Source organism: Macrotis lagotis, chromosome 2 (assembly GCF_037893015.1).
Source record: "Macrotis lagotis isolate mMagLag1 chromosome 2, bilby.v1.9.chrom.fasta, whole genome shotgun sequence".
NCBI lineage: Eukaryota > Metazoa > Chordata > Mammalia > Peramelemorphia > Peramelidae > Macrotis > Macrotis lagotis.
In genome coordinates this window covers 331895522-331965413 of record NC_133659.1, presented here as the reverse complement: position 1 = coordinate 331965413, position 69892 = coordinate 331895522, and the positions used below count along the sequence as shown (strand labels likewise).

Sequence of the window (69892 nt, the reverse complement as noted above, 5' to 3'; positions counted from 1 at the left end):
TTGAGCTGGGAAGGATCCCAGCACATGGCATGTTGGGTGAAAGGGACCATAGGGATCATCTAGTGCAATGTTTCCATTTTACTGATAAAGAAACTGAGGTAAGGAAGTAGGCAGCGATTTTTCCAGTCACCCAAGGAGTTAGAGGAGGCCCTTCTATGAGTGCAGGACCTGCCCTCAAGTCATCAGAGTTATAAAAAATAAGAAGTCATTTGGGGTTCAGAGTGTGCCAGAGAACCCCATCTCCCCTATTCCCCCAATCTGGCTCTTTCCTTGCAGACTCCAGAGGAAATCTAAGATCAGAAAGGGTTCGGGGCTCCCCCTCCCTGACACCCCACCTGTAAGCGGGAGGAGTCGGTTTCTGTGGAAATAATGAATTATTCCTAATTTAATTACATCTTTAATTCATTCCAGTCTCTGTGGAGTTGAAGACATCATCTGAGCGAGCCTCAGTGTTTCATAGGGAAGGAGAGAGGGAAGCAGAGATGTCTTTATATCCCATTTCCCAGAAGGAAGGGAAATCAATTACGGCAACCCACACAAGCCTGGAGGACTGTGCCAGGTTCTCCCCCTCTCCCTCTCATCATCAGCAGCCTAATTGAAAGGATGGGACATAACCCCAACATGATGATTGGGTTCTCATCTATAAAATGGGGGAAATAAGAATAATACCCATTTTGCCAACTTTGCAGGTGGCTACATAGATCAAACAAGATAATGAAGATAAATCACCTTACAAAATTTAAAGTGCTACATAGAATCCAAAATCTGGAGCTGAGTCAGATCCCACTTTCCTACTGAAGAAGAAGCTGATGCCCAGGGAAAAGACATGTTCCCCATCACCCAGGATTCTAGATTATGAGCTGGAAGGAACTTTAGAATCCACCTAGTCCAGGAAATTGAGAACCAGAGAGGGCTGTGGCTTGACCAAGGAAGGACCTCAGGGGTCATCCAGTCCAGCCATGCATCCTGCTAAACTCAGATTATAAACACAAGCAGGAAAAAAAAAGACAGTCCTTGCCCTTGAGGAGCTTACATCTAAAGAATCCATAGCATAGCCTGGAGAGGGTTGAGGATATGGTGGGCATGGGCATCCTTCTTAGGAGTGGGGCTTTGGGAGAAACCAGTCAATCAGGAGAGGTCACAGGGCAGTGGGGACTGCCACTGGGTGACTCAGGAGGGCATCCTGGAGAAGAATTGAGAAGCTGGAAGAGAGAGGGGCAGGAGCTCATCCCAGCTCCCAAAGGGTTTTACTGGCTGAGCTTGGCTTTGAAACCTGGCCCTCTTCTACTGTCTCCTAATTTCAGCTCATTATTAGCATAAAGACCCTAAACATAGGAGTCAGGAGTCAATGCACAATAGAGAACCCTCACATGTCGTGGCTGAGTAAATCCATCCACACACAGTTCCTTTGCTCCTGCTGTGTCCTGGACATCAGGCTAGATGCTGGTGCTACAAAGGCACAAATGGAAGTCTTGCCCTTGGTGAGCTTTGATTTCACTGTGGGAGGGAGAGAAGCAGGAAAGGTAGAAGGAACAACATAGGCATGGCTACAAAATATACAGGATGTAAATAAAACATAATTTAGCAGTGGGGGCACTAGCATTTGAGGATATAAGGAAAGCACTCTGTTAGCCAAGGATTCTAAGAGTTAAAGGTGAAGAGGGAGTGCCCAACGGGTAGAAGGCACAGACGCTAATCTATGCAAAGGTTGGAAGATGGGAGATGGTATGTTGTGTAAATGTGGAATCAAACTTCATTTGAATCAGAGGTAGAAAGGGGAGCTGCACACATCAAAGCATTATAAATGTTAGCTATTATCGTCTTCATAATTGTTGTCATAGCTACTGATGAGGAAACAGAGGCCCAAGGCCAACAGGTTGGGGAAGCATGACTGTATCAGGGGCCTGGGGATGGTTAGCCTGAGGAGCTGATAACTTAGGAGGGACATGACAAAGGACCATATCATGAGGAAGACAGCGTGAGGCTTGTTCTGCCCATTCCCAGGGGGCAGAGGCAAATTTCAGCTCTTTCCAAAAAGAATGGCTCCACCCTGGAATGAATTGCATTAGGAGATTGTGAATCTCTCATCATGAAGGGCTTCAAACAAAATCAAGATGGTCACTTTGGGGGTTTCTTCCCAGTATAAGTTGTACCAGGCAACATCTGAGGTTCCTTCTATCCAAAGGCAGTGAAGTTCAAGTGTCTGTGTGACTCTGGACAAATCACAGACTTCTTGGGCCTCAGTCTCCTCATCTGTAAAATGAGGTTAGAATAGCTGATTGTTGAAATTCTCTTCCAGTTCTGACTCTTATCTGTGACATTTGAGTTGCTATGATTCAATTCCTCCATATGGGAGGATTAGTCTATCTCACCCCCCACCAGTTCTGACTCTAAGATGCCAGCTTATGCCCCAAGGAAGGGGCTGGACCAGATGACCTTCTGAGGTGCTTCCCACTTTATAAGACTGACTTAGGGAAGGAGATTCTGGGGATCCACATCAGCAGCTGAGGAGCAGTGTACAGACTGCAAAGCCCAGAATTCTGGTCATCCATGAGGGGACACCACTGAGGCCCCAAGAAGCCAAGCTCATCCCCAATCCTTTCCTGCCAGGAAGGCCCTGGAGATGACAGGTCTTCCCCTTCCACACTCCTCAGACACCCCCCTCCCCAAGACCTGGAGGCACGATTTCTGTTGACCAGAACTGACAAGGGCTGCAGAAGGGAAAGGCCACCAGCCCAGTCCTGCAGGCTCTTCTTTGTGTCCTTTCCACGGGACAGGTTTGAGCACAGATCACCTTGCGGGGACCCTTTCCATTGAACAAGACCAAAGAGAACCTGAATACAGATCAATGGAGGTAGGTCATAGGAGGGAGAGGAAAACTGGAAGAAGTGCTTAGAACCTTGGTATTATGGGGGAAAACCTTGGCCAGGCTGGGAGTCAAAAGAACTTCCCCAAACCCCAGGTCAAACATGGGACCTCGGGCAAATCTCTGCACATTTATGAGCCATATCTGTAAAATGGCAGTGATAATACTTAGATCAACAAGGACCAAGTGAGAAAAGCACTTTTAATATCTTTAGGTATCATAGGTTTTATTTCAGCTGGGCCCAGCTACCTTCCTGAATAGAATGGGGTACGGATAATTCCAAAAATCTCACTGGAGAGTAGAAAGAGCCATGAAGTGGAAACTAGGGTTTGAGTCACAGGTTTGCCTCAGTCCCTGTATATGATTTTGTCAAATTCTCCTCTCTCATCTCAATGGCTTCAACCAACAACCTTGTCTACAGAAAGAATCCACAGTCAAACCAGGGATAGAAATAATCATAAAAGACAAAATAATGCCAATTACATAAAATTAGAAGACTTTGGCACAAATCAAAGCAACTGTAACTAGAATATTAGAGGAAATTATACACTAATGTTTTAGTTTCTTTTGTTTGACTCTGGTTATCTGTCCCAAGGGAGGTTTGTCCTTTATGTTTTAATTTGGGCAGGGAGGAGAAAACGAGTGTTAGAAATGTCAAAAAAAAAGTCATTAAAGTCTTTTTTAAAAAGCAAAAAGGGTGGGGCATCTAGATGGCACAGTGGATAGAGCACCAGCCCTGGAGTCAGAAGGCCTGAGTTCAAATCTAGTCTCAGATACTTAATAATTGCCTAGCTGTGTGACCTTGAGCAAATCACTTAACCCCACTACCTTGCAAAAACTAATAAAACAAAAACAAATTTTTGTTTTTTGGAATATTTAGAAGGAGAATAGACAGGCAAGACAGCTTTAAAACTAACATGCTTTTGTATAACCTATATTAAATTGTTTGACTTCTCAATGGGGGCAGGGAAGGAATGGAGACAAAAAGAGAATTTGGAACTCAAAAATTTTTAAAAGCAAACACTAAATTTGTTTTTACCTGTAATTGGGGAAAAATAAAATAATATTTTTAAAAATGAACATGTTTAATGATGTGTTATTATTTTTTAGGAAAAATATATTATAATAGACATTTGAGGTTTTACATACAATCTTTCCATTCTGTTCTTCATCTGGAAGACTGTTACATTTGTCTAGTTCAGAACAAACTTTTTTTAAAGAAAAACTGCTGATTGTGGAAAAATGCTCACATCAATAACTTATGATTTTCATATTTAATATGTCCATCAACAAGCATTTCCTTAGCTCCTTTGAGCCATTCCCCAAGAGATGAGAGACCAACAGACAAAGAACCAACAACTCCCAAAAGAAGAAATGTAACCAGTCCATATTAAGGAATGAATGCTCCAAATCACTAATTTTAAAAGAAATGCATGTCAATTGATTCTACAATCTCAGGACTGAGGCAACAAATACAGATTTTGCAAATATTGCAAATACAGCAATAGACAGCAAGGACTATTCGAGGGTCGTCGATGTAGATGGTAATTGGTCCAACTATTCTTAAAAAGAACTTGGAACCACACACAAGAAAAACTCATTAAAATGGTTGATAACTTTGACCCAGAATTCATAGCACTTGACTTAGAAAAATCACTTGATTTCTCTGGGCTTCAGTTTCTCCATATGTAAAATAGGGGAGGGGGGATGGAAACTAAATGCTCCATGAGATCCCTCTCACCTCTGGCATTCTATAATCTGAAGTCCCTTCTGGTCACTCGACAATCTAGCCACACTGACCTGGCAATTGTTCCTTAAGAAAGATACTTCTGTGTAACGTACCCACTCCTCACCTCTGGTCTCCTGGAATCCCTGGCACAGCTTTTCCTGACCCTAATTACTAATTACACTAAGGAAGCTTCTCGAGGGCAGGGATAATGTCTGTATTCCCAGTACCTAGCCCAGTGTTTGGCATACAGTAGGTACCTAATGAATGTTTGCCTGTTTGTTTTTTTATTGATTGAAATTCTCTAACAAGCTCAGCCGAGTAAGGTTCTGGTTTCTAGCTGGAGCTGATAAGTTTAGGAAAAAAGAATCTCCATAATCCTTTTCCAGAGATAAACTGAATTCACATGTGAGTGCTGAAGTGAGAGAAACTGAGCACTGTTGCAAGCCCTCCTTCCAGGACATTCACTCAGCAAGCACTTATTAAATGCTTACCACAGAGCATCCCATTTCCCACCTCCACACTTTAACCTTGGCTGTGCTCCCAGGTCCTGTTCCCTCGGTAGCTCTTAGTAAAGGTAGAGACCCACAGATGTGGAATATGTTGTATCCTATCAGATGCGGTCACTTGGACCATTGGATTGTGTTCAGATTTTTCTTGCTTACAAGGGACAATGCAGTGGGGGAAGAGGCTAGATGCTGGGAAAAGATTCAGAGCCCAAGTCCCTCCTGTGGGTGAGCTGGAAATCACCCTGCTGGCCCCTTGTTTCTTCCTCTTTTATCAGTCTTTTTGCTTAAAAGACTCTCCCTGGTATCCCAGGCATTTTTGCCCCCATCCCATTCCCCTAATACTAATCGAGTGTAAGCTCCCCTAATGCTGAGTCAGGGTCCACCCTATCTCTGGAGACGGGCCAAGTACTTAGCCAGAGCCTTGGAGAGTCTGGAAACAGGGGAGCTGGCAGGATGACCTTGTGCAGGTCATAGGACTGGGGAGACCTAGAGGGACCTTAGAGGTCATGTCCAGTCTCTCCATTTTATAGCTAAAGAAACTGAGGCCCTGTCTATGGTCACCCAGGCTGAATTTGATCTCAGGTATTCCTGATTCCAAGTTCAGAACCCTATTCATTCAGCTTTGCCACCTTTCTGGAATCTGCTTTCCTTGAGCCTCAGTTTCCCCCTCTGTAAAAAGAAGGAAGGGCACTCAATGACCCCTTTTCAGCCCTAATTGTCTACAACCCTAGGATTCTCTGGGAAGTGTGTATGACTTTGTGCAGAGGGAGAACTTCATAACTGTTGGAAATTGAATTACAGTGGAAAGAGTTCTTCCCAGCTCCGGAAGCTGATCTCTCCTCTGACCCTGATTTGACCTTGAGCCAATTGCTTGGTCTTCCTTGGCCTCAGTTCCCCCCCACCTCCGTAAAATGAGAGTATTGGCTTCTAAAGTCCCACTGGATCTATGATCCTGTTTGTGGAGAGGGGGGCTATGCCAGCGGGTCTCCAGGGCCCTCCAGGCAGGGCTGAGGCTGCTCACTAACACTGGCCCTCTCCTGATTTTTCAGGGGGCAGGCCTACCTCGGAAGGGGGAGCAGCAGCAGCAGCAGGCTATGTGAGACAGAGTCAAGGGTCTGGCCCTAATCAACCAGATGTGAATCAGACTCAAGGGCCCTTGGTAATTACCAGCCTCCTGCTTCCCCAACCTCCACTTTGGCTGTAGTCACCAGGCTGGACCACCCTCCCTGCTAATGATAATTGGTGCCACTGATAGGCCTTCTGAGATCAGCCACTGAGTCAACCCCCTGCCCCTGGGGACACTGCCCTCTCAGCAAGCAGGTGGGAAGAAAGCAAGCAAACCTATTAGCCCCTGCACTCTGCTAAGTGGTTTACAAATATTCTCTCATTTCATGAAGCGTTTTTATAAATATTTTCTCTTTGATTTTTTTTTGTTCCAACAACAACCTTGGGAGGTGGCTATTATTATTAACCCTGTTTTACAGATAAAGGGACCTGAGACATATTTGTCCAATTGGTAAGCATGATTATCACCTCCAAATCTGACAGAGATGTCAAATAAGACAAGCTGATACCCAGAGAAAGGAGTGAGTTGCCAAGTGTTAGCCAGTGAATATTTGAAACTGTGGTGCTCAGTGATAATGATGAAAGTTGTCCTTCACTCTCAGAGAAGACCATGACATCAGAGATATGATGTCATGACAACCATGTGAACTGGATTTGAGTGAGGGGCTGCCATACTAAGTCGCCAGCCTCACTTTCTCCTCTAGAGTCATCTGGTCCAGGGGCCAGATATGAATCAGGATGACTGGAGATGGACTTAGATGCGAGGAAATCAGGGTTAAGTGACTTGCCCAAGGCTCATAGCTAATACATGTCAAATGTCTGAGGACAGATATGAACTTAAGTCCTCCTGATTCCAAGACTGGGGCTCTATCCACTGAACCATCTAGCTGCTCCCAGGGTTAAGTGACTTGCCCAAGGCTCATAGCTAATACATGTCAAATGTCTGAGGACAGATATGAACTTAAGTCCTCCTGATTCCAAGACTGGAGCTCTATCCACTGCACCATCTAGCTGCTCCCTGAGATACCAGGGAGAGTCTTTTAAGCAAAAAGACTGATAAAAGAGAAAGAAACAAGGGGCCAGCAGGGTGATTTCCAGCTCCAATAGTGAGCCTCACCCACAGGAGGGACTTGGGCTCTGAATCTCTTCCCAGCATCTCCCTTGTCTTCTCTCATATACCAACATGGTGTCGATGGCCGAGTCCTACCCCCTGCAGGAGCCAGGACCTTCCTCCCCACCCCCAGTTCCTGGCTTCAGAAAGCCACCCCTCTCTTCCAGCTTAGGAAGGAGAATGAGCCGGGTCCATACCTAGCTCTCAAAAGTCAGAATGAGGACTGTTGCCTGGCCATGGCAGCAGATACAGAATAAATTCAGATACAGAAAACCTGGGTTTCAACTCCAGTCCTAGAATCAAGTGGAGAAGTCCCCCAGTGATCAGCTCGGCCCATCTCTTCATTTTACAGAAGAGGAAACTGAGGCCCAGAAAGGTGCTCAAGGTCACACAAGTATTGAGGAGAAAGGCCAAGATTGGAAAGTCTCCACATTCAGGATGGACTGAACCCCTGCTGCCTCTCCAAGGCCCAGCTATGATGTCCTCTACTCCCCAGCACCTCCACAGTGATTCTTCCAACCCCTGCCTTGGACTTTGCCAGCAATGCAACCCTCTATCCCCCAGTTAGGCATCTCTGGACATTTAGTGAGTTTTTCCCCCTAATACTGTGCAGGAATCCTCCTCCTGAAACATCTCTCCCCAGCTCCTGGTTCCTTCTCTGGAGTTACCCAGAATGAACCCATGTTGTGGAAGTCAATCAATAAAGGGAACCATCAATCAATAAAAGGAACTATCAGAGGCCTGCTCTGAATCCTTTCTAAACAAGTTCCCAGTGCCAACCCAAAGTTCAGGGGGTCCTCCCTGGTATACTGCTTCAGACTCACTGAACCAAGACCAGAGGAAGCTGGGATGGGGCTGAGGAGGCAGGAAATAAAAGGGTCAAAGTCATCTCCAGTCTGTTCCCCCAACCATATAACTTCTGGGACCACTGATGGGCACCAGAGCTTCAAGCCTGGCCCCAAGCTGGTTAAATGTAACCAGGCAGCCAAACCATGGGAAAAGGGAAGGGAGAGAGGGGATGAGTTCAGGCAGCCACTCTGGGGCAGCAGAATGAAAATCAATTGGCCTCCTTGGCGGGAGCTGAATTAGCTGTGACAGGCCTGGGCTCCTCGCACCTGGGCTGTGCCCGTGGAGTGTCCAAGAGAGACAATGAGTCCTGACTATCTGTCAGATCCAGCCAGGGACCTGTCAGTGCTGTAGAGGGCCCCAGGTGCTCCCCCCAGAGCAAGCATTGGAGTCAAGAAGAGCATCACCCGGAGCAGGGCAGAAGGAAGGAGGGGAGGAGGCACGCTGGACACCAGAGATCCATGAGGAGCGGCATTAGCTGAACTGGTGGAGAGGAAAAGGCTAGCCTGGCAAGAGGATACACACACACATACATACACACCTATACACACACACACACACACACACATACATAAATACATAAACACACATATACACAGAGAGCTAAGGGCCTGCCAAGCTGAGCCCAACAGTCCCAATCTTCACTGCTTCGTTGGGCAAGGTCCTGCCCCTCCCCAAAGACCTTAGTCCCAAACAAATACCTTCCTATTCCCCGCCACTTGCACTCTGATGACCCAACCCCTCACACCCAGGACTGCCAAGAGATGACATGGCAGCTGACGGCTTTAGAATCAGAAAATTGAAGTTCAAATTCGGGCTTTGCCACTGGGAAACCTTGAAAAGAAGACTTGGCCTCTCTGGGTTTGCACCCTCATCTGTACAAAGGGGATCACATACTCGACACTAATTACCTCTCTGGTTGGTTATTGTGAAGGTCAGAGACAAGAGAATAGCGCCGATGCTCCACAAATGACTGTTCCACAATGCATGAGGATGACGGCAAGATGCTGAGCTGGCAGGTTGACTCTCCCCCAGCTCAAGGAAATTGAAGAGGGAGGAAGAGACTCCCACCTGAAAGAAGGGGTTTGACCTTGGGAGCTGGGATTGAAAAATGGTGGAGACGTTGCACCCCCTGATGTCTAACACTTCCCCATTTTTAATAAGTCTCCTTCCAGGTCTGAATCACAGTCCTACATTTTCATTACACAGTCGGTTTCTACTTACCAAGAACAGGGTCTCTGGCTCAAGCCCCATCTGACTCAGGGTTAGAAAAGCCTAGTTAACCACTGATCTGTGCTCAGTTACCAAATCTCTTTTCAATAAGACAAGGGCTACCTGGGCCAGAGTCCTCAGTCCTCCTTTTCCTCACTCCAAGATTAGCATTGACCCCTAATGCATGTGAATATGAGGGGGGAAGACAAAGGAACAAGGAGAGCCAGCTCCTTCTCTATCACCGCAGGCCTTTGCTACAGATTCCTGCCTTTACATTGAAGATGTGGCTCTCTGTGCTTGTGCTTGTGCTGACACTGAGCTAAGAGCTGGAAATCGAGACCAAAATGAAATATCCTCTGCCCCACCATCTAGGAGTTTACATTCTAGTGGAAGAATATTGCCTAGGAGTATATATAATCAACACCTCAATAGTCATGTAGTTCAACCTCCTCATTTGCAGAAGAAGAAATTGAGACCCAAGAAAGGGAAGCATTTGCTCAGCATTTGATTCCAGATCCTTTTGCTCTAAAACCAGTATAGTACCAGGCTGGACATGGATGAGCATTCAAAAAGGAATCCAGGAAAATTGTGCTAAAGAAGTGGTACCAAACCAAGCCCCAAAGGAAGAGTAAAGGACCTGGGAAACAGAGATAAGTATCCATTATAGTATATGAGCAACAATATTTATGGCAGTGAGGTCTAATGGACATAGAGTCATAAAGGAAGACCCAAGTTCAAATCCCATCTCCAACACAGCCTGGCTGTGTGATCTGGGGAAAGTCATTTCACATCCCAGTGCTCTAGGTAATCCTCAAAGAAGAAGAATAAATTGCAGAGAAGGTGCCAAACTGCAGCAGCAGAAGGCACTTCCTCTCCAGGACATGCCCTACATCCACGACACCAGATTCAATCCTTATCCCAAATCCATACATATTTATCTATGTATCTATGCATATATGTGTGTGTGTGTGTGTGTGTGTGTGTGTGTGTGTATGTGTGTGTGTGTACATTTCCCCAAGAGAATATAAGCTCCTTGAGGGCAGGGACCATTTCATTTTTGTCTATCTATAGTACATTGTAGGTGCTTAAAGCCTACTTGGTGATGGGTAGATTCAAAGTTCCTCCAATTCTGTTGCATCCTCCTCACTCCCTCACCCCATCTGCCAAACTAGAGCCGTCCTCTCTTTCTTCAAATGTCTGGGTATTTTACCCAGACCTCTCCTTTGTCTCACTTCACTCCCCAATTTAAATTATATTCATCTGTGGCTCTGTCCTGTCTATTCCCCAGGAGACTGTAGCTCTTTGAGGGAAGGGACTGGAGAATTAGTCAAGATGATCCCCTCTCTCCAGTCATTCCCTTGATTCCAATCCCCTTTTCCTCTTCAGGGACCATGCCCTGAGATCCTTCTCTTTCTCATACACTCTCCCTTTCTACTGGTCCCTTTCATGACATCTACAAATGAACCCACTTCTCCCCATCCTTAAAAAGATAAAAATAATTGCACAACCTCACCTGACCCTGCCATCTCTTCAAGCTTTTGCTGCCAAGTTCCTCGAAGGCATTGTCTGCTCCTTGTCTCTGCTTCTTCACTGCCCTCTCTCCTTCCCTTGCTGTCTGGCTTCTGATCCCATCACTCAACTAAAACAGCTCTGGCCAAAGGACCCACCATTTCCTAGCTGCTAAATCCCATAGTGGCCCTTTCCCTGACCTTGCCTTCCTTGACCCTGCTGCAGCTTTCAACACTGCCAAGGATTGCCTCTTCTGGGCTCTGTCCTTCAGTCTCCCTATTCCTTCTCAGCCCTTTGTTGTATTATGATCCATCTCACATCCCCTGGCTATGGGTGTTCTCAAAGACTCTTCTGAGTCTTTCCTGTCTCTTGGCAACCTCATTAACACTCATCATTTCAATTATCACCTCTCATTGCTATCACCTCCCCACTCTAAGTACGTCACCTAATCTCTCTCTGAAACTCCAATCTAGTGCGGACTTCCAACTGCCTGGTGGACAGCTCCACCTGGCTGTCCCATCAGCATTTCAAACACATGTCCAAAAGGACTCCTTGCCTCTTCCCTCTCTCTCTCTCCTCTCTCTCCTCCTTCTCTCTTTTCTCTATCTCCTCTCCTCCCTGTTTTGATCTTTTCTCACTCCCTACTCTTCTCTCTCTCTCTCTCTCTCTCTCTCTCTCTCTCTCTCTCTCTCTCTCTCTCTCTCTCTCTCTCCCTCCCTCCCTCCCTCCCTCCCCATTCATCACCTGCTAGGATAGTCCTCCCAATGAACAGATCTGATCATCTTATAGCCCTACTCAAAAGCCTGGGCTCCCCAATGTCTCTAAGATGACCTAGTTACTCCTCAGCACGGTGTCTCTGGTCTTGATGGATGCTACTCTCTTCCACATTCCATATGTTTCATCCAGATTGCACGGCTAGCTTTTGTTGGAATTTGGCATTCCATCCCTCACCTCTGCATTTGTATCAAGTGTCCCCAGTGCTTAAAACACACTCACCCATTGACTCTGTCAGCAAATTCTTATTAAGCACCTACTATATGACAGACATTGGAGATTCAAGAATAAAAGTGACCTGTCTCTGCTTTTCATTTAAGAGCAGTCACCTGAGAGGCCTAGGGAGGTCAGGATACAGGGATAGAAAGGAGAAAAAGCTTAAAGGCAGGATTCAAACTCATGTTCCTTGTCTCCAGACTGCCACAATGGCAGTCAGGAGAAGACAGGACCAGGGTCAGCTAGGGGTAATCAGGAAGGTCTTTGGGAGGAGGTAATGCAGCCCCAGCCTGGCTTGGAATCCTGATTCAGGTACTAGTGAGGAGACTGAGGAGATTGTGAGCAAGTCCCTGGGCTTCCTTAGCCAGGAGGGGCAGACAGAAAACTCAGGGAAGGGGCTGGGTTAGTAGTATTAGTAAATGCCAGCTTCTAGGACTGGGGGCCAGAGTTAGTTCTTCAATTCCTCAGTGAAAAATGACAGTACCCTTGGGGAAGGTTCTGCCACCAAGATGATGATGATGATGTTTGTCCTTTATTATTAGTTTTTTTTTTTGGTTTTGGTTTTGGTTTTGCAAGGCAAAGGGGTTAAAGTGACTTGCCCAAGGTCACACAGCTAGGTAATTATTAAGTGTCTGAGGTCTGATTTGAACTCCGGTCCTCCTGACTCTAGGGCCAGTGCTCTAGTCATTGTACCACCTAGCTGCCCCTTATCCTTTATTCTTGAAGAAGACCATGACATCAGGGAGATGATGCCATGATAAGCACATGAATTGGATATGAGTGAGGAGGTGCTGTGCTAAGTCACTAGCCTCACTTTCTCCTTCAGAGTCATCTAGGTCCAGTGGCCAGATAGGAATCAAGATAACTGGAGATGGTCCCGGATGTGAGGCCATCAGGGTTAAGTGACTTGCCCAAGGTCACACAGTTAATAATGTCAAGGGTCTGAAGTTGGGTTCATACTCCAAGGCCAGTGCTCTATCCACTGTGCCACCTAATTGCCCTTTGACACTTGGGAATGAAGGTCTGGTACCAGCTCCCAGTTGCTCTTCCCACACTGGACAGGATTCTAGACTTGGTGATAAGGGTTGCTCAGAGAACTAGACTTGGTGATAAGGGTTGCTCAGAGAACAGTGAGAGTGACACCCTCATATTACAAATGAAGAAACTAAGACCTGGAAAAACAGAGTGACTTCCCCAAGGTCACATAGACAGTAAGCAATGGAAAAAGGATTTGAACCCAGCTCCTCTGACTCTGATTCTACCTCCTTTTCTCCACCTGGGCATAGAAGGCAAGGAAATGTTTGTCTCTGAAAGCATATTAGGTGGGCAGCTACCTTTCCCACTTCAGCCCAAAGTTGCCCCTGTTTCTTCCCCATAGCACATCCTCCACCCTGCCATGCCACTCCTTAGTTGGAAAGATGAGTCTAGGGGAGGCTGTGCCCTGAAGCACTCTGGGTGGTTGGGCTTTGTGTCCTGAAGTGACCACACCAGCTACTAGCTATCTTCTTTTTGAATACAGCTGGGGGCTTTGACAAGCATTCTGCCAGCCATCCCTAATATTCTGGGCAGCGGCAACCCTAGCCTCACAGACCTCATGTCCTTCTCTCCCTCCAACCTCACTCCAGAGTCACTCAGGACCTCAGGGTCCAACTCACTACAAGCTGACATTCCCCTTAGCTGTCTTCTCCAACCCAACCGTTCATTTGGGAGCATGGGGTGGCGGGGGGGAGAGTCGAAGGCAGGAGGAACTCAAGACCCAGCCTCTGCCACTGTGTCAGTTTGTCGAAAGGAAGTCTCACTTTCCCCTTCTGTGAAATGGCCAGAGAGGAACAAGGAGCTATAAAGTCAACCAAGTGCCAAACCCAGAGAGGATCTCACCTCTGAAACTTAGCTGGACAAGTTGCTTCACATCTCTGAGCTGCAAACAGCCCTCTAAGAGGTACCTACCAAATTACAGCTGCCTCAGTGGAGCGTTCCTCACCCTACCCTTCCTCCTAGCCTCCGTTTCCCTCAATTGTAAACACAATGAGTTGGGTTAAGAGAATAATGATGAAGGAGGAAAAAAGTTTGGAACAGGAATCAGGGGACCTAGGTTCAAATCCCAGGGGGCTAGTCACTTAACAAATAATCATGGACCTTAGGTTCTTTATCTGAAATCAAGAGGAGCTGGTCAGGTGACCTCTGGGATCCCTTCCAAATTTAGAGTCGTGGTTCTTAAGATCCCAAATTCAGAGCTGAAAAGAATTTGGGGTCTTCTAGTCTAACGTGCTCATGAGACCCACAGAGATGAAGGCCACATAGAGCTTCAGTGCTTGGGCTTGGTCCTCTGATTCCCTACCCTTCCAATATCAACATTCCACCCTCCTTCTTCACCATTCCCCAGGTTTCTGGGCATGTCTTCATCTCAGGTCATGGAACCCTGACAATGACAGCCTCTGAGTGCCCCCCTGAAGGAGGATTGGGACTTCCTCATTTGGGACCTTAAGTCTTTATACTAGCAGTTAGAAGACCTAGGTTCTTGGCCAGATCTGTCAAAGAATGGGCAACACTCCTGAGCTATACATAATAGAGAGTTACAGGAGAAGGAAAGGAAGGGAGAAGAGAAGAGAGGGAGGGAAGGAGGAAGGAAGAGGAAAGGGAAGGGAAGGGGAGGGGAAGGAAGGGAAAAAAGAGGGGGGAAAGGAAGGAGGGCTAATTAAAGAAGAAAGAAGAAAGGGAGAGGAGGAAAAAAGGGAAGGAGGAAAAAAAGGGAAAGAGGAAAGGAAGGAAGGAACTAGGAAAGAAGGGAAGGAGGAAAGGGAAAGAGGGAGAGAGGAAAGACGACCCAACAGACTTGGACTCAAATTCAACTTCCTCCATTTCTTAGTTATGTGACCTTGAGCAAATTGCTTCTCTTCCCTTAGACCTCCATTTCCTTTCCAGGAAAACAGGGTTAATAATTCAAGTCCAGGGGGTAGATAGGTGGTGCAGTAGATAAAGCACTGGCCCTGGAGTCAGGAGTACCTGGGTTCAAATCCAATATGACACTTAATAATTACCTAGCTGTGTGGCCTTGGGCAAGCCACTTAACCCCATTTGCCTTGCAAAAACCTTAAAAAAAAATAATTCAAGTCCTGGCTTCCTTAAAGAACTGATGTGACAAATCAGTTGAGATCATAGACATAAGAGAAGTCTGAAGAACATAGAGAAAGGAGAAAGGAGTGTGGATGAGGGGAAAGAAGATGGCCAAAGAGGACATCACTCCCAGAAGGGAAAAGCAGGCAAGCCAAGGTGGGAATTTCCATATCTCTGTGTCCCTTTGTATTTAATGCAGTGGAAAGTGTGGGGTCTGCTGTCAGGAAAGTAGCTATGAGGTTCTCCATCCAATAAAATTCCAGGGAATCCTCAATGCCTTCCCCTTTTAAAGGTCACCTCTACTCTCATAAAGCTCAGTCTAATAAAGACCCAGAATTCACGACCTTTATCTGTTAATGTCTCACCAGACAGAAGCAGCTCCATATGCACAGAGAGAACACCACATGACTACAATTTCCTTTAAGAAGCTAACTCAGTCTGCAAAGGAGAAAGAGGCCTTATTGCTAATATGCGACAATAGAATACCAGATTCTCCAAAGTAGATGGATCAGATAGTTGAGGATTTCCTTAATCTGGGATCTATAAATTTGTATTTTTTTATTTTAATAGTTACTAAGTGTATTGCTTCCTTTTCTGATCCTATATATTTTATTTGATACATTTAGAAACATGGTTCTCAGAACGGATCCAGAAGCTTTCCCTAACTACTGAAGACATCAAGGTCAGGACAGAGAGTAAGAGCTCCTTTCCTAGTCTAATCTCTGACCCTTGGCCATGACTCTCACTATAACTTCCTCTCCAAGTAAGTATCTAGCCAAAGCTTGAATGCCTCCGGGATGAAGAGCTCATTACCTTGGGAAGCAGCTCTTTTTTTTTGCTGCCATCAACTAACTATTAGGTCTTTCTGTCATCACAGCAAAATCTAGAACTATTACTATGGGACCAACAAGATGAACATAGAAAAGCTTGGGAAGATCTACATGAAGTGAAGCACAATCTGCAATGATAACAATAATGCAAGTGGAAAGAACCATAGAAATAAATCAAATGTGAATATTGCAAAATTACAAAGAAACACTCTGACCCCAGATGGTGATAGAGATGGGAAGTCCACAGGGATGAGACTCTGCACAAACTTTTCAAATTTTTCAAGGTGTGGATATATTTTGCTGTTTTTTTCCTCTTTTTCCTTTCCTTTTTCTTGTCTTTAAAATATTTGTTATATGGGATGGCTCCCTCACAGGAAATGGGGGGGGGGGGAATACTGGGAGAAATTTTGGCTATATAAAAAAATCAATAAAAACATTTTTAAAAAGAAAAAACATAAATGTTGTAAAATTATAAAGAGCAAGGAAGAAAAAATATAAAAAGACACTTCTCCCTACCTCCTTAACAGAAGCAGGGATCTAGAGATAAGTAACACTACATGTAGTATCAAGTATTTTTGTTGGTATGTTTGCTGCATTGATTGGTTTTGCAATTTTTTTCTCTTTTTCTCTCCTTTTATTATTATTCCTAATTCTTTGCTATAAAACTGGGCTCTCTCAGAGGGGTGCACAGAAGGATGACTACATGGGAATGGGAAAAATCATTTGCTGCTTTAGAAATGCTTTTTCCTTCCCTATGGTATGCTGAACACTAAGGCTTTTTACAAATATTATCTTGTGGGATCCTTTCAGCAGTCCTCCAAGGTCAGTATGATGAGGATCCCATGTTACAGTTGAGGAAACTGAAGCAGGGAGAGATGAAGTGACTTGCTCAGGAACACAGATCCCACAAAGTCTGAGGCCAGATTTCAGCTCAGGTCCCTGGCTCCAGGCCCAGTATCCTATCCACTGCACTCCCAACAGATACAATATATATATATATGTAAAATATGACATGATTGTGACACAATATTATGTTATTATTATGTGATATATATATATATATATAGGATATATCTAGGTCACACAAGAGCAAGACACATCGAGTATATGTGTATATACATACAGAGAAACAGATACAGACACATAAGTGAGCTGCCTCAGGTCCTCCAGGCCAGCACCCTTTCCCCGTCTCTCTCTCTCTCTCTCTCTCTCTCTCTCTCTCTCTCTCTCTCTCTCTCTCATTTTCCCTGTTCCCCAGCTGTGTCTCCTCTGCTTTCTCTACTTTTCTCCTTCCTCCTTATCCTTATATCAGAGAGCTTGGGTTCAATGAAAGGCCCTGTCTTCGACATGAAGATGAACTGCCCCTGAGGGACTTACAGTCTTACAAGAATGCAAACTTCTAAGTCAATCAACCAACACTGTTCATTTCAATGTAAACAGTTCCACATCCTCCATCCCTACAAGATGGGTGATTTCCATAGTGTGGTTCTCCCTCTGCTTCTAGGCACATCACTGATAAAGTCATCCATAGATCTAGTCCTAGAGAAGGTCTTGGAGAGAATGGAATGCAACTTCCTCCCTTTACAGATCGGGAAGCTGAGGCCCAGTGAGAAGGGACTTGACTAAGATCACTCAATGAGTCAGTGGGAAAGCTAGGCTAAGAACCCAAATCTCTTGGCTTTCCATCAGACCTTGAGCCCCTACTCTCTCCATCTCCCTCTGTCTACAGAGCCCTGATTCTCCTCTGGCCAGCCCAGAGTCACAGTGGGGAGGGGGAAGGGAGGGTCCACCGGCCAACTAGCCCCAGCCCTAGCATTCCCAGGGAGTCCAAGGAGAGGCAGGTCTCCCGGCCCCACCCCCACTCCCGTTGCTATGACGATGCAGGCTGGCAATTCCAGAGTCTAAGCGGAAATTTGCATTTTAATAGGGACACAATTAGAACAGAGATAAAACAGAGCTGCTTTCGCAAGGGGACCCAGGCCCCATCACATGGCAGCTTCGATTCTGATGCTCCTCCCACGCTGCAGAGCACCTCCCCAGGGCTGGCAGCAGCATCTCGGGCCACCCCCGCCCTGAATCCTTCTCCCCTAGACCCCACAGAACCAAAGAGACATGCCTTCCCATGCACAGACCCCTAGGGAGCCCACTCCCCATCCCCCAGAGACCCCATATCCCGAAGTCCCACCCCCCCATAGATTCATATCCCAGCCCACACAGCCCAGAACTCCCTCTTCCCTCACAGACCCTTATACCAGCCCACACCCCAGAGCCCCCTCCTTCTCCACAGTCCCATATCCCAGTCACACCCAGAGCTCCCCATCCCCATAGACCCATATCACAGCTCATACCCCACAGCTCCCTCCTCCCTCACAGACCCATATTCCCAGCACATACCCCAGAACTCACTCTTCTCTCATGGACCATATCCCAGACCATACCCCAGAGCCCTTACCCTTTCCATACCCTCAAAGTCCAATCACACTCCTAGAACTGAGGAACCCTGAAAGTGAGTAATAAACAAAATGAATTTGGGATCTTAGCCCAAGCAGGGAAATGTGACCTCACAGAGATCACTGAAGCTTGGCAGACAATGACTGTCCATGGACGGGTCCTCCAGTTCACTCACAGATTGAAATCCCTCCAGGCTTGGAAAGGAGGATCTCCAAAAGTTGCTCTGGCTAAACAGTCCCTTTTCTGTTCTAAGGGTCCTTCCTTGATCACAGCATTAGTACTGAGAAAGGCTTAGGGGTCATTTAGTCCGGGGGTGCTTAACCTGAAGTCCACAGACACCCCCCCCCCAAGTTCCATGGGGAAAATTCAGAAGATCATGATCTTGGGTGGGGGGAAAGCCGATATCTTTATTTCCACTAACCTGTAAGTGCCATATTGCAGTCCTTCTGGGGATGGATGTTTCCAAGCAGGGGTCTGGGGGCTTCACCAGGCAGCTGGCCAGAGGGTTCCAGGATCTGAGCAAAGTGAAGAAGCCTTCAGTGGGTCCAATCCCCTTGTTGGTCAATGGGGTAAATGAGTCCAGAGAGGAGTCGGAGCTTGCTTAAGCTCACCCATGAGTGCTAAGGAGTCAAGCTGGGAATCAGAGGGAGACTCTCCGACCATGGACCCCCCTGGCCTTCCCTCCATGGGTCATTGTTGTGCACTCTAAGCTCCCTTACATTCTGGGATTCTCCTTCACAATTTTGAGGGTCAGCAAGAGTTAGATAGGACCCTCCAGTTCAGTCAGGCCAACTCCTTCATTTTACAGATGAGGAAACTGAGGCCAAGGAAAGTTTGGAGATTTGACACATGGGAATGATGTCATGGACTGGATTTGGCTCCAAGTTCCCTGGTTTCAGAGCTATGGCCCTTGGCACAGTATCAGGCTGATTCCTTGAGGAGTAAGCTAGGAGCTGAAGTCTCTGCCCATAGTCCCTGGACTCAGAGGTCCCAATAGGCAGGCAGGCAACTTCAGCCCAGATGCCCTTGTCATGGCATTGACCCCCGCAATCCCTAGCCCCAGGGGTCCCCTCTCCTACCCCAAAGCTGCTTCTCTGGTCCCTCTTGTCTCTCTCTTTTCTGGTTTATTTTTAATGAAGGAAACTTCTTGGCTGATGATTTCCCTGGCTATGGGGACAGGTGGGATGGTTTAAAGAGGGCTGGAGGAGGTGAGATGGAAAATATTTCCCAATCTGTCTCTGTTTATTTAAAAGAGACAGACAGAGAGAAAGAGAGGAGAGAGAGAGAAACAGAGAGGGAGGGGGAAAGAGAAACAGAAAGAGGAAAATGGGGGGGAGAGGGGGGAGAATGGGAGAGAGAAAGAAAAAGAAAGAGAAAAGAGGGAGAGAGGAGAGAGGGAAAGGGGAGAGAAACAGGAAAGAGGAGAGAGAGGAGAGAGGGGGACACAGAGAGAGAGAGGAGAGAGAGAGAGAGAGAGAGAGAGAGAGAGAGAGAGGCAGAGACAGAGACACAGAGAGAGAGGAGAGAGAGAGGGACAGAGAGAGAGAGGAGAGAGAAGGGGGAGGAGAAAGAAAAGGATGGGGGGGAGAGAGAGAGAGAGAGAGAGAGAACACAGAAAGAACACAGGAGGAAGAAGAAACAGAGAGACAGACATACAGAGAGAGACACACAAGAGACAGAGAGAGAGAGAGAGAGAGAGAGAGAGAGAGAGAGAGAGTCAGAGCTTCTGTCTCAGAAACATACAGAGAAAGATATAGAGGGATACCAATACAGAAAAAGGAGAAGAAAGGGAGAATATGACAAATAGATTTTTCTCTCTTGGTGTTTAAAACACTTTTAGAATAAAATAATAAATTATTTTTAAAAAAACACACTTCAAAGACTTCAGCTGGCAGGAATGAAAAAGGAAGAGAGGAAAAGAAGGCACAGGGTAAAAGATTAATAATAATCCTAGAAAAGGGTCCAGAAATTTGTCAGCAGATGACTGGCAGGGAGGGAGAAGCCAGAGGCTGTGGAAGAGATGATGGGAGGCAAGAGTTGGGTGTTGGCTTCCATCCACCTCCAGTGCCAGTCACCCACCTGATCCCAAGGGGGTTGGGGAGGGAGGGGGTGGCAGCTCAGCCTCCCAGACCAGGACTTGATAAGAAATCCCAGGTCAAGGGCGGGGTGGGGGAGCCATATGACTTCTGCCTGCAGAAGGCCCAGGCTGTCAAATGTCTTCATAGCCTTCAGCCTTCTGCCTTCTTGGGATGCCTTGGTAACTTAGCAATCTCTCTGAGCTTCAGCTTCCTCTACAATCTATCCAGAGCTGGAATGAGCCTCTCACCAAGTATCTGGTCACCTCCTCCAACAAGTCCTGTCCCCTGGTTCCTCTCTCAACTTTCTGAACCTTTAGCTGGGGGTAGCCCCCAAGAAGATAAAGAGTGATGCCGTGAGCCGGACTCCAATCCCTGTCACGCCTGGGTGAATCGACAGTACCTGGCCAAGGCCTAAAGAGACAGACACTGAGAAAGAGGAGTCGGGAAGGTGAGGGTTTAGAGGCCGTGGCTGTTATTCTAGAACCAGAACACTGCCCACCTGGCTGTCATTCAAGGAGTGCTGCTTATGAGAAGGCCCTTAAGGGGCTCCCAGGCCAATGGGGAGACAGGACACTGACAATCAGGTAAACTGAGATACAGACCCAAGAGATGGAAAATCATCTCTGGCACCAGGAAAGGTTTTCTTCCGAAGGTGGGGTGGGGCAAGAGCTGGGCCTTGAAAAATGCTGGGAAGCCGGGAGGCAGGGGCTGAACTTCTGGTGAGTAGGAATTGATGCAGGCGTTGGGACTGGGGTGTTGTTGCATCTGGCTTCTAAAAAGCCTTGCATTTTAGGGGTGGCTAGGTGGCGCAGTGGATAAAGCACCGCCCTGGAGTCAGGAGGACCTGGGTTCAAATCCAGTCTCAGACACTTCATAATGACCCAGCTGTGTGGCCTTGGGCAAGCCACTTAACCCCATTGCCTTGTAAAAACCTAAAAAAAAACCCCAGAAAGCCGTACATTTTAATGCTGGAGAGGATGAAGTAGGAGGCGGTGGAGTCTGCCCAGTCACTGACTAGCTGTGAGATACTGGACCAGTGGCTTCACCGCCTCCTGCCTCAGTTTCCTCATCTGCAAAACAGGTAACAGGCTCCTCTGCCTCACAAGGCTGCCGCGGAGCCAGAGCAAAGCGCTTTGCGAGACTCAGAATGCACAGTTCTTCTCAATGTCACGGCCATGCCGGGGGGGCCCCAGTGTCCCGGGCCCGTGTTCCAGGGCTGCCTGCGGCGGAGGGAAGGGCTATGGAGGGGGCGGGGAGGCCGTGCCCGGGCTGGCACGGGGGGCCCCGGGCGGCCCGAGCTCGTGCCGCCCCTCCGCGCCTTCTCCTGCCCTGCAGCGCCCCCTGGCGGCCGCCCATGCGGATAAATGGCGCGCACGAGCCCGGGGGGGGGGGCGAGGCTGGGGCCCGTATCCCGGACGCCCCCCCACCCCGAGGAAGCCCTTCCGGCCCCCCAAGTGCCGCCGCTGGAAGTGCGAAGCTGCCCCCGCCCCGCGCGGGCCGTAACTTCCGCTCTGTGGGCCTCAGTTGCCCCCGCCCCGGCCGCCCTGCCCCCACGCCCTCCCTCTCCCGCTTCCGACGGAAGCCGCCCCCCTTACTGCGCATGCGTGCTCAAGGGCGCCGGCGGCGCGGCCCTTCCGGAACGTCTCCGTGCGGGGCTCGGGCTTCCGGCCGGACGCTTCCGGAAGGGGCTCCGACCGGAAGTGCCGGGGCGGGCCACGCGGGGGGCGGCGGCGGCATGTCGGCGTCGCTGCTGCGCAGGGGCCTGGAGCTCCTCGGGGAGCCGGCGGGTGAGGCGGGGGGCGGGCGGGGGGCGCAGGGAGGCCGCCGGGTGCCCGCGGGAGGGGCGAGACCCCCGGGCCCGGGCCTGACGCCGCCTCCCTGCCCCCCCCAGGCTCCGGGCCGGGCCGAGGCGCCCACAAGCGGCCGGCGGGGAAGCCACGGGCCGGACGGAAGGCGGCCACGGCCACGGCCAAGGGCAAGGTCGTCGAGTCGGCCCTGGGTGAGGAGGCCGCGGCCTGCGCCATGCCCCACCCCCCTTCCCGGGGAGCCCTCTCCATGAAGCCCCCCAGACCCGCGGGTCACAGGTCCCATTTGAACTCAAGCCCTCGGGCCCCTGCCCCTTGCCCTTGTTCTGTGTGAGATGCCTGACCAAGGGCTCGGTTTCTTTTTTACTTACTTAAGGTAAATGGGGTTGAGTGACTTGCCCAAGGCCGCACAGCTAGGTCATGATGAAGTGTCTGAGGCTGGATTTGAACCCAGGGCCAGTGCTCTAACCCCTTTGCCACCTAGCTGCCCTGGTTCCTTTCTTAATGTTCCCTGATAACCCTGACCCCCTGCCTCCCCCCAGAGGAGTTCCAGAAGCGCCAGAGACGGGACCATCTGGAAGAGAACCTGAGATTCATGAAACAGAAGCGAGTAGTGGCCGACCGGAAGATCACCACAAAGGTTAGGCTTCAAGCCACTTGCCCGCCTGGTCTTCACATGGAGCATGTGGAGATGGGGCACCTCCTGTTGGGGTCAACCCAGGACCCTGTCAGGACTCACTGAAGGGGCATCTTGGCAGAGCCAGCCTCCATGATCTGGGGCTGGAAGTAGATGGTCCCCACCCATCATCACAAGGGCCTGGGTGGGCCCTTCCCTTCCCCACACCCACCCTGAAAAGAGTCTGTTATCCCATGGTGGGGGGGGGGATTAATTCATCATTTCATCTATTTAAACCTAATGAGAACTAAGTTCCAGAGCTCCCTTCTGCTTGACCCCGGGAGGCTGACTGAGGAAGGAAACTGCAGAGAGGCAAGTCCAGGAGATGGAAAGAGAATTCCTACTTGTTTCCATGTAGGCTGGGCTGCTGTGGAAGGTAGTGAGCTTACCCATCACCTCGGGCTCCAAGCAAAGGCTAGATTGAGAGTTTAGAATAAGACGGTCTAGGTCCTTTGAATTGACACTTTTTAGTCGTGTCCTAGGAGACCCCCCAAAACAAAGACATGCATTCCTGGGTCCAAGAGCATGATCTTAAGGAGGAAACAGCTCTGTGTCTGTAGACAAACTCTTCCTCAGCCTCCCTCACAGTAGTCCCTCTCCTCTGAACCTCCCCATGACTTCTGCTTCCTGCCTCCCACAGATCCTTCTCCAAAACCAAGGCAGGAAAGCCAGGGACCGCCCAGCCACCAAGCCAGAGAAGGAGAAACCTCAGGGCACCGTGTTCACTGAGGAAGACTTCCGCAAGTTCCAGGAGGAATATTTTGGGAGTCCTGGAACCAAGTGATGGAGAGCAAGGCACATTGACTCTGACCTGGGAAGCAAGGAGATGACATAAGGCAGTGTGGGACAAATGTCTCTTCTCAGAGCAGGACAGTCCTTGGGCCTGAATGACTGAAAGAGCCTGGTGGGTGTTCGGAGACAGCAGGAGGCCGTGCTTCCCATCCTCTCCCCCCTTCATCCTCATCCTTGGACACCAGATGGCTGCTGTTCGAGACTCGGCCACCAGATGGCGCTGCTGCCACTGTGCATAGGGTTAGGGTGGTCCCAGGCGAGTAGAGGCTGGACACAGATCCTTTTATAAATAAAAATTAAAACTCCTGCCCTGTTTGGAATTGTGGGGAACCTCAATCTCAGGCTAGGGTTCCCCCGATGAGGCATGCCTTCTAACCCCATGTGACAACACCCCACAGGCAGGGGAGCAGCTTGTAACCCTGGGTGGTCATGTTGGGGACATCTGGACTCTTGGAACCGAGAGGAACCTAGGTGCTCCAAAGGGACTATCCTTAGTGCAAATGAGGAAACTCAGACTTGAAGGGGAAGGAAATGACCTGGGGTCACGAAGCTGACTGATGACAGGTCTGGGATTGAGGCATCAGTGACTCTCCTACTTCCTTCTTAGAAAATCTGCAACTGATGATGGGGTAGTTTTCTCCCAAATGGCATAATCCTGGCCCTGCCCGCCTTTCACTGGTCACCAAAGGGTGAAGGGTGAACTCTTCTCTCACAGCTGGGCCTCAGTTCAAAAAGCACCTAGTACGTGTGAGGAGCAGTACCTAGTGGGTAATGAGGACACACAAAATGAACTGAAATGGACCTTCAGATGGGGAAACATAGCCCAGATTAGTCAACACTAAGTCATTTGAGCCTCAGAACAATGGGGCTAGCCTTGCGCTTCCTGCCTCAAAGGGTTCATGGGGCAGATCGTGGGGCAGGTGCATGCCAGGTAGAGGACAGGACTGCTCCAAGACCTACAAGATGAGGCAGGTTTGGATCACAGTCCAGAAAGGCACCTGGGATGGTGTCAGGGCCTCTCCCTATTCCCTTGCCCACTGATGGACAGAAAAGTGTATTTCTAGAATGTAGGCTCATTGGTACCAACCCCAGAGAAGGAAGCCAAAAGCCTGGGAGACCCAAGAGGAGTCTTGATTTCCATCATCTCCAGCCCCCTTGACACAAGGCAAAGGTGGGTCAGAGGTTCTGAATATCTGGTGCTATTCTGGTTCCAGAGCCCCTAGATGTGATCCTCAGGCACCAGGGAAGAATGGCACCTCCAGATGAGGAAACTACCAGGGGTAGCAGGGGGCCCTCAGGCCAATGCTGCACAAAGCAGGAATGCCAACTGATCTTCAGCCCCCATCCAAGGATCTTGGCATGAGAGGGATGCAAAGGCCCCGCCCCACTCCATGTAGGGCAGCTCCATTTGTCAGAGACCAAATCCTGTCTCATCTCCCCCACAGGGAGGGGGCACCCCCTCAGTCTGCCATGTGTTCCTGCACTTGTTGAATGGAGGACGATCATTCATCCCATTCCTCCTGCTGCCCTTCATTCTGTCCTTGAACCCCTTCCCTGGAACAGCCATGGAGAATAAGTCTGACCCCTGAGTGAGGAGTCCTAGTCAGCAGGACCTGGCTCATTCAAAGGCTGCCCTGCAGGGGTCCAGCCTCCTCGGGGTCCTTGGAACCTGACAGGAGGGATAAAGTTGGCGAAATGAGTTGAGTCAACAAGGGGTTATAGGCAGGAGCAGGTTGACTGACTGTCAGCTGCCTGGATTTATTTTTATACTTTCAGAATCATGTATGTTTCAAGCAAGCTGAGATCATTTCCTTGGTTACAGAAGTGTACAATTTTCATCATCAATCATATAGTTCATATGGTTGCAAGTTTTAATCATGTGATTACAAGTTTAAGTAATAATCCTATAATTAATTTCTTATCCCTATTCAGACCATGATGACCTCAACCTGTGTGTTACCTTATTTATTACTACATTGTATAATTGTTAATTCATTTAAAGTTATTAATTAAGCAATTCTTTTAATGGAAAGGTTTTTATATTTTTTGTGCAATGTTTTTAGATACAATTCCTTAACAATCTATAGTGAGGGTCTTTATGCTTGTCCACTCATCTGTTAACTCTTACAATAACCAATTTTTCTTTCTGGCCTAGTTGGTAGAAGCCACAGTTTCTGTGACTTTTATTCTTTCCCATGAAGCTAAGGCTGCTGGAGTTCACATAACGGTCACCTGTACTAACTATTTTCTCACCATCTTTTTCATATATTCCTGTGTATGGAAAGGGGGGCAAAACTATTAATTTCCCTGGAATTCTATCTGACTCATTTTGTATCTATTTTCCCTGTATATATTCTGGTATCTTCTTGGAATTCCCAGTGCTGGCTTTTCCAGAGATTTCATAATGTTGAAGCCTTTTGTATGCCTCAGGGAGAGGCAGTCCTGTTAAATTTAGACAGTTTACAATCTGTTTTATTCAAGGAATTTTTCTGAAATCCTTCCTTTATAATCATTCCAGTATTAGGGTGAGTAAATATTGTAATCAATAATAAACCTAGAAATATTGGTATGCATGAAATCCCTATAAATATTGAAGAAGGAAATGTTCCATCAGGCAGTGTGACTGCCTTGAGTCTTCTTGCTGCGACTGTGTCAGACAGCTTAGAGACCCTGGCTCCCAACACTGCCCCAATAGCCAAGGTGGTAGGTCCTGGTCTGGAACATCACTCATCCCAGCAGCAGTGGCTGGTACCCGTTTTGTTAAATGTATTTTCTCTTTGTTCTTTGTCCTTAGAGATGGCTCATTGGGCAGGGGATGTATCCAGAGCTTGGATCCTCAAGGGTGGTCCTTGGCCCCAGAAGGCTTTGCCCCAAGCTCTTCCAACTAGGAGATATCTTCTCTCAGGGGCTACTCTCCCTTCCTCCCTGGCTTTTTGTGGGTCCCATAAAAAAAGAAAAAGGTCACACTCTGGCTTGGATCCAATACTGAGAAATTGAAAACCAAAGAAATGGCTTGTGTTCTATACTTGTTAGTAAGCCCTTGGGCTATGGAGCTTCTCAGGAAATCGGAGAAAAACTTAGACCTGAGTCAAAAGCTGCTGCCTCCAGAAACATGGAATTTTAGAAGGGAATTCAAGGCCATCTAGACTAGACTGTATCTGAAAAAGAATCCTCACCACAGAGATGTCACCGAAGACCTGGGAACAGGGAAGAGCCCGTTCCATTTCTGGACAACTGAGAAGCGTTTTCCCATGTTCAACCTGGTTTTGCCTCCTGATCCTGACCCTAAAGTCATCCCTCTTCCACACTTGTAAAGATAGCTGCTCCCCCAAGGTCTCCTCCAGGCTATACACACATCACCTGGGTCATTCATTAAGCTTGCAACCCCCAAAACCTTTTTCAAAAAGATAATACTATCAAAACCATGCTTCCCCCATCTTTTATTTCTTAAGTCAGTTTTTGAACATAAAGATTTTACATTTACCCCTATGCCATTTTATCTTATTAAATTCAACCCAATGTTCTAGCCTGTTGAGAGTTTTTTGGGGTGGACTGGGAGGACATGTTAGCTCCCCCTTCCAGCTTTGCTTTACTAGCACATTTAATAAATGAGTATCATACATTCAAGCCTTTGATAGGAATGTTAAATGGCACTGGGACTAGGGAGAGCACAGATCCGGGGGCCGCTCCACCCCAGGGCCGGGCCTCGATTCTTAACTTTGAACCATTAATGAGTCTAACCTTTTGAGCTGTATTATCTAAGCCCACCTCTCTCCATCTCATCCACCATTTTGCTAAAGTCTAGGATAATTCTCTCCACTCAGCATGCCCCCCCCCCCGTGATCTGGCCACTTTGGTGACCAAAATCCACAATAAAGGATGGACAAAGCCAGTGGGCATGGCTCTTGGTGATCATTTCTTACTTGCTAAATATTCACTGGCCTGCCTTTGCCTTTTAGGAACCTACACCCACTGCTCTTCCGCTTGGCCCTTGGGTCAGTGAAATTCTTAGCATGTTCTTCCCCTTTTTTGACAACTAGGAAGTACATTTGCTGGGCCTTTCCACCCTCTTTTTTTTCCCCAAGGTTTTGTTTTGCAAGGCGATGGGGTTAAGTGGCTTGCCCAAGGCCACACGGCTAGGTCATTATTGTCTGAAGCAGGACTTGACTGGAGTACTCCTGACTCCAAGGCCAGTGCTCTCTCCACTGCGCCACCTAGCCGCCCCTTCCACCCTCTTTTGTCCTCGGCTCTGATTCCGTTTCACTGACAGAGGGTGCAGTTCATCTCCATTCTTGCCTTGGGGATCGATCCTGCCAATTGGCTATTTGTGTCCCTGTCCATCAATTTTCTCCCGGGCAAGAATCTAAAGTCAGATTATCTTCCCATGGACCCTCCACAGGTCTGCAATCCTTGAGAGGCAGGATACTGTCTCATCTCTTCAAACCTCCCAAGTTTTAATACTCGTGGGGCCAGTAGCTATTTGCTGACAGTGATCATGGGCTCCTCAAACCCACCCACAAGCTGGACAAATCCCTCTTGTAGAACCTCCTTGGTCAGAACTGTGAGGATGGTCTGCTCCACGGGCAAGTTCTCTATGATGCCAGGAACCCAATGCAAAGTTGACAAGATTCCCAATAGACTTCCTCACTGTGCGTCCCTTTCTTCCCTATATTGGGGTTTTGATTAAATTCAGGTGAATTTTCAGTCGAGATTTAAGGTTTAGCTGTATTTGTCCGTGATGACACAAAGGATCTGGTCAGGCACTTGATGACCAATTTTTTTATTCTCTTCCTCACCTTTGTATACAAATGTCTTATTTTTGGTAAAGATTTGACATCCCCTTTTGGTTTGTTTTTTTTGTAAGGCAATGGGGTTGTGACTTGCCCAAAGTCACACAGCTAAGTAACTGTGTCTGGGGTCACATTTGAACTCAAGTACTCCCCACTCCAGGGCTGGTAGTTTATCCACGGCTCCACCTAGCCACCCTTCCTCCTTTAGTCTCCTCTGGAAGCCACTTGGGTACCCTGACCCAACTATCATTTTTCCCATTCTCATTGACATTTCAGTCAAGTATCCCAAATTTATCGACCCAGGGCACCCCGTATTTGCTTCCCACCTCTTTAAGTATAAGCCAAATACTCTAAGCAAATGGGAACCTTCCCTTCCCCTAACCCACAACCCATTTTCTGGGTCCAGCTCACCCAAGGGGAGACCAGACCTCCAAGCAAGAAGCAGCACATTAGAACGTTCTACTTTCAATACAAAATAATTTATTGAACAAGACAGCACAAGACTCCTATATACACAACACACAAAGCATCTGACTACCCAACAGACTTAGGAACTTTTCCTCTTCTCCTTGGCCTTGCGGACCTCTTCTATCAAGTCCTTCAAATACTGGATCTCCTTGCTCAGGGCATCTGCTTTCTCCTTCAAAGCCTCATTCCTCTGCTCTAGCTCTCTGCACTCCCCAGATAGCGCCTCCTGCTCTGCCCGCTTTTTCTGCCTGTAACGAGTGGCGGCAGTCTTGTTCTGTTCCATTTTTTTGAGTTTTTTGTCAATCTTTTTCTCTTTCTTGTCCTCAAGGGGACGGTCGTAAGGTTTGGGGCGGGCAGAGAGAAACACGGCTTCTGCGGAGAGTCGGCTCTCATTCAGAGAAGCCGTGGAAGTGGAGGGGCTGTGCTGAGGCGAGCCCAGGTAAGACTCGGGGCTCGTACAGACGCCAATCCCACTGTCGCTATCTGAGGGGGCTTCTTCCTCTTTGATGCCTTTTGGTATCAAGTCATACACAGTATCTGGTTTTCTGTCTCCTTCTAAGACATCCACTTCGCTACCTAGCTCTAAACTAAAAGTATGGTCTGGTGTGGAGGTCAGGGCCCTTAGAGAAAGGGGAAAAGACTGATGGGAGGTACTGGGGCTGACGTGATCGGGCTCAAGGAGAGTTTCGGGGAACTGGCCAATTGAATTAACTGTTGTGGGGGGCTCTTGATCATTGGTGGCCAAGGGATCAAACAGATCACACGAGTCTTCCAACGTGGCAATAAGCTCGGAGCAGGTGGATTCCAGGTCGTCCATACCCAAAAGGGCATCGAAATCAAACTCCTTCAGATCCATTTTCTCCACCATCCAATCCATGCCCGAGAAGGCATCCTCTGCAAGACAAACAGGGCGGTGAGCGGCCGCAGCGGCGGGGGCAGGGTGTCCCGCCCGCTCCGCCGCCTCTTACCCTTGCCATAGTCTGTGGCAGTGAAAATACCCTCCACAGCCTGCCAATCGGAAGAGACTGCCTTAGCCTTGTCGCCGGAGAGCCCATGCGATTTGAGGGGCTTGGCCTCCTCCAGGTAGTCATCTAGGGGGCCCAGGCTTTCCTCAGCCCCCAAACCCGACTGGTTGAAGGGGGACAGCAAGTCCCCCCACAACAAGTCGCTGCTCAGGAAGCTCATCTCCGTCATGTCGGGGGGCTTTCGGGGCTCGGGCCAAGTCAGAGGAGTCTCGGGGGGCTTCGTCGTGGGTGACAGCAACGCTGCTGCTAGTTGCCTTGAAAAGCCTGCAAGAGAGCGGGCGCCGTGGGTGCGGGCCCGGGTGGCCCCGTGCCCGGGGGCGCCGCGGCCTCCTCCCCTCCCCCTCCCCCGCCCGCGGACGCGCCGCGCCCCGCGCGCCCCAGGGCTGAGTCACGCCCCGCGCGGCCCCCCCACGCGCGGCGGCCATCTTGCCTCCCGGCCCGGCCCGCGCTGCCACGTTGCCCGCGGGCAGCGCGCCCGGCCCGGGCCCTGCTCCCGGGGGCGCGGGGGCCCCGCCGCCGCCCCTCCCCCACCGGCGCCCCTCCCCCACTCACGCCATGGCTTCGCCGCTGGGGGTCGCCGCTGCAGAGCCCGGAGCTGCCGCCGCCGCCGCTGCAAGGGCCGATGCTGCCGCAGGCGCTGCCGCCTCTAGAACGCCATGGCTGGGGCGGGCCGGGCCGGCGGCGGGCGCCTCGGGGACTCTGCGCTGCGCGGCGGGACGGGCGGGAAGATGGCGGCGGCGGCCGGCGCGGGCCTCTTATAGGGCGCGCCGGGACGCGGCGCCGCCGGATCCTGCCGCCGCCACGTGACCCGCGCCGCGGCCGCGCCGCCCGCCGCCGCCCGGCCGCCGCTCTGCCCCCCGGCCCCGGGCCGCCATCCTCGGCTCCCGGCGGAAGGCCGGAGGCCGAAGCCTCGAGAAACCGCCCGAAAGCCGGCGGGACGGCGGGGACTACTTCACACCCCTCCCCGCTTCCCGCTCGCGGAGGGATCCAGCGTCCCGCCCAGATCCGGCCGCGGGGGCGGGGGCGGGGCCGAGGCGCGCGCGCGTGCAAACGTTTCCTTTATCCTGGGCTGGTCCGCGTCCCCGTGAAGTCTCGAGGAAGTGGGGAATCGCGCGAGACTCGGGGAAAGGAGGCGGGAAAGGGCGCCGATTGGCCCCCTCCGAATGACTCACGTCTAGCTCGGGCGCCTATTGGCCCGGATCCCGTCGGTGGGCGGGCTGGGCAGGGGGCGGCGGGCGCGCAGCGGCTGCCTGGGGCCTCCCCTCCCCCCCGCAGCCCCGCCCAGCTCCCGAGGCCGCCGCGGAGGGCACGCTGACTGACGGGGGAGGGGAGGCCCGTGGGAGGATCCCGGGGGGCTGGGTGATGGGGCGCGTGGCCGTCGGGGCCTGGCTTCTCCGAGCAGCCCCCAAGAGAACCAGGGAGGAAAGGCCCGGCCTGTGAGGCCGCAGGGGGCAGGGCCGGGCAGGGGCCTCCCGAAGTGGCACAGAGGAGGCCCGCACTGACCCCCGGTGCCCGCCCCCTCCTCAGGCTTCAGGCCCTGCCGCCTGATCTGCTCCCGTCCATCTGCCAAAGGTTCCTCAAAGAAAGAAATGGTCAAATCCGGCCTCAGGCACTAATATTGCCTAGTTGTGTGAGCGTGGGCAAGTCACTGAACCCCACTGCCTTGCAAAAAGCCCAGAGAAGAGTTGCACCAAGAGAAATGGGGCGCCCCAATGCGGGGCTGCCAGAATGGACAGTGAAGGCGCTCGTCTACCAGCTTCTCTAAAAGGCAGTCATGCCTTTCCCTTGACTCATGCCCACTAAAATGCCCAGCTTGTTTGCACAGCCGCTGCCTGACCGGGCCTCTCCCATCCATCGTGAGCCCTGCAAACTTAGGCCTCTAATTGTAATCCTCATTCCTCGCCATTGCCTACATTTGGCCCATCGTCCAAGGCCGTTGAGGTCTTTGGGGACAGACTCTCGTTCAGCTCATTACTAGCCTTGCCCTCTGCAAACTGATGCGCGACCAGCCGAGGGTCTGAACACAGCTCCAGGATGTCCCACTAGCAAGCTACCGACCTCTGGAAAGAGCCCTGGCTTTGGAGCCAGGAGGACAGGAGTTTGAATCCAGTCTCAGGCACCTGACTTACTAGTGGTGTGACCCTGAGCAAGTCACTTAATCTGACTGCTTCACATCCAGGGCCATCTCCAGTCAACCTGATTCATACCTGGTCACTGGGCCCAGGTGGCTCCGGAGGAGAAAGTGAGGCTGATGACTTAGCATAGCACCCCCTCAACTCAAATCTAGTCCAGGTGCTTGCTGTGGCCTCCTTCAAAAACGAAGAACAAAACATTTAAGTCTGACCTCCAAAATGATCAGTCATCCACTTCCAAATCCCACAATTACAATTACCTTTTTCTCTCCATCTAGTTCACAAGAATGATTTGAATATCTGTCAAATACTTTACTGAAAACTAAAAAAAAGATGCCAAAGTTTACAGACTCATCTCTTCATTATGAAGTCTCAAACTTTGCCAGAAAATTGTCAGGTCACCTGCCTAGTGTGCAGAATCTATCCTCTTCCTCAGCCCAGGAACAAATTAAGAAAGGAGATGGAGAGAGTGGACAGGATTTGCCCAAGACCAGAAGGTGGTCCCAGAAAGGTGAGAAGCCAGTCTGGAGTTTTCATTTCTGCTCTGCCATTTGCTACCTACTTGGAACTATTATCTCATTCCTGGCAGACTCAGTTTCCTCCTCTGGAAAAAGGGCCCTAGATGATCTCTCAGGTTCCTCCTCCTCTGGGAGACCCTGTCAACTCTGAATCCTAGAGAAGCACTTCACCTTCTCTGGGTCATTTGTTCCAACCAAATGAGAATGTGGACCCCCAGTGACTACAAATCCCATGAGCCAACAGGTCTCCTTCCCTCTGGGCTAGTTTCATCTGTAAAATGTGGAGGCTGAACTTGGTGACTTCAAAGTTCCCTTTTGGTTCAAAAATCCCATTAATTCCTCCTAGCTTGTTTCCTGGGTCTAATAGCTTGGTGGTACATGATGCTACTCCCTTACAATAAAATGCAGCAGTTGATTGGATCTGTCCTTGAGACTGAATTCAAGGGAAACCATGCCAAAGAGTGGCCTCAATTAGATCTTTATCAAGACTCCAATGGATATGTCAAACCGTGAACTAAGGGTTAGGTTGGAAATAGAAGACAATGATCACACCTTATATAGTCAAGGGACCTGGGTTCAAACCCTACCCCCTTTTTACCCTGACAAGGAGTGGATATAAAATGGGAGGTTGGAGCACCATGATCCAGTTCTAGATTCTATGAACCAACTTCCATCATGGAAACCATGTAAATGGGACATCAAGTCATTCTCTGGGCCTCTGTTCTGTATACATAAAATAAGGACATTATTGTAGCTAAGGTCCCTTCAATCTAAATCCATGATCTGAACAGTTTGCAGAGCTCTTCTTAAGTCGGGACTCAAAGCTTGTTTTTGCTCATTCAGACTGATGATGGTATGCTGGGGCGGCGGGGGAGACAGCTGTGGAAGGCTGCACAAACTCCAATTTCTTCAGTGTATGAGCCAGTTTTTCCTGAGAAACAGAAATGTCTACCCCTCTTAGTTTTACCAAGTCAATGGGTACTTCAGATATCCTCTAGATGTTCTGAACCAGGGGTCCTGGAATGTTTTCAAATGATCTGATACTTCATCATACTTGATTCCTTTGCAGATCTGTGGGTTTTATTTGGGCATTTCCAGCATAATTCTGAAAAGCTCCCTCCATAGCAGGTGCTCCAGGCCCAATCTAAGGGACCCTTCCATTCTGACATCCCCAACATTCCATGGAAATTGGATTGGACCATGCCCCAATTCATGCCTTACCAACTTCTTAAAATCCTTTAAACTGAAGTCACATCTTAACAAGCTTTAACTCAGCCTATTATCAGACTGCATTCTGTTGGGGGGAGAGGGAAAAAATCAACTCAAAACCTTGCCAAAAAAAAAAAAATGAAACTACCATTGTATGTAATTGGAAAATAAAATATGTAATAAAAAAAAAGCTTTAACTCATTCTTCCCATTGCCCAAAACTAAAATTCCTTTTTTCCCCCCTTGGATCTAAGATTTGAAGACCCATCATACTCTCACCAGGTGACTACTAAACTTACCTGTAAGGCCCAGTGCTCCGGGTTACTTTCATACCCTCCCTTAGGGCCCAATGGGCTAATCTTGCCAAGCCTCCCCACCATGAACACATAAGCAAGGATTTGCTGCCTGTGAAATCCCAGTAATAAAGCTTCAAGGCCCTCAAGATTTCTCCCTCTAAATGTGTCTTGACCTGGACCAATCAAGATGGATGGATAACCAGGAACACAATCACAGTTCTGTCATTGGTCATGAGAAAAGTTGTGTGTGCATAAAATTAGCAACAGAGCCGTTCTGTGTGGAGACACAAAAAAGACTCAAACGTGAAAAACTACCACAGAAAGCATGTGATCTTTCGGAATTACTGTGAGAGCCCTAGAAAAATCGGGGGGGGGGGGGGGACACTGCAGATGACCAAGGAAAGGAGTTCTCTCAATTCCCTCTGCTCCCAGCCCTCGTCCAAGCTGATTTTTAACTTGTAAAGGTAAAATGTCAGACACTTGTCACCCTGCCTGGTCCTGAAAGCTTCAGTGTAGTATCTTGAACTTCTCCTGGATGAAAGGCAAGACCCTCAACACTGTGACCCATGGAGGAACCCATTCCATCCTTACCAGTAACCGTCAAACAGTCTGGTCCATTGAGAAAATAGATTTCATCTACACCAAACACAAAAGTCAAGCTGGTATGAAGGATTTTTTTTATTTTATGTTCCCACTCTTTCAGAAGTCATCGACTCCCTTGGCCTCAAGGTTTTTAGGGGAGGATAAAAGGCGAGGGCAGGTCCCAGGACATGTGCTAGGAAGGCTGCCCAGTAGGACAGAGCAGAACACACACATACACACATACACATAACCTACCCAAGTCATCTGTCCACATCAGCCCAGACATGTTTGTACATCAAGGACATTGTATATACTCCACAGAGCAAAAGGCATTTTGGGAGTTTGGTCAGGAGCCCGGCAGGTCACAGGACAAGTCAGATTACAGAGAAGGGAACAACCCCACCACCCTGGGGCCCACCCTCCTGGTGCTTGGCTCAGTTGTCATTACTAAGTCCTGCAAGAGCTATACCCCCAAGGCATCTGTTACAAGTTGGAGAAGCTGAGCCTGGCATATCCTGCCCTCAGTCTTGGGAGTCTCAACAAGGGTCTCTATCTTCATTCCTTTGGTAATGCCCACTGGACACTGGGGAGCTACTGGCTCCCTTGCCAGGACCCACTCCATCTTTGCTCTCTGCAGCAACAGCAGCAAGATCATTCAGAGAAAGGCCAGGAGAACCATGGGGATGAGGGCCATCCCTTCAACCGGAGCATAGACTTTTAAAAATCAGTTCCTTAACATTCATGATAAAAATGCCTCAAGTAAATATAGGGGTCAGGAGAAAATCCCATTGCCCTAAGTTTATTTCTGGGGGATTGGGGACAAGGAAGAACCCTAAAACCTCATTGACTGAGGGTTCTGAGATAAAAGGCTGGTCAAATTAATTCATTTAAGAGAAGAAGTGGGTGGTTATGCCAGGTTTTCCTAGGATCAGCTGTAACTTGGTAGTCGATCTGGAGGCCCCCCTTACCCTGCCCCCAAGGATGCCCATCCCCTTCATCAATCAAGAACTTCTTGTCCAATAGAACCCAATTTCTTTTTGACCCTATGGGCTGTTCCCTGACCCCATCTCCTCATAATAGGGCAAGATCAGCCCATTTCTATTTGAAGATATAGTGAAATAATTCTTCCTAATTCAACAAACAAGTTCACATTCACCTCCTTTTCCCCCTAGAGAAAATGCATTTACTTTATCAGTGTGCCTGGGGCCCCAGTCTTACTGGTTTTTTTTTTTAAGCTTTGTATTCAATATTGAGGCGCTAATGTACAGCTGGTTTGAAAAAGCAGGCTAGAGAGAAATTGCAGACTTTAAAATACCTTACTGGATGGATCTCCCCAGTATGTTTCCCAAAAAATGTGGTCTCTTCCTCCTCTCTTTCCTCATGAACCCTCAGCATCCCATAGACACACAATCTCTCCAATCCTTCCTTCCAAAATGGGCCCCTAGAACTTTACTTCCCAGACAACTACTTAGTCTAAGTTCAGGAGGACACTGAGGACCTGATCGTGTGTGAACCAGTTTGCCATTAAAGTGTAAGGAAAAGACCAAGTTGTACAAGAATCTCATTGAGTGGGGAGGTAGAAAAAGAAGCAAAATACTCAGATTTGGCAGTGGGAATACAAAATACTGGGTAAGAAGGCAAAAGGTAGGGCCATCGACAGCCCTTCACCACACAGAAAAAGAAACACAAAACATTAAGACACAATGACAATATGTATTAAACTCCCCCTTTGCTGCCCCCAGGATAACTTTACATTGCAATAAATAGTGCATTTTTTAGCAGTGGGCAACAAGGGGGGATGGAGAAAGGCTTTTCCCCTTTCCCCCCATCATTTCACCCTCTGAGGCCCTTCTTCCCCCCTCCCCCCTGGTACTAATCTGACAGGCATACATGACAGGGAAGGCATATGCATGTTCTGGCAACCTCTGGCACACTTTGAATGTTCCTCTCCCCCCCTTCTCCAAGAGCAGACTCTTGGGGCTTCCAGGTGGCAGGCCTGGCCCTTGCTGAGACAAAATGCTATAAAAGGGATGCAGCACAAACGTGAAGCCAGGAGGTGGTCTCTGGTGCCCCTGTGAAGGCACCTCCAAGCAGTCTGGCCTTCCACCAGTCACCCACTAGGTTGCTACCATAGTTCAACTGCCATCCATAGCAAGACCAGGAAGATGCAGCTACCCCAGTGGTGGGGGATGCTTAGAACTGCTCACAACCCTCCATCTTCCGTCTTTGGATTCCCTCTTGGTCAAGGTCAACTCCAGTGAGGCTCCCTTTGGACAGCCATAGGGCTCCTACAGAGAGGGTTTGGTTGCTACCACAGGCAACCTCAATACTTCCTCCTTCCCTTCGCAGAGGGAAGAGTGACTCTGAAATGCAAACATTCCCTTTTCCAATCCATCTGACTGGTCTTATCTTTCCCAGGCTAGATGAGGGAGGTGGTGGGGAACAGGCCCACCTGACCCTGCAGAACCTGCCTGCCTCTTTCTGCCTCTGCAGCCAGGAACGTGGTTCCAGGGCCAGCCCCAGCACCCATTCCACAGACCCTCGATATTCACTCTCACCATGCAGAATGCATTTCATAAATGTTCACTCGTTGCTAGAGAGCGACATTCACTTAGGAGACAGTATCTTAATCAAGCAGACGTGCTCCAGGAAAGGAACCAGATGGACAAAGAGAAAGACACACAAAAGTTAAAAAAGCAAGGTCAGGTAGGGCGGCTCAAGGTGACCACAGGTCACCAAGTGACTTAGCAGCTGGGTCCCCCCTTCTTGCTGCACTTTATGGAAGTTGGCCTCATTGGAGGGGTAGTGAAAAAAAAAAACTGGGGGCACAGTGCTTAGTGAGGGGAAAGAAACAAAAAAGAAAAAGGAAGACAGGGCAAGAAAAGGCCATTGTAGTTGGCCAGTAGCGACCTGGGTGATGACCAGCAAGACCGAAGGCGGTGAGGAAGCCAATGAGGGGCCACCTCAGCAGCAGAGCCCAGAGGGCATTTCTGACCATCTCCTAGGCCTGCCCACCCAAGACCCAAGCACAGCTTTCCCCACCCCCTGTTACGTCTGCAGCAGGACCTCTGGCTCAGACAATGAGCAATAAAGGGTGTAGCCCAATTCATCGATTTCTCCAGGGGTAAGCTCTGAAAATAGGTTCACCTTGGGGTTCAGGGCACTAGGCAGCACTCCGGCCTCCAAGTAGCCAATCAAGGCCCTAAGCGCCTGCAGAAAGCGGTCAGCAAGCATGTCCTGAGACCAGTCAGTCTCCTCTTGGGCCAAATGGAGAATGACATTCGTGAGCTGACTGGCAGTGAGGTGGCCCAAGGCCGGGCTGGACTTGCATATAGCCTTGAGGATCTTGAGGCACAGTGCGCGACAGCCCGCATCATCCTGGTCCAAGGCCCGGAGGCGGGCGGTCTCAGCGGGCCGCAGGCTAAGCCTCCACAGGTTATCATACTGGGCCAGCCGGTGGGGCCTGGCCACAAGGACCGTGTCCCCGAGTGTCACAGACGGCAGGAAATCAATGACCAGGTGACGGTTTTGCTCATACTGCACTTCCAGAGTCAAGGCCTCAGGAGGTGGAGCTGGGCGGATCACGTAGTCCAAGAGGGACCCGATGGCTGGCCAGTTAATGGAGCCCGCCACAACCTTCTCAAATGTCTCCGCCACAGCTTTGGGGGAGAGGTAACCACCAACCACACAGCGGTCCCAGTAACTGCTGCCCCGGGGAAAATACTCAGGATTCTCACGACGCACCAGGAAGAAGCCTGGGACGTTCATAATGGTGTCCTCCCCCGGGATGCAGGACCACAGATTCTGCTCCAAGACCAGAGGCACGATGAGCTGAATGTGGTCAGCAGTCACCACCTGTCAGGAGAAGGCACTTAATGAAAGGGGGGTAATGCCCAAACCTGCCCCAGATGCAGTCAAAGAAATCTGACTCTCTCCAGCCCAGGCCCAGGCTAGCTTCCACTACCGCTACCTGCCCACAGTGGCATGCCCGGTGACCTCCTGAGAATATTCTCAATAACGGTGTGCTGAATTTTTTTAAAAGGAAGCCCCAAATTTCAAGAATGGTAAAAGAAAATAAAAGGGAATATGGGTGAGAAAGGGAACCGCAGGTCATATGCTGTCTCAGAGGGACACAGAAGATGCTATTCTCTTCCAAGCCTGGGTCATCTTTGGTCTAAATGTCCAGAATTATCAGAGAACAAGCCAAGATCACATGGCAAGTGCCTCCTTGTTGACCAATACCTGCAAGTCATCATAAAGGCTGCCGCTCAGGTACATATCTCGCAGTGGCATGTCAGGTAGCTTAGCTCGGAGGAAGCTCCGCAGTTCGGCACATATATCCACGGCTGCCTGCTTGGCCCGGGCCTGCTCGCCTGGGGGAATTGCCGCCCGGTTCCGGTAATAAGCAACCAGCTTCTCCTGCAGGGACAGGCGGAGCCGTGACTTCTTCAAGTCTACCTGGCTTTTCTTAGTGGATGGTTTTGACCGGGGGGGTAAGAACCCATCTGCCAAGGAAGGCAAAATAAATTCACATGAGAAGCCCTGTCAGTGCTGTGTCAGTTTATGCCACCCCTGGGATCCACACAGAAGGGGCAGGGTTGGGCGAACTCTCACCTGTGTCAAAGGCTGATGGGTCGGTGGGCAAAGTCTGCAAGGACCTGCTCAAGTTGGTCTTCATATCCTGCTGTAGTAGCCGTGAGGAGCCCATCCAGCTGGGCTCCTCCCAGCTTCTCTTCCCAGAATGGCTCAGGCGTGTGGGGCTGCTGGGAGCACTGATCGCACGGTCGTACATCTGCAAAACCCCAGCAAAACATGAGCAAGGAAAGTGGACAATCCAGGGCATACCTCACAACTGGCACCATTCCTTACTGTTCTGGACAGTTAAATTCGTATTGTGTGCTAAGCACTATGGGAGAATAGAGGAGAGAGAAGATTCCTCACCATCTTTCCAGTCTAGGGCATCAACATGACAACAGATACCAGTAAACACAAGAGATGACCACATAGTAGAAGGATTCTCAACCAAGTACCATAGGGAGTCCTGGAGAGAGGGTCAGTGCTCCACCTTCCCCAGGAAGGGGAGGAATTCAGCAGGAGGCCTTAGGAGTAGTAATAGGGGTGAGGGGGCACTTAGGGAAAGCAAAACAGCTCCAGCCGTGGAGGGTTTCTGCTGGACCCGAGCTCCTGGCAGTCCCCTGACCAGCTTCACTCACCCGTTTGACAGCCAAGGTGGCGATCCCCAGCATGGCAGCTCCGCCCACCCCTAGCACCAGCCGGGCATTGGACAGCACAAAGTCGATGGCAGTTCCGATGCCGTTGTCATCCTTCTTGCCCTTCCCCTGGCGCTCACCAGTCCCCGCCATTGCTCCCCTGTGTGAAAGAGAAGACACAGAGCTGCAAGTGGGGGACCCAGACAGATGTTTCTGTTCACATCCTCCTGATCTCAGTATGGCCAGCTGTCCCCTCACTGCTTGTCCTAAGATATCCGGACAACCCAGGATGGTACTATCTGGGCACCAGTCAGCCCCAGAGACAAAGAACTGGGTCTTATGACATAGTTGGCAAGGTGTGGGTGGGGATGACAAATGAGAACACCTGGAATAGGAAAAGCTCTCCCCTTCTTTAAATTTATCTAAGTTCCTGAAGACCCCTTCCTGTCTCAAAAGGTATAGATCACCCCACTCCAGTCAGGCGCCCTGGCTGCATCTGTAGGACCGACATGATTACTTCTGACTCCATTTCTCAAAAAGAAATGACACAGAATAGGTAATGACACTGGCACTGAAAACCCTCACTGGGTACTAAATGCCTGCCTGAGTTTTGTTCTGGGGGGTGGGGAGGAGGGATGGGGTGGTACATGGCAGGGTAGGAGAATGATGATGCCCAATGTTTTTTTGGGTTTTTTTAGGTTTTTGCAAGGCAATGGAATTAAGTGGCTTGCCCAAGACCACACAGCTAGGTAATTATGAAGTGTCTGAGGTGATTTGAACTCAGGTCCTCCTGACTCTTGGGCCAGTGCTCTATCCACAGCGCCACCTAGCCGCCCTGATGATACCTAATGTTCTGGTGAGAACTATGTACGTCTGATGGCGATCAAGGTAATTGCTTCCAGGGAGAGACTTTGCTGGAACACACTCTGGCAAAAAGAAAAACCAAAAAACCCCAAATTCTATGATATTCAAGTTCAGCCCCTCAAATCAAAGAATCTGGGTCCTGGTCTCATGTCCCTGGAGAGTCACTGGTCACACTCTGTGGTCACTACTTAGGCACAACTGGTCAAGATGATTCCCAAACAAGCCTGTATTCTCAAGTGCAAAACTGCTTATGTTCCAAGATGGGAAAGGCAGAATCATCCTCTTCCTGTTGCTCAGGTAGTCCAGGACTCCTGGCTGTTTGCCAGCACCCAGACCAATCAGAATAACACTCTAGGGGCAGCTAGGTGGTGCAGTGGATAAAGCATGGGATCTGAAGTCAGAAGTACCTGGGTTCAAATCCGGTCTCAGGCACTTCATAATGACCTAGCTGTGTGGCCTTGGGCAAGCCACTTAACCCCATTTGCCTTGCAAAAACCTAAATAGATAGATAGATAGATAGATAGATAGATAGATAGATAGATAGATGACGCTCTGTATGGCATCCAGGTGAGATCCCCCTGGATATTTAGTAGCTTTCTCGGCACCTACCACCACCACCACCACCACCACCACCACCATCTCCCAAAACTCTTTAATCCTCAACATTTGACCCTGGTTAATAACTCTGGGCCCCAGGTATCTTGGCCTTCAGTTACTGCCATTCTATCTGCTATACAATATGGAAACTCCTTGAGAGCAGGACTGGTTTGCCTGTGCTTAACACTCCAAGACCTTAAAAATGCTTGTCCAAGGGAACCTAGGTATCACAGTCCCAGAGTCAGGAAGAATTAAGTTCAAATCCTACCTCAGACACTGAACACTTGCCTGTGTGTCCTTGATTAAATCACTGAACCCCATTTCCTTGTCAAACTACCTCCACCCCCCAAATAAAGAGAAATGCTTGTCTACTTGAACTACATTCAGTTGTTTCTAGTTTTAAACAATGTTCACTTGTGGTCCAGCATTTCCAAAACCTCTGTTGCCATCATCCCCTTCTCCCAAAGTTTAAGGCCCTAATACCTTAACATTTGGGGGGCTCCATGAGAGGCCATAGGAGGAAAAAAAAGGGATCTTTATTTGTGATTTCCCTTTGCTAAATGTGGTAGGACAAAGCTTGAGGCTGGAGGCCTGGGGTGCATTCCTGGCTAGATATTCTGGGAGAGAGGCCAACTGTGGCAGCTAATTTTACCTCCCAGGTCAGGGAAGGATGTCCATACTGTTACTCTGCTTCTAAGCCTCCCCTCCCCCCAGCATCACAGAGACAGCCCAGACAGCTCTAACTCAGCTATATGACTCTGCTAGTTTCCAAGTCTGAATTCTCACTGCCTACAAACTGTAGGATTTTTTCCCTCCTCAAAAAGAGAATCCCTCACTGGTGAGAGAGCCCAGAAGACTCCTCCTCCCAATGGGGGGTGGGGGTGGGGGTGGCTTCCAGTGTCTTGTGACAGGAGCCAAGAAGAGTTGGACTCAGGGTTACAGTTCTCCCTTCAGGAAACCCTTGAATTTTCCTACAGGGCTGTACTTAAAACCCAACAAAGAGGGCAGACCCGTTCAAGTTCTTCAGTTCAAAGACAACACCCCCTCACTCTGGGCTAGAGAAGATTTCCAACGTCCAAAATACAATTCACTCTTTCCTAGTTGGGTCCAATTCATTCCTAACTCAAAAATAGGGGGTACCCAGGGGACCATGGAGGAAGAAGTAGGATCCATGACCTTTGGATACCTGTGACCTACAATCTGGATGCAGGACTGAGGAAGGGAGGGCCAAGCAAGTCACTAAATTCCAGGCAAGTTATTTATCCAGTTTCTCTAGGTATAAAATGGAACCATGACTACTAATCATACAGATGAATTGACTGAAATATGGGAAAGACTAAAGCTAAAAGGGGCAACCAGTAGAGTAGTTTGAAAACATCCTTTTCATACATATACCAATAAATAAAATGTTACATGCCCAGGACACCCTCAGTCAACATCCTCAGTCCCTGACCAGAAGTGGACAATGCCAGCCTATTTGGGTATTAAGGAAACCACCAAGCAGAGGCCTGTGCTACCCTCCACCCACTGGGATTACCTAACTGCTGGGAGTAGGGGCAGGGACAGGAAGCGGAGGGCAGCACAATGTGGGGAGCGAGCTACTGCTGAAGTAATGTTGTGACGTTTCCAAAGTCCCCTAGGAGGGAGCTCTTTTAAGGAGCTATTTTTGAAGCACTTTCTCCCTACCAACCCTGTGAAAGGCAGTATAAGTCTACCATTTTCTAAGCACCTTTCTAAAGTACCATTTTCTATGCTAAGTATCAGACCTCTTACTAGAAACCCCCAGGAAAGGTGGGGTGTGATGGGCCTTTGGTGCCTAAGTGGCCCTAGGAAAGTCTTTCACCTCTCCCAGCACATGAATAGCAGTTACCAGTGAGAGAAAGGCCACATCATCAGTCAAATTACTGTAGATAGTGGCATCCCTTGAAACAGATAGTCAGGAAATGGTCTCCCGATCTGGTCAGCAGTACATCCGGCACAATTATGATTGCCCTAAGAGGGCTTTGCTAGCTACCCCCCTGAGGAAAGTCTGCCCGCCATGGCTCACAAGTGCAGCAGATGGAGAGGTGCCATTTCCCCTATTTTGCTGAAATGAGTTTGTATTTAACCTAAGAAAACTCAGGAAGTCAGGAGATGAGTCTAGTCTTGATCCCAGAAGATCCAATGGGCAGTTTTGTTCTCTGCTCACCTTTCTTGCAATGTATATTAAAATGTGTAGCCAGCTCCCAATAAAATACTTCTCTCCAAACCCCACCCCTTGAGAGAAAGTACCAGTGTGTGGCACAACAGAAAACGTACTTGTGCAAGACCTCACACATAGCTAATAAAGTGGCCAAAGCAGGTCTAGGGTCCTTTCCACCGAGGCCTGCTACCTCCATGCTGCTCTAGTTACTAAAGTCTCTTCTAGAGAGTAATCAATTGCTACTGTAACTCTGTAGGCCTTCCTCTTCCTCCTCCTCTTCCTCCTTCCTTCCCCAGAATTCTGAGAGCTACAGAAAAGCTGGGAGGTCACTGAGCTCTGATCTATGTATGTGGTGTGACCCAAAGCTCACTTTTATACAGTTTTACAAAACACTTTCCTCAGGGGAGGCTGAAAGTAAAAAATCACCCAGCATTGGCTACATCAGTGAAGCTGAGGCCCAGAAAGAATAGACTCCCTTGGTTTGCCATGTCACAGACAGCCCACAGATGCCAAGTACCTAAAAGTCCAGAGTCAGGCTTCTCTCCACTTTCCCCACCCAATGTCCCACTACTGTTTTCTAGAAACTTTTCTTGTCTTTGGCCTTGGGATGTTCTTACCAGAGTTAATCTTTTTTTTTTCCCTTGAGTTAATCTTGCTTCATTCCTTTAATAGGTAATTTGTCCTTTGAGGCTATCTATCACTCAGAATAGTGACATTTCTTTTTCCACTAAGTCACTTTGATACTTGGGCATTTTTACTTGTTCACAGCATTCACTTCTCCCTCCTCTGGTATCATCACTTTGATCCCTTCTGATTTCAGTGATTTTTTTTAAAATCTGTTTTGTTTTCCTTAATTTTTATTTGTTGCTTTTTGATTACCATTGGAGAAGCTTGCCTCCCTTTGGGCCTCAAGTTCTGGCTCCTTGACTGCAAAGCTGAGAAAGTACAAAGGGCTTTCGCTCCCTCCAAATCTAGGAGGTAAAGAGCTGGGGAATGATTAACCCCATGGATAGATGGGAAAGGAGTCACTCAGGGGAGAAATCACTTGTTCAACATTACTCTGCTCACCAGAGATGCAAAATCTTGGGGCCAGCTCTCTTGATAGCAAATACTAGAACCTTGATAGGCCACAGTACTCCTTCTTGATTTGTCTGCTGCTCTGGGGTCCTATGTTCATCCTTTCCTCTATTCCCTGCTTCCCGACCCCACTCTCTCCTAATCCTCTTCCTCTGGCTGACCATTCCTCATCACACCCCTCCAACTGTGGGTGTTTCCCAAAGTTCTGTGCTAGCCACCTGTTCTCTCTCTATACTCTGCCTCTTGGTGATTTCTTCAGTTCTCAGGGCTGAATTAATCACATATATGATTATATAGCCAATCCCAATGTCTACCTGGGCATCAACCTTGACACATCACCAATTACCTATGAAACATTTCAAACTCAATGTTCAAGAACTATCTCAAATTCACACATATCACAAAGCTCATTATCTCTCTCCAAAAATTCAATCTGTCAAAGGTGCCTTCGATATTCCAATCTCTTTAAATTCAGATCTCGGGGCGGCTAGGTGGTGTAGTGGATAAAGCACCAGCCTTGGAGTCAGGAGTACCTGGGTTCAAATCCGGTCTCAGACACTTAATAATTACCTAGCTGTGTGGCCTTGGGCAAGCCACTTAACCCCATTTGCCTTGCAAAAAGAACCTAAAAAAAAAAAATTCAGATGTCACCACCATCACTCCCCATGGTTTCTTCTTTCTTCTAGTATTAATTACAAACTAATGTTTAGTTTTTAAAACTTTTTAGAAACTGGTCCCAACCTATCTTTAAAACATCAGAGTAAATCCCCCCATTTCTGCTGCCTCTCTGCCTTATATTGCCTGGCTACTTCCTCAACTTTTATAGAAACTCTTTCCCCTTAAGCTCAAGCCCCTCAAAGACAATCTCCTACAAGCTCTCTACAAAGACAAACTCCCTTGTAAAAAATTACCTTTATTAGATAACTTATCTCAAAAGCTACCTTTATTTACTTCTAAATATTTACAAAAATGGGTAATATATTAATGTAACTGTCCCACTGTTAGAACACAGGAACTGTTTCCATCTATTTTGTTTCCCAGTTAAGATCCATCACCAAAGGCACTTGGCAGAGCTGAACAAAAATTTGTAGGCATGTATGTATGGAGGAAGACTGCCCCTTCTCAGTCTCCTAGGCTGGATCCTCATCCAGATCATAGCCTGGAATCCCCCAGTGTCACACAGGGTTCTGCCCTGGGGACCCTTCTCTCTTCTCCTTTCACTTCCTCTTCTCTGACATGGTCCCCATCCTGGGAGAGACCCTCATTACCTCACACCTAGATGCTGTTTATCCATTATAGAAGAAGACCATAATATCACAAAGGTAATGCCCAAACAAGCACAGGATTTGGATTGGGGTGGGGTGGAGGGGATGACGACTGTGTTTAATTATCTTTCTCCTTTCTCCTCCAGTCATTTGGATTTTGAGGCCAGATATGAATCAGAAGGACTAGAGATGGCCCTGAATAAGGAGGCAATCAGGGCTAAGTGACTTGCCCAAGGTTACACACAACTGTCAGGTATCTGAGGGATTCGAACTCATGTCCTCCTGACTCCAAAGCAGTACTCTATCCACTGCTCTACCTAGCTGCCCCCCGCCACCTCAACCTAGACTATTGAAATAGTTGCTGAGGGGGTTGCCTGGCTCCAGTTTATCCCCCTGGATCTATCTTTCCTTCAGTCACTAAAGTGACTGCCTCTGTGTCTGTTTCTCTCCATTCAATAAACTCCAGTAGCTCCCTATAAGCCTCCAAAATCAAACATAAAATTCAATCCCCCAACCCCAGCTTACTTTTGTTGCCAGTGGTGACACTGGCCCCCTTACTTCCACAAGCCCTTCTGTCTCTCAGCTCTGGGCATTTTCTCTGACTGTTCCCCTTGCCTGGAATGTTCTCCCCTCCTTATCTCCACCTTTGGTTTTACTGCCTTCCTTCAAATACCAACTAACATTCCTTCACTTCCAACCTCTTAATTTTAGTGCCTCCTCTCTTTAGTTATTTCCTATTTTTCCTAGGTGTAGCTTGTTTGTTCCCGTCTATTTCCTTGTTGTTTCCCCCATCAGAGGTCCTTGAGGGCAGGAACCTTCTTCTGCCTTTGTTTGTTTCTCCAGGACTCAGCAGTGTCCATCAGAAAGCTTCATAAATGTTTACTGACTCCCAAGCAATGCCAGACTTTCTGAGGAAAGGTGCTTTGTAAAACTCATCAGTGTTACTTAAGTTTGAGTAATCCCTGTTATCATCGTCAGGCCTAGGATTCTAAGAGGCATGAGTGGGAGCACCTAACTTAAGAGCCAGGAGACCTGAGCTTGAGTCAGCCCCACTGATTTCTAGCTGACCACATCCCTAATCTGTGGCCATTTGCAAGATGGGTATAACCACACCAAATCATAATGACACAGGCTTTAATGTTTAAAAAGATACTTATGTACAAGTTTGTATGTAAGGCAGACTTATAAAGTATGTAAAAGGCAGACTTATAAAGCATGATGTAAAAGGCTGCCTTTTATGAAGTATGTACGTAAAAGGCAGAGTTATAAGGTATGTATGTGAAAGGTAGACTTATAAAGCATGTACGTAAAAGGCAGACTTATGATGTATGTATGTAAAAAGCAGGCTTATGATGCATGTACATAAAAGACAGACTTTTTAAGTATGTATGTAAAAGGCACTTGTGAAGTATGTACGCGAAAGGCAGACTTATAAAGCATGTATGTGAAAGGCAGACTTATGATGCATGTACGTGAAAGGCAGACTTATGAAGCATGTACGTGAAAGGCAGGCTTATGAAGCATATATGTGAAAGGCAGACTTATGAAGGATGTACGTGAAAAGCAGACTTATGATGTATGTATACGAAAAGCAGACTTATGATGTATGTATGTAAAAAGCAGACTTAAGAAGCATGTACGTAAAAGACAGACTTTTTAAGTATGTATGTAAAAGGCACTTATGAAGTATGTACGCGAAAGGCAGACTTATGAAGGCTGTATGTGAAAGGCAGACTTATGATGCAGGTACATGAAAGGCAGACTTATGAAGGATGTACGTGAAAAGCAGACTTATGATGTATGTATGTAAAAAGCAGACTTACGAGGCATGTACGTAAAAGACAGACTTATTAAGTATGTATGTAAAAGGCACTTATGATGTATGTACGTGAAAGGCAGACTTATGAAGGACATATGTGAAAGGCAGACTTATAAAGCATGCATGTGAAAAGCAGACTTATGATGTGTGTACATGAAAGGCAGACTTATGAAGGATGTACGTGAAAAGCAGACTTATGATGTATGTATGTGAAAAGCAGACTTATGATGTATGTATGTAAAAAGCAGACTTACGAAGCATGTACACAAAAGACAGACTTATTAAGTATGTATGTAAAAGGCACTTATGATGTATGTGAAAGGCAGACTTATGAAGGATGTACGTGAAAAGCAGACTTATGATGTATGTATGTAAAAAGCAGACTTACGAAGCATGTACATAAAAGACAGACTTATTAAGTGTGTATGTAAAAAGCACTTATGATGTATGTACGTGAAAGGCAGACTTATGAAGGATGTACGTGAAAGGCAGACTTATAAAGCATGCATGTGAAAAGCAGACTTATGATGTCTGTACATGAAAGGCAGACTTATGATGTATGTACATGAAAGGAAGACTTATGAAGCATGCATGTGAAAAGCAGACATGATGTTTGTACATGAAAGACTTATGAAGCATGCATGTGAAAAGCAGACTTATGATGTCTGTACATGAAAGGCAGACTTATGAAGCATGCATGTGAAAAGCAGACTTATGATGTATGTACATGAAAGGAAGACTTATGAAGCATGCATGTGAAAAGCAGACATGATGTTTGTACATGAAAGACTTATGAAGCATGCATGTGAAAAGCAAGACTTATGATGTATGTACATGAAAGGCAGACTTATGAAGCATGCATGTGAAAGGCAGACTTGTATATATGTGAAAGGCAGACTTGATAAAGTCTACACTTCCCAGGTTTGGTGTAAGGAACCCCGGATCTTCGGGACCCACCGGCTGGGTGACCCCTGACAACAAGCCACACCTAAGACACCGGCAGGTCCGCCAGGTTCCTCCCACCTCCTGCCCGGCCCAGGCGGACCCCCGACCCGCGAGGCTGTCCCCGGCCCGGCCTCCTCGGCGCCCCCAGCTCCGCCCGGCCGGCCCTACCTGGGCTGCTCAGCGCATCCTGGCCCTCAGACCAGGCGGCCTCGCTCCCCGCGCAGGAAGGCCCGGCCCTTCTCCAGCTGCCTCTGCGCGGCCTCCGGGCCGGCCCCGGGCGGCAGCGGGCGGCGGAACTCCCGGCGCACGGCCGCCACGTAGAAGTCCCGGTCGGTGAGGCGCAGCCCGCGGGCCCGGCGCAGCAGGGCCCGGTACAGACCCAGCACAGCGCCGCGGCCGGACTCGGCCATGAGGGCCCGGGGGCCGGAGCCGCGCCTCGGCGAGCCGGGGCGGGCCCGGAGATGGAGCCGGGGCCGGGGCCGGGAACGCCGCCTCACTCGGCCTCCGCCGCCGCCTCCTTCACGCCGCGGTCACCGGGTAACATGGCAGCTTCGCTTCCGGGGCACGACCTCTGTAGAGGAAGAAGGGGAAGGAGCCGGGGACGCAGGAAAGGGCCTGGGCGGGACTTCCTGTAAGGGCAGGCCGCGCCCTCGCGAGACTATCCCCGCGGTCTCGCAGCCTCCCTAACTCCCAACGGCCCCTGGAGCGGGGGCGGGACCACGTCTCCCTTCCCAACCCCCTCTCTGTGCCCCGCCCCGTCGGTGGCGTCAGGGGATGTGGGCGGAGCCACGTCCCGGAGCTCGGCCCCTCCCTCTGCCCGTTCCTGGAGAGGCGGCTGTGCGGAAGTGGGCGGGGCTGCAGCCCCCAGCCCTTCCAGCCCCGCCCCCTGAGGGACGTCCCTAGGAACGAGGCGGAGCCACGCGGCTCCCGCCCATTCCCTGAAGATCCCTCCCTCCCGGCAGGGGGCGCGACACCTCCCCTGAGCCTCTGGGGCCCCGCCCCCATTGACGTCATCCAGCCTCTTCCTCCCGCGCGCTTCACCCCCCTCCGCCAGGCCAGGGAGGGAATGGTTGGGTCGGAGGGCGCATGCTCAGTAGCGGCCGCCCCCCCCATGGGGGAGGGGAGGAGGAGGCGGGGCTGCCGCTCAGGCTCCTCCTCCCGGAGCTGGAAGGACCCGCCCTAGACTGAGGTCTCACGAGATTCGAACCCAAGGCCTCCGGCTCTGACCCCCAGCCTCTTCCTGTCAAGGTCCTGCGAGCAGAGGCTCGGAGTCGGGAGAGACCTGGGTTCAGATCTTGCCTTTGTTTCAGCCCTGGTCCGGCTCCCCAGCTCTGTCATCAGCTTGCTGCGCACCTAGGCACCTGGGCATCTGGGCACCTGCGCACCTCGCACCTGGGCATCTGGGCACCTCGCACCTGGGCACCTGGGCACCTGGGCATCTGGGCACCTCGCACCTGGGCATCTGGGCATTTGCGCACCTGGGCCCGACAGCCCCAGTCCACAGGACTCTGGAGCCTTTTGCAGGGGCTCATTCCCTCACCCACCCTGAGAAGTGGGGAGAGAAAACTGAGGCCCAAAGGAGTGCCCGGCACCTGGCACCTGGCAGGACTCCTCTGGGTGCCCAAGGAGGTGCAGATTTAGACCCGAAAAGAGAGAGATCATCCTAGCAAAGCCTAGGCAAGCCGAGACTCCCAAAGGGTGTGAGGGCCAGACCTGGGATTTGAACCCATGGCCTGAGACTAAGTTCAGTCTCTTGCCCCTGCAGCTCTGGGCCTGAGTCCTGGGGGAGGGATCTAAGAGGAAGACGGGTGGGAAGGGGCCTGGATTTCAAGTCTGAGAGGGGAGGGGGAAGAAAATGAGCCGTGATTAAGCTCCTGCTGCATGCACTTTGTCCTGTCCCACTGATCTCACCACCATCCTGGAAGCGGACGCGCATTATGACCTCGATTTTACAGCTGAGGAAATTGAGGCAGATGGGTCAAGAGACTGGATCAAGGTCACCCAGCTAAAAAGGATCTCCGATCACATGTGAATTCCGGTCTCCCTGACTTCAGCCCTTTGCCCAGGGTCACACAGCCAAGACATAACAGAGGCGGACTTCGAACCCAGGTCTTTTCCCAGTTCAGCCTCACTTAGATGCTTACAAAGACTAATTGCTGGACAAAATTAGAGCCAGACAGAGTTAGAGCAGGCAGGCTTTTAGTGGGCCCTCAAGATCCCTGGGGGTTGGCGTTGGATGACTATTTGTTCTGGAGGTTGTAAAGGGAACCCCGGGTCCAGGATGGGGTAGAGCCAGTGGCCCCAGATGTCCCTACTAGCCCCAGGTTTCAGATGAAGGGGATTCTCCCAGGACTCCAAGTCCCCTCCTTCCCCTTTCCCAAAGTGAGATTGGTGACGGTGCATGGCCCTCCCACTTAAATCCAATTCATTAGCATGGCATGGCATGGCGTGGCGTCACCAACCTAATGTCACGTCCTCTTAGTAATTAAAGGACAAATAACTTCTATAAATAGTATACTGGGAACTCAAATAGAATTTGCCAGTTGGACAACACAGCTTCTTCCTTTCTTTTTCTTTCTTTCTTTCTTTCTTTCTTTCTTTCTTTCTTTCTTTCTTTCTTTCTTTCTTTTTTCTCCCTTTACTTTCTTTTTCTCTTTCTTTTTTCTTTCTTTTTCTTTCTCTTTCATCCTTCCTTTCTTTTTTCTTTCTCTTTCATCCTTTCTCTTTCTTTCTCTCTCTCATTCTCTTTTCCTTCCTTTCTCTTTTTCTTCCTGTTTTTCTTTTTTTCCTTTCCTTCCTTTCCTTCCCTCTGTCCCCACCCCTTTTCTGCAGGTGCAAATTTTGATCCTTGAAACCCCACAAGAAATCTTGGGGCTTAAGAGCTAGATTTCTTTTTTCAGGACCAAGTCTTAAACCCAAGCTGGAGACCCCACCTGGTCATTATTTGGACCCTGATTGCCATAAGAGTGAATGTAAATAGCAATTTTTTTGTTTTAGCCGGACACCCTGAGGGTGTTCTCCTTCCAGATTGATTATACGAAAAGCAGACTTATGATGTATGTATGTAAAAAGCAGACTTAAGAAGCATGTACGTAAAAGACAGACTTTTTAAGTATGTATGTAAAAGGCACTTATGAAGTATGTACGCGAAAGGCAGACTTATGAAGGCTGTATGTGAAAGGCAGACTTATGATGCAGGTACATGAAAGGCAGACTTATGAAGGATGTACGTGAAAAGCAGACTTATGATGTATGTATGTAAAAAGCAGACTTACGAGGCATGTACGTAAAAGACAGACTTATTAAGTATGTATGTAAAAGGCACTTATGATGTATGTACGTGAAAGGCAGACTTATGAAGGACATATGTGAAAGGCAGACTTATAAAGCATGCATGTGAAAAGCAGACTTATGATGTGTGTACATGAAAGGCAGACTTATGAAGGATGTACGTGAAAAGCAGACTTATGATGTATGTATGTGAAAAGCAGACTTATGATGTATGTATGTAAAAAGCAGACTTACGAAGCATGTACACAAAAGACAGACTTATTAAGTGTGTATGTAAAAAGCACTTATGATGTATGTACGTGAAAGGCAGACTTATGAAGGATGTACGTGAAAGGCAGACTTATAAAGCATGCATGTGAAAAGCAGACTTATGATGTATGTACATGAAAGGAAGACTTATGAAGCATGCATGTGAAAAGCAGACTTATGATGTCTGTACATGAAAGGCAGACTTATGAAGCATGCATGTGAAAAGCAGACTTATGATGTATGTACATGAAAGGAAGACTTATGAAGCATGCATGTGAAAAGCAGACATGATGTTTGTACATGAAAGACTTATGAAGCATGTATGTGAAAAGCAGACTTATGATGTCTGTACATGAAAGGCAGACTTATGAAGCATGCATGTGAAAAGCAGACATGCTGTTTGTACATGAAAGACTTATGAAGCATGCATGTGAAAAGCAAGACTTATGATGTATGTACATGAAAGGCAGACTTATGAAGCATGCATGTGAAAGGCAGACTTGTATATATGTGAAAGGCAGACTTGATAAAGTCTACACTTCCCAGGTTTGGTGTAAGGAACCCCGGATCTTCGGGACCCACCGGCTGGGTGACCCCTGACAACAAGCCACACCTAAGACACCGGCAGGTCCGCCAGGTTCCTCCCACCTCCTGCCCGGCCCAGGCGGACCCCCGACCCGCGAGGCTGTCCCCGGCCCGGCCTCCTCGGCGCCCCCAGCTCCGCCCGGCCGGCCCTACCTGGGCTGCTCAGCGCATCCTGGCCCTCAGACCAGGCGGCCTCGCTCCCCGCGCAGGAAGGCCCGGCCCTTCTCCAGCTGCCTCTGCGCGGCCTCCGGGCCGGCCCCGGGCGGCAGCGGGCGGCGGAACTCCCGGCGCACGGCCGCCACGTAGAAGTCCCGGTCGGTGAGGCGCAGCCCGCGGGCCCGGCGCAGCAGGGCCCGGTACAGACCCAGCACAGCGCCGCGGCCGGACTCGGCCATGAGGGCCCGGGGGCCGGAGCCGCGCCTCGGCGAGCCGGGGCGGGCCCGGAGATGGAGCCGGGGCCGGGGCCGAGGCCGGGAACGCCGCCTCACTCGGCCTGCGCCGCCGCCTCCTTCACGCCGCGGTCACCGGGTAACATGGCAGCTTCGCTTCCGGGGCACGACCTCTGTAGAGGAAGAAGGGGAAGGAGCCGGGGACGCAGGAAAGGGCCTGGGCGGGACTTCCTGTAAGGGCAGGCCGCGCCCTCGCGAGACTATCCCCGCGGTCTCGCAGCCTCCCTAACTCCCAACGGCCCCTGGAGCGGGGGCGGGACCACGTCTCCCTTCCCAACCCCTCTCCGAGCCCCGCCCCGTCGGTGGCGTCAGGGGATGTGGGCGGAGCCACGTCCCGGAGCTCGGCCCCTCCCTCTGCCCGTTCCCGGAGAGGCGGCGGTGCGGAAGTGGGCGGGGCTGCAGCCCCCAGCCCTTCCAGCCCCGCCCCCTGAGGGACGTCCCTAGGAACGAGGCGGAGCCACGCGGCTCCCGCCCATTCCCTGAAGATCCCTCCCTCCCGGCAGGGGGCGCGACACCTCCCCTGAGCCTCTGGGGCCCCGCCCCCATTGACGTCATCCAGCCTCTTCCTCCCGCGCGCTTCACCCCCCTCCGCCAGGCCAGGGAGGGAATGGTTGGGTCGGAGGGCGCATGCTCAGTAGCGGCCGCCCCCCCCATGGGGGAGGGGAGGAGGAGGCGGGGCTGCCGCTCAGGCTCCTCCTCCCGGAGCTGGAAGGACCCGCCCTAGACTGAGGTCTCACTGCCCCGGGAGCAGCGGAGGCGAGATTCGAACCCAAGGCCTCCGGCTCTGACCCCCAGCCTCTTCCTGTCAAGGTCCTGCGAGCAGAGGCTCGGAGTCGGGAGAGACCTGGGTTCAGATCTTGCCTTTGTTTCAGCCCTGGTCCGGCTCCCCAGCTCTGTCATCAGCTTGCTGCGCACCTAGGCACCTGGGCATCTGGGCACCTGCGCACCTCGCACCTGGGCATCTGGGCACCTCGCACCTGGGCATCTGGGCATTTGCGCACCTGGGCCCGACAGCCCCAGTCCACAGGACTCTGGAGCCTTTTGCAGGGGCTCATTCCCTCACCCACCCTGAGAAGTGGGGAGAGAAAACTGAGGCCCAAAGGAGTGCCCGGCACCTGGCACCTGGCAGGACTCCTCTGGGTGCCCAAGGAGGTGCAGATTTAGACCCGAAAAGAGAGAGATCATCCTAGCAAAGCCTAGGCAAGCCGAGACTCCCAAAGGGTGTGAGGGCCAGACCTGGGATTTGAACCCATGGCCTGAGACTAAGTTCAGTCTCTTGCCCCTGCAGCTCTGGGCCTGAGTCCTGGGGGAGGGATCTAAGAGGAAGACGGGTGGGAAGGGGCCTGGATTTCAAGTCTGAGAGGGGAGGGGGAAGAAAATGAGCCGTGATTAAGCTCCTGCTGCGTGCACTTTGTCCTGTCCCACTGATCTCACCACCATCCTGGAAGCGGACGCGCATTATGACCTCGATTTTACAGCTGAGGAAATTGAGGCAGATGGGTCAAGAGACTGGATCAAGGTCACCCAGCTAAAAAGGATCTCCGATCACATGTGAATTCCGGTCTCCCTGACTTCAGCCCTTTGCCCAGGGTCACACAGCCAAGACATAACAGAGGCGGACTTCGAACCCAGGTCTTTTCCCAGTTCAGCCTCACTTAGATGCTTACAAAGACTAATTGCTGGACAAAATTAGAGCCAGACAGAGTTAGAGCAGGCAGGCTTTTAGTGGGCCCTCAAGATCCCTGGGGGTTGGCGTTGGATGACTATTTGTTCTGGAGGTTGTAAAGGGAACCCCGGGTCCAGGATGGGGTAGAGCCAGTGGCCCCAGATGTCCCTACTAGCCCCAGGTTTCAGATGAAGGGGATTCTCCCAGGACTCCAAGTCCCCTCCTTCCCCTTTCCCAAAGTGAGACTGGTGACGGTGCACGGCCCTCCCACTTAAATCCAATTCATTAGCATGGCATGGCATGGCGTGGCGTCACCAACCTAATGTCACGTCCTCTTAGTAATTAAAGGACAAATAACTTCTATAAATAGTATACTGGGAACTCAAATAGAATTTGCCAGTTGGACAACACAGCTTCTTCCTTTCTTTTTCTTTCTTTCTTTCTTTCTTTCTTTCTTTCTTTCTTTCTTTCTTTCTTTCTTTCTTTCTTTCTTTTTCTCCCTTTACTTTCTTTTTCTCTTTCTTTTTTCTTTCTTTTTCTTTCTCTTTCATCCTTCCTTTCTTTTTTCTTTCTCTTTCATCCTTTCTCTTTCTTTCTCTCTCTCATTCTCTTTTCCTTCCTTTCTCTTTTTCTTCCTGTTTTTCTTTTTTTTCCTTTCCTTCCTTTCCTTCCCTCTGTCCCCACCCCTTTTCTGCAGGTGCAAATTTTGATCCTTGAAACCCCACAAGAAATCTTGGGGCTTAAGAGCTAGATTTCTTTTTTCAGGACCAAGTCTTAAACCCAAGCTGGAGACCCCACCTGGTCATTATTTGGACCCTGATTGCCATAAGAGTGAATGTAAATAGCAATTTTTTTGTTTTAGCCGGACACCCTGAGGGTGTTCTCCTTCCAGATTGATTTTTTTGACTAGATAAAAGAGGTCATTCTTTGCTTTTCTTTCTAACCAGCCTCAATCACTGATTGGGTGGACCTATATCTTTGTCACTATATGGCTCTGGAGGAGAATGTGAGGCTGGTGACTTTGCACAGTTCTGCCTCACTTAAACTCAATTCATTTGCAAGTCATGGCATCACCTTCCTGGCATTCTGGTGCTCTTTGAGAATAAAGGGTAAGCAACAACAACCACCACCTTGATATTTGTCAGCTGGGGGACCCTGACTAGGAAATTTCACTTATCTCACCCTCAGTTTCTTCATCTGTAAAGTAGGGATTCAAATTTTGCCCTTCACTCTTACTGGCTATGTGATACTAGACCCATCTCAGCCTCAGTTTGCTCATGTGTGAAATGGGAACAATACCTGGCAGCCAGCTTTCACAGGTTTTATAAGGAGCAGAAGTATGCTAAAATTTAAGACTTCAAATGCTGTTTAAGTCAGAGATACATGTAAATACTTGGGTATGCTTTGTAAAGTCATGAAATGTCATGTGTCCAATATTGTCCAGATCTATGTCTATTCCCTAAGGGAAATGGAAAGGAGATTGTGCATCATTTTCTGCTATTAACATCACAGGAGAGTCCCTGCTTCCTTTACCCTTGCTTGACTTCCTTTATAGGTGTTCACATTTCTAAGTGTTGGTTGGATAATCTCTGAAAACCTACCAGGACTCAATGCCAACTTTGTCCCTTGTTTCTGTTTGAAGTTGTGGACAAGATGTACCCCTTGCTAAGCTTCCTCAGGGGAATGAAAACACATCTAAGGAGTGTTTATTCCAAGGAGGGTGAAGCATAGGGGAGACTGGGTAGTGCAGTGGGTAGAGCACCACCCTGGCGTCAGGAGGACCTGAGTTCAAATCTGACCTCAGACATTTGACACTTACTAGCTGTGTGACCTTGGGCAAGTCACTTCACCCTGATGCTCATATCCAGGGCATCTCCAGTCTTCCTGATTCCTAGCTGGCCACTGAACCCAAATGGCTCTGGAGGAGAAAGTAAGGCTGGTGACAGCCTAGCATCCTCTCACTCAAATCCAATTCATGTGTTTATCATGGCCTTCTTCAAGAACAAATTGGTATATGAATGGGAGGGACACTATTGTTCTATAAGAAATCATGAGGGATGGGATTTCAGAAAAGTCTAGAAAGACTTGCAAGAATTGATACTGAGTGAAGTGAGCAGAACCAGAACCATGATCAATGATGCTGATGGATTTGTTCATTTCAGCAGTACAATAAACAAAGATAATTCTAAAGACTTGGGATAGAAACCACCATCTATAGCCAGAGAAGGACCTGTGGAGTTTTTTTGTTTTGTTTTTTTGGCAAGGCAATGGGGTTGAGTGACTTGGTAATTAAATGACAAGGTAATTATTAAGTGTCTGAGGGCGGATTCAACCTCAGATCCTCCTGACTCCAGGGCCGGTGCTCTATCCACTGCGCCACCTAGCTGCCCCAAGGATCTATGGAGTTTAAATGCAGACTAAAACTATATTAAATTTTTACAAGTTGCCTTACGTATTGTGTTTTTTTCTATTTTTTCCTCCAATTTGATTTGATTCTTCTCTCACAACATAACTCACCTGGATCTATGTTTAGCATAATTATACATGTATGACCTATATTCGATTACTTTCTGTTGGAGGAAGAAACTCAAAATCTGGCAAAAAAAATAATGGTTGAAAACTATCATTCCATGTAGTTGGAAAAATAAATAAAATATTGAAAAAATAATGAAGGACAAACATCATCATTCAAGTATTGTGCTCAGTAAGCAAAGATAAAAGTGTAAGCAAGATAATCCTTTCTTGCCCATGACAAGTTTATATTTTACCAGAACTAGTTTATAAAAAAATGAATGTTGAAAACTATCTTTGCATATAATTGGAAAAAATAAAAGAGCACTCAAAAAAACTATGATTAATATGATTGTCCACATCAGACTGCTGTCTTGGGGAGGGGAAAAAAGAGAGAGAGAAAGCTTATCAAAAATGAATTTTGAAAAGTATCTCCACATGTAATTGGAAAAAAGAATAAAATACTATCAAGATAAAAATATCAGTTATTTTTGATTTCCTGCCTTTTCATAGGAAAGAATGAAGGCAAACTAGTGGTTGTAAATCATCTCTCTCTCCAGTCTGTGCATATTTCAGCATCTGCCCTTGGAGTGCATAATGATACCTTCCTTGTTGTTCTTGCTGCCAACATCTGTAGAATGTGGGCCCAGGAGGAGCTCGATGAGGCCTCTTGGACTCCTTCTAGCATCTCCTTAATGAGGTACAAGATTTCCCCTGACAAGGTTAATTCTTTGTTAATAAAGCAAGGCCTTTGTTCTTGGAATTAATGATTTCTCTTTGACAAGTATGAGCTTTCCTTGTCCTGGATACAGAAAAGAGTTGATGATTCCATATGGAGGATGACTCATTTCTATGCCTTGGATTTAACCTTTAAAATGGAGAATAGCAAGGGCGGCTAGGTGGTGCAGTGAATAGAGCACTGGCCCTGGAGTCAGGAGGACCTGGGTTCAAATCCGACCTCAGACACTTAATAATTACCTAGCTATGTGACCTTGGATAAGTCACTTAACCCCATTGCCTTGTAAAAAAAAACCCAAACAAAATGGAGACTAGACAGGCAGACAGACATGGAGAGAACCAGAAAGGGAAGCCAAGGAGTCATTTGGATACAGCCAGACTCTAGTCACCTGGAAGGATACCTGGGTGGAGGGGGCATTGCAGCCTGAACAGTGCCTCCTGAGGCCCTAGGAAAGGAGGGAATCCCTTGGTCCCAAATGCAAAGAACACTAGCACTGAGGAGTTAAGGTACCTAGCCTCTTGGATGATGCCAAGGAGGATCCAGAACTCAATAACATTGAGGAACAGAACTAGGTTGAGAAGGAACATCAGACCTTTCCCTTCACTGGTGGTATGAACAAAGGGGACTGTAGATTCCTGGAAGAAGAAAGACTCATGGGAAAGGAAGGACTCTTTAGCAATCCTGAATGCCTTCTTCAAGGGAATCTGTCTGTCTGTCTGTCTGTCTCTCTATATATACGGGTATTGGAGGGTATTATTATAAACCTGGAGACCTGGTTGATAAAGGAAAGTGATTCAACTGTGTGTGAATCCTTTCTGTTTTCTGTTGGGTGAAATTAGGTTTGACCTGAATTTGAAATGGTGTCAGTTTGGGTACTTTAATGAACTGATTTCCATTTTTTTTTTGTGATGCTAGGGGTAAACTAAACACCAAGATCCCTAGGGAAACTCTGGGATGAGAGACAAGCCAAAGAAGAAATGATTCTTGAGGAGCTACCAGGCACTAACCCAATTTGTGTAAGTTCAGAGACTACATATCTCTTTTCAAAAAAAAAAATTAATCCCTTTTTGTTGTTCTTAATATGCTTTTGTGGATAAAGCTTGGTTCTTCCTGAGATTCTGCTTTATTTTAACTATTCATATACGTCTGCATCATTCTTATATCACATGTCCTTCTGTTCATCTCTTGTACCCATCCTTTCAAAGGAAGAAGAGACAAAACCTTAGCTCATCAGAGGGCTCCCTGTGGAGTTTTCTTTCAAAGCCTCTTCCTTTTCATCCTAATTTTCATCATGTGAGCTATGGAATCAGAACATCATACATGAAAAGGGTCTCAGAAAAAATCCTGATCAGTCCCCTATCTGAAGCCCTGTTTCCTCTCTGTGATCATTACCTCTCCTTCAGACTCCTAGAATCACAGGACAAGATTTTCTTGAATTTTTTTTTCCATTTTTGGTCAACTCTGACTTTTGGGAAATTTCAGCTTCTATCAGAGTGAAATCTATTTCCTTGGCCTTGGCATTTGCCCAAGTCTTGTCTTCTGGGGCCAAAGAAAATAAGAATGCTCCTTTGTGTACTCAAACATCCTTCAAATATTTGCAGATCGAGATCATGGTCCCCCACTAAGCCTTCCTCTTCCTTCCAACAGCTCCCCAAGTGTCCTTTGGATACTCTCCAGTTTTTGCAAGATCCTTCCTAAAATGTATAGCCTAGAATTGGACACCAGGTGGAGGACAGTAGGTTTATCACTGCTTATTCTCTAAACTCTATTATCGTAGCCTTTTTTGTACCATGCCTTTCCTTTGATTCTTACTCAGCTCAGAGTTTATTTCACATCCAGATCTATCTCACATTAGCTATTTCCCAGTTATATCTGACCTCATTCTACTCTTTGGGGACTGAATTTTGGAATCCTCCCTCCCAATGTATGACTTTATATTTATCCCCGTTAAACCTGTTAAACTCTGACCCTGTTAAATCTCATTTCCTTAGCTTCTGCACAATGTTCCAACCTGCCAAGAGATCTGTGATCTACTGTCCTGGTGATTCTGGCCAGCTTTAAGTCATCTGAAAAAATTTAACAAGAAGCGGCTAGGTGGTGCAGTGGATAAAGCACCGGCCCGGGGAGTCAGGAGTACCTGAGTTCAAATCCAGTCTCAGACACTTAGTAATGACCTAGCTGTGTGGCCTTGGGCAAGCCACTTAACTCCATTTGCCTTGCAAAAGCCTAAAAAAAAAAAATTTAACAAACACGCCTTCTATGCCTTCCTTCAAATCGTTGGTGGGCATGTTGAGCAGAATGGGGTCAAAGGCAGATTCCTGAGCCACTATACCAGAGACCCCCCTCTCCAACCTTGATGTTGACTCATGAATCATCCTTCTCTGGGTCAGGTCTCTTAAACTTCAAATTTATCCAACTGTGCCATCATTCAACTCAATTTAATGAACATATATTAAATGTTCACTGTTTGCACATCTCTTTGTCTTGGCCTCAAAGACATTACAAGAGAAAGATTTTGTAAAATACTTTGTTGAAATCCAGATACTATGGTATTCCTCTGATCTCACCAGGAGAGTAAATGATCACAAAAGAATATGGGGATAGCTTAATGGACTCTTGCTAGTTCTTAGGGATTATTGCTTTCCAGGAAGATGGAATGTTGTATGGGGAGTCTAGCAAGCTCTCAAATTTGGCAGGAATCTACTGGACAATTATAGAGAGGATTGTAGGTTAGAGTCTTTTTATAGGTGGCTTTAGGTGCCAGATGGAGTAGTCTGACTGGCCTTTGCCCTAAGCAGATCACAACTAGCTACTGGGCTCCCCATCTTAGACAAGTCACTGATAAATTGGATAGCCCCAGATTCATAAAAGTCCTCAAAGATCATGTTCTTTAAGGAGTAATGGGGGGGGGGGGGCTAGGTGGCGTAGTGGATAAAGCGCAGGCCCTGGAGTCAGGAGTACCTGGGTTCAAATCCGATCTCAGACACTTAATAATGACCTAGCTGTGTGGCCTTGGGCAAGCCACTTAACCCCATTTGCCTTGCAAAAAAAAAAAACAACCTAAAAAAAAAGGAGTAATGGAAGAAATTGGGTTGAGCCCAGAACACCTGAGGGAAGAGTTTATGGAGGAAATATGACAGCTATCTTCAAGTATCTGTAGGACTGTTCCATAGAAGAAGGATTAGACTTTTTTCTGTTTAGTTCCAGATGAATGGAAGGTGAAAAGGGACCAATTTCATTTTGACTGAACATTAGATCAAGCCAGTAATGGAATGGGCTACCTCAGGGGTTGGGAAGCTCTAAATGTGAGTGAGCTTCAAATGAAACTGGATAAAAAGGTGGTAATGGAAATGTTTCAGGTAGAGGCTTGGTCTGGCAGCCTCTCATGCCCCTTCTAAGATCTAAGACGCTGGGATTTAGCACTTCATATGACCTGACAACAAAAGTTGATTGGGGTGGATGACGATTCTGTGCTAGAATAGAAAGTCAAGAAATGAGCGTGTTCCATGAAATTTCATACTCCAGGTCCATATCCCACCACTCTGGCCAAACCTTCTATATCTTGTATCATCCACACAGCCATCTGATGTGTCCAATTTTGGAAGAGGAGAGAAGGGGAAGGAGAGAGAGATGGAAAAACAGCTGTCTGCTGGGGCAGACAGCTCTGAGTCACCTCTCTAAAAAAAGAGAAAAGAAGGAGGGATCCACTGGAAGATGACAAAGAAATCTGGAAGGATATAGGCTCATAGATCTAGAGGCAGCCATCAATCTCATTGACAGATGAAGAAACTGAGTCCCAAAGAACTTCAATGACTTGCCCAAGGTTACTCTAGGCCCAGTGTGGGTTGAAGTAGTGATGCCAAGCAAAGAAACCAAAGTCAGAACAGAAAGATCCTCTCAGATTCACTTTGTTGTCTCCCTCTTCTATCCAGTGATGGCCTCTGAAGTCCCTCCCAACTGCAGAGTTATCCTATGACCTTTCTGGGTCTCTGTCTCCTCCTCTGTCTATTCCTCTCAGTTCTCTCCTAGATATGAACCTATGAGCTGGGCTTTCTTCACAGATTTTCACCGATACAGAGCTCCACGTCTCTAAGCTTTTCTTGGCTTCCTCTTACCTTGTCTCAGAATCCATATTGATGAGCCTGCTGTCAGTCAGGTAAAGAACATCTTTACTCTTAGCTGAGCTAGGCCCTATGGCCAGAGATAGGCGATCTATAACCAAATCAACAAACAATACAGCAAGAAATAACAGCAGAATGGGTAAGAGTGATGCAAGAGAAAAAAAAGAATTCAGTGGGCTTTTTCACCAGCCTTTGGTCCCTAGGCCTTCCCTCCCTGCCCGCTTCTACCTTCCTTGACTTTAAGTTCAGTTCATATCACACCTCCTGCAGGTCTTGCCCACTGCCCACTCGGTTACTAATGCTTTTCCCTCTGAGACTAGCTTTCACCTATTCTGTATATATTATTACTGTGGCTCTCATTGATGGTCAACAATAGGTCCCATGCCAAGTCCCACCTGGTCATTGTTTTGGGTCCAGACAGTTCAAAGTGAACGTAAATAGCAAGTGTTGCTGTTTGGGGGGTCTGCCCCCTCTGGATTGATTTTTTTAACAATGTAAAAGAGGCCATTCTTTGTTTTATTTCTATTTTACTTGCCTTAATCACTGAGAACCCTGGAAGTCTTCCCCTCTCAGCTTGATTTCTTTTTTTTTTTTTTTTGGTCTAAGTAAAAGAAACTGTTCTTTGTCTCTTTTCTCACCTAGCCGTAATCACTGAATGGACAGTGCCTCAGTGTTAAAGACCTTAGCTCAAAAAGGATAAGGTCAGGGGCAGCTAGGTGGTTCAGTGGATAGAGCACCGGCCCTGGAGGCAGAAGGGCCTGAGTTCCAATCCACCCTCAGACACTTAATAATTACCTAGCTGTGTGACCTTGGGCAAGTTGCTTTATGCCGTTGCCTTGCAAAAAAGAAAAACAATGAAACAAAAAAAGGATAAGTCTTCCACTGCCATCCAGGGCCATCTGCAAAATCGCCCAGAGGACAAAGTAAGGCTGGGGACTTAGCACAGCCCCCCTAATTTAGATCTAATTCCCATGCCATGGCATCACCTCCTTGATGTTAGGGTTTTCTTAGAGAACCCAGTACAAATAGCAGTAACAACAACAGATCTTATATGTATCTAGTAATTTTCATATGGCGTTTCCCGCTGGACTTGAGGGCTGACCAGGTTTTTCCTTCCTTCATGACCTCCAAGAATTAGCAGAGTACTTAATGTTAGTTGATGACTGACAGATCACAAGGGTACATGGAAATAAACAGGATGTTTTCCATTATTACAAAACATGTTTGTAACAAGTTATAAATCCCTTGTGGCAATCGTTCATTTGAACATTGATTTTGGTTGATGGTTACTAAGTTTACAATTTTTTAAAAGAGCATCTGGGAAAATGTCCTAGATCCTATTTTAGCTTTTTCTAACCAGGAAAAGGTCCAGTGGTCACCAATCTCCTCTCACCCAGTCCCAGGGATATGGGAAACTTTAAGCAATGGTAACCCTTCAGGTCATTCATCTCCACTTGGGGTATAAGGATTTTAGTCAGACCAAACATCAAAAAATAGCACTCCCATCTGCACACAATGCCAGCCATGAAATCTTCTGGGGCTTCAGGTAGGTACCTTGGAGCAAGGTACAAGGTCACTTCATCTTGAAACCAGAGGTCTTCATGATACAATGCACTTTAAAGATTAAAGATACAGGGGGCAGCTAGGTGACGCAGTGGATAGAGCACCAGCCCTGGAGTCAGGAGGACCTGAGTTCAAAGCCTCAGACACTTAATTGCCTAGCTGTGTGACCTTGGGCAAGTTGCTTAACCCCACTGCCTTAAATAAATAAAATTTAAAAAAAATTAGAGTCCCATTTCTGTAGTGTTTTAAGTAATTAAAAATATCTTTCCTTACCAAAACCCTCTGAGAATCTGAAAAGATTTAATGTCTCCATTTAACAGGGGAGAAAACTGAGCCTTGAAAAGGTTAGTTGGCTTACTCATTCTTTCTTGGGCCTTTGAGCTAAAAGGGACATTTTTAATTGATGAAAAAAAATGGAGGCTAAGAAAAAGGAAATAATTTGCCCAAAGTCACACAAAGAAGAAGAGACACAGCTGGGATTCAAGCCCAGGCTCTCTGACTCCAGAATAACTCAAAAGTAGAGGAAGGATGTATTAAGAGACTCCCTGGCCCCAACTGACTTTGACTCCATTCCAAAATCCTTTGTGTTCCTGGTATATTGGGTCTGCCTTGGCAGAGGGTGATTTGACCCAGTGTTCCATATTGGCCTCTCCAGCATTGTCCCTGAGATTTCTTCCTATGATTTACTTCCTGCCCTTGACTTTGTACGCAGGAGGGAGGATTCAGATATGTGACCAATACGAGTTTCCCATGAAATGGGAAGGATGATAGAATGTTCTCTTCCTCCGGATTCTAGATATGTTGTGGAAAGCTAACAAGTGCATTACAAACTGAGAGGTAGCCTCATACAGTAAAGAGAACACTAATCTAGCAGCCAAAACACCTCTTCATGAGTCCCCAAACTTCCAGAACCTACAACTTAAGTAGCTGTATGACTTTAGGCATAAGATTTTATCATCTGTAAAATGAGGGGGCTGAACAGTTTCTATTTTATGGTATTTTCCAGCTCTGAAACTATCCATTCTAAAATTCCTCCCCATTCTGACACTTTCTGGGAATAAAAGAAACTCTGATTCTCATTCTCTGTAGACCCCTGCTCCACACATAAATAGTTTAAGCTATCATACTCCAAAGGCTATCATAGAGAAGAGACAGAAGCATTTTCAAAGCCTCAGACAACCAAGGAGAAAGCCTACAAAATTTTATCAGATACCCATTGGGAAACCTTACTGCATGTGAGTTGTCTGATTGACTTCAAACTACCTTTGATAACAGGGCTCAGGAAAAGACCAGGCTGACTTCCAGGATGGTTTCCAAGGAAACCAGTGGAATGAATGGAACAGAACAGTTCAAAACAGGAAACTGAAGGTATTTTAACAAGGTAAGAATAAGGGGTGGAGAGGCAGATGGAAGAGAATTCAGGGTCCCATCTAGATGTTTGTCACAGAAATTTGCAGATGATGTGATAATTTACTTAGAAAACCCTAAAGAGGTAACCAAAAATTAATTGAAACAAAATAAATTCAGATAATTCATCAGTATTGCTATGTATTTCTCTAGAAACTCTGTAAGAAGAGCTAGAGAAACAAATCCGATTCAAAATAACTGGAGAAATCATAGAAAATAGTGGGAATTGTATCTATCAAAATATACCCAGGAGCTATATGAATCCAAAATCTTTAGGAAATTCATATGGAGAAAGAAAGGTTGAGAATCTTCAAGGTTAATAATGAAATATAGTGAAGAGTGGTTGCTAGCAAAGCAATCCGCTTGGAAATCTAGTTGTGTCAAGAGGAGACAGGTCTGAGCTAAGGGTCTGAAAGAAGATTGTTGCAACACAGACATTCCTTGTATGCATCAGTAGTGATGACTCTTGGAAAATATATTCCTAACCCCCACTCCAAGAATTTCAGATGCAATTACCCAAAGCTGACCTTATATTAACTCTGTAGCTAAAAAGCATTTAATATAGTATGACTAAAATTTTAGAGTCTATCTTAAGGTAGCAAGACAAAAAAGGGAACATTTAGTCTGACGCTTGGAAGAAAGACAGGACTGGTCAGCAAAGTTTAGAGGGCTGGATGAGTTAAGTGTTCTTTCTCCCATATCTTAAGTTAAAGCAGTGGCTGGAGCCTGTATTTTTTCTACTGTGTATTTGTAACCAGATGAAAGTACAGAGTAAAGAAAGAAAAAAAATATGATCCTTCCTCTTGAATCTTAGAGATGACACAGAAATTGGAAGCTTGGTGTCTAGACAGGGCAGGAGTCTAAAAGTTACTGGCTATTCTTTATCCCCTCAAAGTTTTAGGGATATCCTTGAGGGGTTGGAAGTTTCTTTCCCATTGCTGTGTGCTTCCCAGTGTGCTTCCCCATTGACTATTTGGTGATGTCAACATGTTAGTCAGACAGCTGCTAGGATTTACTGAAGTGGCATTCTGAAAACAATTGGCATAGTAACCCAGCCCCCACAAATCTATGACACACTCTCCCATTCAAGTACCCACAGAGGTCAAGGGAAAGGGGATTCAAGTTTAGAAAGTTCCGGTGACAAAGTGGTAGCTCAGAGTTCCTGGGGTGCCTTTGTTTGGTGTCCCTGAAATGTTCCCCTTATGGTCTGAATCTGCATCTAGTCTGCTCTTAGCTCCCTTTCAAATACTGCCATTTGCTGTTCCAGGAACACTGCTAGGAAGCCAATGAAAAGATGAAAGTCCCAAATCCTCCAGACCCTTTGAAGTTAAGGGTATCTTCCTCCAGCCAAGGGGAGGGAGAAACCTGAGACAAGTCCACATCTTTGCCTGTTCCCCAAGAATTTCTTTCTAAGGGATTTGCTTTAGTGTTTCTGGTCCAGCTTCTAGCTGCCCTAAATTTCCACTTCTAACTAGCTCTGTGTGTTTTTATATAGGCCCCAGAAGGCATCACCAAGTCCTTCAACCAATTCAAATCTATGTTCACCTCTAGTGAAGAATCCTAGGTTCTCACCTGAAAAATGTATCTGCTCTAAACTTGGAATACAATCCCACCTGATAAATGAATCAGGACTAAGTGAGAGATAGAGTGGGACTGGATTCAATTTCATAAGTGACTTGCCCAAGGTCACACAACTAGTAGGTATCAGAGTCTGGACTTGAACCCAGGTCTTTCTGGATTCAAGGCTAGCTCTAGCCTCTCTCCTCTGCTGCTCCTCAGTTCTAAGGAGTCTCCAATGACCTGTTTTATTATGAAAAAAAAATCTGCACACTCACCAGCAGAGGGCAATGGTGCCTCATTTTTGATAGCATTTGGGTGGCCCTGCACCTGGCTTAGAGGACCTCAAGAGATGGGATGGCCAGTCTCCCCTGGAGGGGATGATAGGAGGAAAGGAATGGAAGGGAGACAGAAGGAGCTACTTTGGCTTGTAGTAACAAGCGGAGCACTTCAAACTCATAATGAAAATTAAGCTGTGTGAGAAAGATCAGAGCAAAGATCCCATCCTGCCCATTTCTGTATCCATATTGGATGCAGGGGTGGGGCTAGAGGCATTGTCCATGAAAGCTGGTTGTTAAATTATCAAGATAAGAATTTATACCTTAGAAATCAGCAAAGGCCACAAATCAGACCTTGATTTCTTGTTTTCTTGATTTTTTTAGACAAGAAAATGTTGGAGAATATATTAATAATGCAAGTTAAATTTAAAAGTGGTCCTGGGGGGCAGCTAGATGGTGCAATAGATAGAGCACTGGCCCTGGAGTCAGGGGAACTTGAGTTCAAATCCACCCTCAGACACTTAATAATTACCTAATTGTGTGACCTGGGACAAGTCATTTGAAAAGTGCCTGAGGCTGGATTTGAATTCTGGTTCTCCTGATTCCAGGGGCCAGGGCTCTAACCACTGCACCACCTAGCTGCCCCTCAGAGCATTTTCAAATCCAATATTTAATCCAGTTCTCATAATCTACAGATGAGAAAACCAAAGTCCAGAAATTAGAAGTGCGATGGTAGAACAAAAAAACAAAGACCTTGTAGGAACTCTTAGTCACCATTTTGCCACAAGGGCCCTCTAAGTTTGAATCTCCTTTCCACCAGTCTCTGTGGGGACATGTGTGGGAGAGTGTGTCAGATGTGTGGGGACTGGGTTACTATGATCATCAATGGGGGAAGCACACTGGTGGGGGTTTATAAACAACAGCCCTGGAAAAGAAACCTCCAGCCCCTCAGGGATAACCCTAGAACTTTAAGGTGATGAAAAATAGTCTTTGGGCTGTCCACATGAGTATCCTTCCAGTCACCAAGGTTCCCAATTCCACGCCTCTGTGGACAAGGCTAAGCAGAGGTCAGAGACCCTCTTGTTGAGGCTGGTGTAGAGCAGATCCCTATTCTTGCATCACAACATTCAGAGTTGGGATGGAGCTGGAGAGAGACCTTTCCCAACCCTCTTCTTTCATGAATTCATATCAGAGAGGTTAAGCCTAAAGTCACACAGACTCTAGAGCCTTGGGTTCTAGGTTGGTTTCTATTTCCAGAACACATGAAGTATGAGACTGGATGAGAAGACCACTGAGGATCCTCATAAGTCTAAGATTCTATGGTAATGGTAATAATAATAATACTATCTACTATATCTGACAGGGAGCACCCCAGAAGTCATCTAGTCAAACTGGCGAAGAACCAGCTAGAATATGGAGTCAGGAGACCCAATTCCTGCTCATGGTAGTTTGACATGGGTCTCATTTCCACTCAGAGAATGAGTTAAAACATGAGATTGAGGGGCACTAGGTGGCCCTAGAGTTAGGATTATGGACTACAGCCACAGGAGAACCAGAGTTCAAATCTGGCCTCAGACAAAAAACTTACTTAGCTGTGTGACCTTGGGCAAGTCACTTAACACCATTGCCTTGCAAAAGCCCCCCAAAACAACAACAACCAAAAAAAGCAAACCATGGGATTGAAGGGAAAGAGGTACACAGAAGCATTGGATAGAGCCTGTGAGGTCCAACTCCTTCAAGGGACAGCCAAATTGCTTTCATCATCACAGCCTTCTGGGGATGACAGAGCAACAATTATCTATCCCATTGAACAGATGGAGAAAACTGAGTTTCAAGAGACAGGGAGACCTCACTGCCTCCCTTGAGGGAGTTTTTCCTTCTCCAGAAGAATTCCAATTATTTATTAAAGAGAAATGATAATTCTGTGGTTGTCTCCATTTATCTGTAGTCAAAGAGCTTGAAATCTCAACTCCAGGGGAAAACAAGAGAAGACAGTCACTGGAGTGGTTTGTGGAGGAAGAGTGATCTCATAGCACCTTTCTTCCTGAAGAGGTCAATAGATTATTTCAGAAGTCAGAATGCAGTCTTGGGAGTCACAGGACCTGTATTAGAATCCTGAATTAGGTGCTAACTTTGGGCAGTTGCGTCACCCCCTTAAACCTCTGTCTTCCCTCTCTTGTAAAATGGATGCAGAATAAATGGTCTCTGAGATCACTTCCAGTTCTAATGAGAAGCAAGGCACTTTTCATCACCCATCATTTCCTGCTAGAGACAATTTTGTAAGCTTGTGTTGCGGGTGGGTGTGGAGATATCTGACCCCACCCACTGCCCAGGTAGCTTCCCTGAGCTAATCCTCCACTCACCCCAAACTAGTCAAAACTCAGATTATCCCCATTTCACAGACAAGAAAACTGACTTGCACAAAAGTGTCAGAGTTGGGCCAGGGCAACCACAGGTAGGGTCTGCTGGCCTCCAGCCTTCTCCCTCCCCCCATATAATCAGAAATCCCAACCACCTTCCCAAAACATACACATAAACTTACTTCTTTTCAGGCTTTGTAGCTCTGGATTTTTTTATTATTAATATTATCTTCTCCTTTAAACATCCCTTTAAGGGTGAAATGAAATCCAACCATTTACAGAGAAAATGATTTCAGAGTGTACATTTGGATTCATCCTTACAAAAAAAAAATAGTACTATTATTACCATCATCATCATCATCATCATTATTATTGGTCTCCTTAAATTACAGTTTCCAGGGCTCAGCTCCCTCTCCTCCTCCTAACTCTCCCAGGGTCTCTTGTACCCTGTCCCCTCAGGACAGAGGGAGATTGAACAAGTCACTGGGGGTTAATTGGGGAGAGTCCAGTGATTTTGATTCAACAGTGTGACTTTCCTTCAGATTATTTTGAGGGGTA

The 69892-nt window shown here is 47.9% G+C and overlaps 4 protein-coding genes across 4 annotated transcripts; 1 reads left to right on the top strand and 3 right to left on the bottom strand.

The window, feature by feature from the left end:
- Positions 1–22003: 22003 nt before the first annotated feature.
- On the top strand, positions 22004–26325 carry RPS19BP1 (ribosomal protein S19 binding protein 1). Its single transcript, XM_074226974.1, has 4 exons — positions 22004–22094; positions 22199–22306; positions 22655–22752; positions 23429–26325. The coding sequence occupies exons 1-4, from the start codon at positions 22043–22045 to the stop codon at positions 23570–23572; spliced, it is 402 nt and encodes a 133-aa protein (XP_074083075.1). The 5' UTR covers positions 22004–22042; the 3' UTR covers positions 23573–26325.
- Positions 26326–28827: 2502 nt separating this feature from the next.
- Positions 28828–30581, bottom strand: ATF4 (activating transcription factor 4). The gene is made up of 3 exons (XM_074226973.1): positions 30416–30581; positions 29807–30127; positions 28828–29732 (listed from the first exon to the last, which is right to left on the bottom strand). Exons 2-3 carry the CDS (start codon positions 30030–30032, stop codon positions 28918–28920), a joined length of 1041 nt encoding a protein of 346 aa, XP_074083074.1. The 5' UTR covers positions 30033–30127; positions 30416–30581; the 3' UTR covers positions 28828–28917.
- Positions 30582–34464: 3883 nt separating this feature from the next.
- Positions 34465–48815, bottom strand: MIEF1 (mitochondrial elongation factor 1). Its single transcript, XM_074226972.1, has 5 exons — positions 48727–48815; positions 39813–39969; positions 39214–39391; positions 38842–39104; positions 34465–38454 (listed from the first exon to the last, which is right to left on the bottom strand). The coding sequence occupies exons 2-5, from the start codon at positions 39960–39962 to the stop codon at positions 37648–37650; spliced, it is 1398 nt and encodes a 465-aa protein (XP_074083073.1). The 5' UTR covers positions 39963–39969; positions 48727–48815; the 3' UTR covers positions 34465–37647.
- A 4026-nt stretch (positions 48816–52841) lies between these two features.
- MIURF (mitochondrial elongation factor 1 upstream open reading frame) lies at positions 52842–53139 on the bottom strand. Its single transcript, XM_074220832.1, has one exon. The coding sequence runs from the start codon at positions 53076–53078 to the stop codon at positions 52863–52865; it is 216 nt and encodes a 71-aa protein (XP_074076933.1). The 5' UTR covers positions 53079–53139; the 3' UTR covers positions 52842–52862.
- Between the last annotated feature and the right edge of the window lie 16753 nt (positions 53140–69892).

What these genes read in the sequence shown, in the direction of transcription:
- RPS19BP1 (XM_074226974.1), top strand. Translation starts at nt 22,043, where the DNA reads ATGTCGGCGTCGCTGCTGCGCAGGGGCCTGGAGCTCCTCGGGGAGCCG. An exon ending in GGTCGTCGAGTCGGCCCTGG is followed by an intron (nt 22,307 to 22,654) that starts GTGAGGAGGCCG and finishes GCCTCCCCCCAG; the next exon opens with AGGAGTTCCAGAAGCGCCAG. An exon ending in ACCGGAAGATCACCACAAAG is followed by an intron (nt 22,753 to 23,428) that starts GTTAGGCTTCAA and finishes TGCCTCCCACAG; the next exon opens with ATCCTTCTCCAAAACCAAGG.
- MIEF1 (XM_074226972.1), bottom strand. Translation starts at nt 39,962, where the DNA reads ATGGCGGGGACTGGTGAGCGCCAGGGGAAGGGCAAGAAGGATGACAAC. An exon ending in CCACCTTGGCTGTCAAACGG is followed by an intron (nt 39,392 to 39,812) that starts GTGAGTGAAGCT and finishes GGGGTTTTGCAG; the next exon opens with ATGTACGACCGTGCGATCAG. An exon ending in CCCATCAGCCTTTGACACAG is followed by an intron (nt 39,105 to 39,213) that starts GTGAGAGTTCGC and finishes CTTCCTTGGCAG; the next exon opens with ATGGGTTCTTACCCCCCCGG.
- MIURF (XM_074220832.1), bottom strand. Translation starts at nt 53,078, where the DNA reads ATGGCCGAGTCCGGCCGCGGCGCTGTGCTGGGTCTGTACCGGGCCCTG.
- ATF4 (XM_074226973.1), bottom strand. Translation starts at nt 30,032, where the DNA reads ATGACGGAGATGAGCTTCCTGAGCAGCGACTTGTTGTGGGGGGACTTG. An exon ending in TGCCACAGACTATGGCAAGG is followed by an intron (nt 29,733 to 29,806) that starts GTAAGAGGCGGC and finishes TTTGTCTTGCAG; the next exon opens with AGGATGCCTTCTCGGGCATG.